We start from the raw sequence: 72,089 nt of genomic DNA on the forward strand, positions 1-72,089 counted from the left end.
AGCTGAGTGCTTGGCAGATTCATCTTGGATGTAATGTAACATAGTATAGAATATTATAGTATAATAAAGTAATTAATTAGCCTTCTGATAAGATGGAGTCCTCCTCGTCATTCCTCCTTCATCAAGGGTGAAAATATCTATATTTTCATATGGATAGGAAAATATCCTGTAGACCCTCACCAGGCTGAGGGCATTTCTGCTCCTGCCGCCTCCAGCCTTGTGCATATCCCTCCCCCAGGTGTGCCAGCAAACACCTGCATGGCAGCACACCCAGGTGAAGGGGTTGCTTTAATGTGCACTGAGAATAAAACCAGGAACGAAGAGATCCAATCTGGATCTGACAAGCAACGGGCAATTAAAATTTGATATATATATAGATGTATTTCTACACACAGAAATTTAAAAAGTCTGTCTTTTGTAATGTAACCTTAGACAATTCTGTTCAGTCATCTCCATCTGCACAGTCTGGTTTTCAGACCAAACCAGATACTGGTCAAGATTAGGGTTTTCAGGAATAATTGTTTCTGAGGGAGAAGGAACACTGCCTGAAGTTTACTCAAACTGTTCTGCCTGATCCCATGACTTCATTACAGCCCCTGGCAAAAGGCATAATTGGGGAAGGTGAAGGACAAGATTCAGGTACTATTCACTATGTCTGCTTGCTGTAGAAACAGGGAAAGAAAAATGAAAATTCTTAAATTTGTCTTTTATCACACAGGTCTCAAGATTAAGAGACGTCCCCTCAGTGTAGGAAGTTACTTGAGGTTTTTTGAGTAGCTAGAGAAGGATGTCTGACTTACCACACAGGCCAAGCCATATTCTAAAGCCCACTTTGAAGGTAAACATGTCCTTTAGGGGAAAAATATTTTCTTTAATTTTAAATGCCCAGCAATAGGGAAATTTTTTTTCAAAGCATCAGTTTGCTATTTCAGTTGTTTGCTGGGTTCATGGTTAAACCCTACTTCTTTTCCATCTGAAATTTTCTCTCTCCCGTTTTTGTTTATTGGATGCTCTTAGACATCTGGACAATGAAAAATATCTTTGTCATGTAGATGTATACAAACTGAAATCACTGCTTCTCTTAGATAAAAATACAGACTGAGTTCGTGGCGTCTTTCATGCCACTGCAAGTCCACACTTCAATATTTCATCATTCTGATGACTGACCAAGATGTGAACGTGACCAAGATGTGAACAAAGGGCTCATACCTGAAGGGAAAAATCATATCCATAAAGGATACACACCCACAGATTAAAAACCTCGCAGCCCATGATCCACCCTGTACATTCAAAAGCTACCCAAGAGTTATGGCTCCTTTCTCCCCAGCTGTGATCCCCTTTAGCACTCCTATTACCATGGGTGCTCCATATTTTGCTGTGGAAGTTGTTAATTTTATTTTCATCACAGCAACTCCCACCCTTTAGATTGATGCAGATTAAATACGGGTCAATTTATACTTTTTCATAGTGGCTAACTGCTCCAAGTGATACCTGAAGGTTGGGACAAGGTGTGGGCAGCCTTGGCCACTCATGGTTGTACCATCTGTGGGTAACAACCTCAGAACTCAGAAAAACAAAGCCAAAAAGACATCTGGGAGAGTGATAATTTCAGTGCTCCCAGTTACAAATACTCCATTACTTTTCTTTATGTTCTAGTGTTGTTGGTTCTTCATTTTTTTTGTTGCTGCTTTAATATCATGTCTGCATTTGGTCTTTTTTTGTTTTCTTCAGGACTGAAATAGAGCAGTTCAAGCAGAAATTTTCCAAACCTTTGATTCCTGGCCCAAGCCTCTGTGGCGTTTTGCTTCCTAGAATCTGGAATCAAAAACTTTTTAAAAATCTAAATTTCAACAGTTCTTCTCTGAAACTAAAGAGGAGTAAGAGAGCACACTAGCAGCCCTCTTGTATTACCTGAATAATCCTACCAGGTTTCCCTATGGACCTTCCCATGCCATCAGTCTTGTTGCATCCACTCAGAATTAAACTGGATACACAAAAACATCCATGAAATGAAGACTGCCTGTGCTGGTGGGAGAGACCCACCCAAAACTAATGAGCTGCAGAGCTTCAAGTGAGCTATAAACTACATGTGCAGCAAAATCAAACACACCCACGGTGCTCCCACTGGGTGTTCTCTGTTCATGCTCTATCCTCCAGATATGGCAGACAGAGTCTTTCTTCTCCACTGTCATTTCATTCAGCAAATTGAAAACATAGGGCATCTCCACCTCATCCCTGACCCGTGAAACCACAGGGGAGTAAAGGAGAACATGCCAGAATAAAAGCAGTGGTGTGTGTAAAATGAAGGCTCCAGTCTGCTGGCAGCTGTACACTTATCAAGTGAGATAACCCACGTCCCAAAACATTTTCTTCCTATTACTACTTTTTACAGAGGAAGCAGAAGTTGCTGAGGAACTAAAGCATGCCTGACAGTGGAATTCTGAGCCTTGGGGAACTATTTGCAAAAAGTGCACAAGATCACAGCTTGGTGCTTCACCAAACCTTTTGAAAAACACATGGGCCTCATGTATTTTCTATCCAATAGAAATGGGTACAGCCAGTGCTTCTAAGCAAAGAAAGAACCAGAGAAACCCCAATTCTGTGCATTTTGTACATCCAAATTGACCAAACTATGTTTTTAATGGATTTTACCAGAAAGTTTATTTTTAAAGGACGCACTCTACTCACCACTGTCTTTGCTTAGGTATCCATTCTTTCCTGGAATCTACAAGAGATTGCACAGCAATATAATTTATCTGCCCTGTGTAGAGCTCTGACATATTTCTCAACATGGAGGGCTGGAGCACCTCTGCTATGAAGACAGGCTGAGACAGTTGGATCTCTCAGCTTGGAGGAGAAAAGTCTCCAGGACAACCTCAGACCCTCTTCCAGTACTTAAAGGGGGCTACAAGAAGCCTGGGGAGGAACTTTTGACAAGGGCATGGAGGGATAGGACACAGGGAAATGGCTTTAAACTGAAGGAGGGCAGGCTTAGATTGGATATTAGGAAGAAATTCTTTATTGTGAGGGTGATGAAGCCCTGGGACAAGTTACCCAACGAAGCTTTGGAAATATTCATTGGCGGACGTGTTCAAGGTCAGTTTGGATGGGACTTGGAGCAGCCTGGTGTAGTGGAAGATGTCTCTAGCAGGGGGGTATGGAACAAGATGACCTTAAAGGTCTTTTCCAACCCAAACTACTCTATGGTTCTACAGCTTTCTGTTCTGACTTACAGACTTTTGTAACAATCTCCTTTCGTAACTATTAGCATGCATGTGACTTTCCTCCAAGTCCATAATTTACAGCTTAAAATATGGGTTTTATAAAGCTGAAAGGTTCTTATATGGTTTTATGGACAATTTGCTTACTTATTTACCTAATACCTGTTATGCTGAGTGTCTAATCCTCTGTGGGATATTTTTTTTCCCTATTGCTGCTGTCATATAGAGTATAGGTGGATCTCATAATGAAACCTGTTATTAATACTGTCCAGCACTTCCTGTTATAAGACTCCTTTTGTGCTATTTGTAATTATCTGCAATTTTCAAATTTCAGCTTTGTAGGCCAGGAGGACTTACTAAGGCATTATTAAGCTGTTACATGCTTTAGGTTGGTGGAGACTGTTTATTTTAATCCTGTACACTCAAATGAGCAGGAGTCATTACTGTGGCTCAGCCTGAGCTGAACTGGCATGTCAGGGGGTTTGGTGGCTTTAGGAGGAGCTCATAGGCTCCCCTGTTATCCTGCAATGTCCCCAGTTAGACCAGAAAGAGAAAGGAGAAGTTACCTACGTGATCTATCAGGCTGGTTGTGCATTGTGGGTCCCCAGTGCTCAGATACTCAGTTTTCCTGGAGACATGTGCATGCCAAAACCAAAAAATAGATGTCTCAATCTGTGAATTGAATCCCGCCCTCTCAAAAGAAGATTAGAAGAATCCTACCTAAACTCTCTAAATGCTGAAAAGTCAAAAGAGTCATAGGAAAAAAGATACTATTTTGCCAGGGTATTTCCAGTAACATTTAGCAAGGAGAACCATGGAAATGCCCTGGAGGAAACTAATCATTCTGTCATCAATGGACATTAAATAATGCTGGAGAGGATCACCCTCTGAACAAAGATTAAACACAGTTTTGAGTAGATGTTCAGGGAGTGAGACTCAGCCAATCTGTAGTCTGAACTAGAACAAGACGTTTTGAGTAGGGTACATGTACAAACTAGGGTGTGGAAACTGAGAGGAGTTTAATGTATTCACATTGTAGGTGAGCAAATTTCCACTGGTACCACTCCAGGGCAACCAGAACTGGTACACAGAGTGCTATGAGGATGACTAAGCTGTGGTCAAGAGCTGGTGTATGTTATACAAATCCAGAGCCAGGTTTAAATTGTTCTTTAGTTGTACTTTTAGGTGGACTCATAAGTAATATCAGAATTTTTAAGTCATGAAGTCTGAACTACATCTACCTGCAGTGCAATTATCGACATATTTAAAAGATTCACCAGTCATAAAAGAATTAACCTCATGTGACAGGCTGAGACAGGGTTGTGTTTTTATGGTAGGTACAGTACATTTGACCTATCTGCTGTTGAGATACACTAACTTTTCTGAGAACAGTGTAAATGCCAAGCTGAAGTCTTCAGTAATAAGATTTTGGTTATTATAGTCACTCTGCTCAAGTTTCTACTTTTAGTTTTCCCCAAAGAATAAATAATGTTCCCTCATGCAAATTATGCAAGTTTAGCTTGAATGAGTAGCGGATACAAAGTGAGATTGCTATTGATGTGTTATTATGAGGACAATCAATCTGATTTTTTAATCTCCCTTGAATAGCTCCTTCAGACATCTCCCACTACAAAAACTAAGGAAAAGCAGTTTAGATGTCAGTCCAGTAAAATCATTCCTTCTTGTCTATTTGTGGTTTTATTGGACCAGATTTTGTTGTTTTGGACAAATCTGAACATAAAACTGAGTGATCATGGCCATTTCTTATAGTTGCATATACACTGGCAGTGAAGTGTGTCACAACAGTAAGATTAATTTGTGCAGGAACTAAATTCCATGTGGGATTAAACTACACTGTTCTTAGAGCAACTGAAAAACCTTTGACCAAAGTATGGGGGTCCTTTGCCTCAAAAGAAGCATGTAACAGAATACTTCTTTCTCTGAAGACTTCCAAACTAATGAGAAAAGTTCACAAAAAGTGGAAGAAAACAGTCTGATATCCAGTGGGGAAAGTGAGATGCAGAGAAAACAAAAAGTTAAAACTGGACCTAGCTCCTAGCTGCCATTGCCCAGGTTTGGCTGTCCAGAAGCTGCAGTTTGCTGGAAGAGTGCTCATTACCATGGCTGCTTTGGGATATTGTCTGCATGTTCCTGAGGAGTGAAAACCAATCCATTTCTATGTCCATATATTTTGGCTTCAGTACCTATTTCCAAATCCGTATTAGGTTTCTTCTGCATTCTTTAGTTTCTGTTAATTCCTTTTTGGTTTTCCAATTTTGTGATACTTTTGGCTAAGCATTGTTATTCACTGCTATTATTTCAGGTTGTTTTCTTCCCCCTACTAGGGTTTTAATTATCAAGGTGACATTGGTATAGAAAAGCTTTTACTGTTCTTGAATTTTTGCAAACATTTTTCATCACTAAAGTGTGGGCTTCAAGATATTGCGTTACATTTTTGAAATCCCTCTAAACATGTGGATGGAAAACCTTATGGGTAAATTCACTACATTTCCAAAAAACATCAATAAAAGAACAAAAACTGGGGTGAGGTTTATGTGAGTGCTCAGTTTCACAGGCCAGTTTGTATATCTAAGATCTACCTGATTAAACCAGTGTCAGGGTTTAACCCCAGCTGGCAGCTTATGACTAAAAAGTGGGAAAATCCAGGCCTAAAAAGTGAGAAAACTCATGGGCTAAAATAAAGACAGGTAAAGCAAGAGCCATGTGCACAAGCAAAGCAAAACAGGGAATTCCCCCCTCCCTATGGGTGGGCAGGTGTTCAGCAATCCCCATTGGAAAAAAAAAGCCCCATCAAATGTAAGAGAGGTTTGGGATAACAAATGCCGTCAAAATTTTCCACTCTTACTTCTTTTTCCCCCAAATTTATATATCAACCATGACTTCATATAGTCTGGAATATCCCAGCTGTGACCCTTCCCAAGTCCTTGTGCACCCCTAGAATTCCTGCTGGTGGGGTGGGGTGAGGAGCAGAAAAGACCTTGACTCTCTGTAAGCTCTGCCCATCAGTAATGAAAATATCCTTGTGTTATCAACACTATTTCCAGCACAAATCCAAATCACAGCCCAATATCAACTACTGTGAAGAAAATTGACTCTATCACAGCCAAATCAGTAGAGTGCTGCAAATATATTTTTGATGTTCAGAAGACTTCATTTGATTAATTTGTTATACCAGAGAGATTAAGTCAAATGTGTTACCTCAAAATATGATTGAACTCCAAATAAGGTTTATACACCAAAAGCAAATAATGCTTTAGGGGGAAAAAAAAAGAGCATCTGAGTAGAATTGCATCAAGAACCTGCAAAGAATGAAAACAAAATATGGAAGACACTAGGTCCCCAAAAGTATTTCCTTTTTCAACTCCTATACGTGTTTAAAAGGGAAAAAAGACTGCATTCATTGTGCTTAATGTACAGAAGGGATGCTGATGTCTGACTAGTGCATGAGGCTTTATACTAGTGGACAAGTGCTTGGTTTGTGAACTGAGCTCAGCATGGGCCTCAACATGCACATGAGATCCTGATGTACTCTGCTAACACAGGCTATTTGTACAGGAGACACACACCTGCTTTTTAAAACTTCTGATTCACAATAGGAAAAATGGCGTCAGCAATAGTCATAAATCCATCATTCTGCTAGCCAGCATTGTCCATAACTCCCTTGGCATTGTGGCATAAGGATGAGAAACAGAAGAATACTGCAAGGTGACATTTATTTTTTATTATTGCTATCATCACACACTCCCTTTGGCAGAGGGGTGGTGGCTACAGGGTCTGTGGTGCCATGACATGCTCCCAGAGCAAGCCTGCCCAGTTCCCCCAGTTGATGTCTAGCACATTGTGTCCCTGTTAGGACGTAACCAGTCACAGGACATTGTCATCACTGCCATTAAACTCACTCCATGTGGTTGTTCAACTCATGATTTTAATTGGGTGCTCACTCTCTGTTATTGAAATTTGCCATCCTGCTGGAAATGTGTGTGTGAGAAGGGGCGTCAGACCTCAGCATCTTGGGGGTTGTGAACCTCCATGGGGAACATAGTGGCAAAAGGTATGAAATAGGAAATAGATTGGGATCTCATTCCCTGTTCCTTCTAGCAAGCTCTCATCTGCTCTAGCAAAGACACTTAGCTTTAGGTTCATTCATAACTGAGTACTAAAGAAATCAATCTTGGTTTTGACCATGCCACAGACTCCAAGTTTGAGCACATACAAGTCAGAGACAGGATTGTGCCAGCTTATCTTACTCCTCCAACACTCAGCATCTACAACTGAGCTGCTCACCCCAGATTCCTTTTGCAGGATGGGGAATAGGAGTTTCCTCCAGGAGGAATTAAACTCAATTAATTTTATTCTTAGCCAGCTCCCTGAAGGCTGAATCACTTGCCTGCTGCTGTCACCTACTTCTCTCTAGTGACTAAAGAGAACAGATGGGGTGAGCACCTCCACCTTCTTTTGGCAACTCCAGTCACAACCTACTGGTGTCTCTGTTCTCATTTCTCACAGGTACAAGGACTGTTCAATTCACGAAAAAATAAATGTAAGGAGATTCTGGGCTTGTTACCTTGTATAGAGATGCCATATTTCAAATGTTTAACTAAGGTCAGTGTAGATAATTAGTTATATCTTTGTAAAAAGGTGACAGAAATTAGTCTCCAGCCTCAACTACAAAGAGTAATAACAGTTACTATTATTTTTATCATTATTAAAAGTAATCTTAATCTTAGTTATGATTAGGGACATGTATGTTTTATGCTAGCCCAGAAGTCAAAGTGATGATAAGCAATGAAAGGGCATTTATCAACAATGCCCTTTCCAAACATATAGGTTCTGCCAGTAATAAACATGGATTTTCAAGCATTGGAGCTGCCATTTCTAACTCCAGCTTCAATATTTATCAGTACTATTATTTCTATTATCCTGAATTTCCACACAGATAGAAAAGGGAGGAGGGATGAATTGTTTCTGAAAGACTCTGTCTTATGTCTAGGCAAGATATTGATGAGTAGTCCCAGACAGGAAATTTTGTGGAATTCAAAGGAAGGATGAAAGTCAATCTCTTCCCTGCTGCTATTTGAACTTGCATTTTCTGCAAGTTTGGATATTTCTAAAGAAACATTCAGAGCACTAACACATTACTTGCAGCTGCCACTTAATTGATTAAAGACTGTTTAATTAAAAACCCTCACAAGAACAGCACGATGGAAAGATGGGTTAAAATTACATTTCACCCCACCTGAAATAGTGAAGCTGAAAATATACATGCTGAATCACACCACTAATTGTGAATGTATTTTCAAGGGCACATCCAGAACCTTCCTGGAAAGATCCAAGAGAACATAACAGCATATCTGTCAACATTGCCTATAGATCCATACCTGTGGGCTGCACATGCATTTGGGAATTTTGGCAGGGAGTGGGTTGAGAGGGGAGACTTAAAAAAGCTCATGGAAAGGCCCATTTTATTCAATTCACAGAGACGGCAACATGCTTGTATCTAGCTGAGTGAAATATCCAACTTTAACGGCCACATGGCTGGGTGCCCTTTAAAATTTGTCTAAATTCACATCTTCAGAAACATACGAGTCCTTTGTGGAGTTTTTTTGTTTTTTTTTTTTAAATCTTTGGATAGGCATTTTGGCATCTTTTCACAGCAGCTGGGCATTTCCCTCATCTCAGGACAGACGCTGCTGTCACTAGATCAATTACCAGCATTCATTTCGTCTCGTGCTCTGACCCAATGGACTCCTTGTTCTCCCTCTGTTGACAGCCTGAGAAGGCTCCAGCCAAAGTGGCCGCTAGCGACTGACCCCTCCACAGACAACCTCATTAGGGTAATTGCAAGGCTGGAAGCAGCCTAGACTGGGGCCCAATTACACCTGTCCCCGTCCAATTCCACCAGGGCTTGAATTACCTGGATGGGTCAAGGATGGTAGTGTGTGCTCAGGTGAACAAAAGATTTGCCTCTATTCTTGTGCCTTTCACGGACAGACATTCTTAATTATGCTTGTCATTGGGACATAATAAGGCTTATTTCTTTAAATGGCATCTTTCCTCAGCAGGAGAGCTGATGCAGGGTCTGGCTGAGCACCAGCACCCAGCAGCCCAGGGACTCGGGGCAATGTGGAGGCAGAGGCGGCTTTTGGGGTTTTCCTCCTCAGGTGATCATGGAACACACAGAAGTCAGCGCCTAGTGTGCTTTATGTGCTCTTACACAAGCCAGTAGTTAATGACAGTGGTGATAAAAGCATGGAAAATTGGGGTTTTTAATAGTTTTCCCATGTCAATAGTCAGGTTCTGAGCCCATAAATTTAATTTTGTTTGAAGGAGATGGTCATTCAAAGTGTTGACATGAGCTGTAACGCCAATTTATGGACAAAAAGCAACTAAAACTTGGCCTTACATACTTTAATTGTCTTAATGAGGGACTTGATTTTCCAAAGTTAGGAGTGAGCACAATCATACCTGGGAAATGTAATATTCTCACCCCTTTTTAAAAAATCTTGTGTTTAAATATTTAAATACACATTTATTAACTTACATCTTCAGTTCTCACACTTAGAAATCTTGGGAAATTACTGAACTGAGTATGGACATGTATCTGTATTATTATATTTATCCTTATAAAAAAAAGCAAATTTTCAAGATTTAATGTGAAAATAAATGGCAGGTTTGTGCACATACTGTAAGCACACGTTTTTCTACTTTTTATGCTAGGTTGAGAGACTGTTTGTTTCATTCCACCATATTTTATAGGCCAGGTTAAATGATTTCCAAAAATAAAATCAGGAAAATGTGAAGCAAAGTAAAATTTTTAGAGAAGATAGCATGTATACCAATCTGCAGAATTAAGTTCAGTTCTTAAATTTAATTTGGATATTTTAATCAATATGATCTAGGACCTGTAATAAAAACTGAAAAATAGAGATTGATAATTTACTCACAGAAAATAAGTTTTTGTGTCATAAAAGGTCAAACATCAAGAAAACAAGTACAAAATAATAATTAAAACAAAAGCTGTTTAGGACTCCTAATAAAATCATGCAAAAATATGAAAATAAAAACTATGAGTACTAGCAATTTTTAACAATATCTTTCCTGATTTTATAAATTCATTTATCAAGGAAAAAAAATTGTCCTAATTTTTTCCTGCTTTTTTTCTCCCCCCGAAAATTTGCCCTTGCCCAGTCACAAGGCTTCCGATACCACATTTGACATCATTTGAAAATTATTAGTGAGGAAAGTTATTGCAAAGGGTTAATTTTGATAACTCTTAATTTTCACCATGTCATTTCTTTACAAAATCAGACTAAGAAGTTTCAGTTATCTGCTAGACATGGAGAGCAGACTAGTTACAAAATTTAAGGAGTTCCCTATTGCATAGGATAGGATAGGATAGGATAGGATAGGATAGGATAGGATAGGATAGGATAGGATAGGATAGGATAGGTTGGAACAGAACCCAACAATCCGAGTGTGGATTTGGGATAATTAATGTAACTAAAATGACCATCTGTGGACAGCAAGATTTATAAGTGAATCTGCAAGTCTCAGCATGCGATGCTGTGCTGATAATAATGTTATTAGGAATAAATAATGCAGATATAAATCTCTGGAATATTGCTTCATCTTGCAACGACCTCTGGAGAAAATGAGGGATTACTGAGGAGGAAGAGTTCCACATTTGGTGTCCTGGAGCAGACCTGTGTTAGTAACCCTTTCTCCATATTGAAATCGCTTTGTCTGTAAAGAGTCTGACAAAAGCAGTCACGAATTTCAGTGCATTTTAGCACATATAAAGAAGGTAAAACATAATTTCCCAAGGAAAAGCCCTAGCAGTCTCAAGGAGGCAGAGTGAACCAGTGAGTTTCATCCCATTTCTAGCAATCTGATTCTGTGCTGGGTTTCATCACCAAGTGTTGGGATCTCTTCCAGTTTAGTCACAGCATTCCCCTGCCCTCTGATCAGATCTGGCCCTTAGTGCTAATAAATACTATTTTCCCTGACATTGTCTGTTTTGCCTTATGGAAACCAGTTATGAAACCACTTTGCATCACTAATCCAAATAATAAACTCTTCTTAAAACTGTTAGGTTTGAATCTATCTGCTTTAAAATGATGCTTTGAGAGGAAAGGATTCCTCCTCATCTAAGACATGGCTTCAAATTAGGTGAAAACAATTTCTAGTTGCTATCAGGAGATGAGTATTTCGTCAATTTTGATGGACAGGATAAGGTGAGATTAATCCAACACAATGGAATTGAAGGAGTAAATTTAATAAACAAAGGATATATTGCTGGAAGTAAGGTGTTAGCTCTTATTCTCTTATTTCCTTTCTGAGATGAAGAATTCACTTTCTTGGAGCCCTGCTCTGTCCCTGGCAGTGTCAGCACCAAGTCACAACCACGACAGCTGGAGGCTGTTTAGAAAAAGTGTCAGTCCCACGGGTGGAAGAAAAAAGAGAGGAAAAAGGAATATTTCTGGAAAAACTATTATAAGCCACTTCTATTCAAGATTAAAAAAACATAGCCTCATAAGAAGCCACAGGATATTAATATATTAATGATAATGTCTTTTCACTTCACCCGAGGACTTAAATACACTTTATAAACACTATTTAAATGTCATTGCTGGTTTGGTGAAGCCATTATGAACCACAGCAGACATTTCCTGACTCTCCCTGGGGACTCTCTCATTTTCTCTGCCTTCCCATGATACCCAACACACACAACGAGCAGCACAAGCCCCTTAAACAAGATGGAAAAAGCACAGGGAGAAGGAGGGAAATTCACTCCATGAATGACACATATTCCAAGGAGGTGAGATGAAGCACAAAGGTTTTATTTATTCCTGATACAAAGAGAGTGGAATTTTTGATTATCCTTTTTTTGCCTTTAATTTTCAAATATTATATCAGCTTTTTTCCTTTACCCTGGCATGTGATCCAGGCTCCTTTTTCATGGACAAATTATGTTCTTGATTGCATAACTGCTCATTCAATACGCAGGGTAAACTGTTTGGAGACACCACTTTGCACAACTTGTAAAAGAATCATTGGTTTTTGATCTCTACATCACTGTTCTGGAGCAAAATGGAACTTATCATAATATTGATATTATGATAATAATAATCAGAATATTGATTAGGAAAAAAAAAATTTAGAAAATATCCATCTGAGAATGGTTTACAAATTAAGCCATGTGATAAAAATCTAAGAATTTGTTCCAAAGCAAGCAGATATGATCAAAGAATCATAGAATGGCTTGGTTAGAGGGGACCTTAATGATCATCCCATTCCAATCCCCTACTGTGGGCAGGAACATCTTCCACTATCCCAGATTGTTCCAAGCCCCATCCAGACTGGCCTTGGACATTTCCAGGGATGGGGCAGCCACAGCTTCTCTGGGCAAACTGTGCCAGGGCCCCACCAACCTCACAAAAAAAAAAAAAAATATTTCTAATACCCAATCTCTACCTGCTCTCTTTCAGCTTTAGCTATGATCTTGTACATGAGTCTGTAATACCTCAGATACATGGCTTCACCTGTCTCTGGTTTTGGGGGAAAAGAAAAAAAAAGAAAAAAATATTTTAAAAAGAAAAAAAAAAAAAAAGAAAAAAAAGGTTTTTTTGGAAATGATAACTCCCAATGAAGTTTATGCTTTTGCCAATAATGGGATACAGATTGTCTCTCGTGCCTTTGATGCATCGATCAGGGCAGCATGGAGACATCTTATGCACAGATGGGAATTGCAGTATCTGGGCCAGATCGAGAGCAAATTTTGCCATGTTAGAGTGTGTGTTTCAATTTGTGCTGGCAGGACTGAGATCAGAATCTGTCATGTGAGCATGGAAGTGAACACAACTCTGCTTCCCATTTAAAACAGCTTTCTCAAGTGGGATTAAGGGATTAGGTTTTGTGGTTGTCTTCCAGAAGCAATGTCACAGGGTGGTTTTACTACGGAGAGTCCTGGTGTTTCGCCAGTGCAAAATAAAGTCTGCTGGCAACATGAATGCAAAATCAATGAGACAGAGGCTCAGCTCAGCTGCAGCAGCCTGGCCTCAGAGTTACACGAGCTCTGACTCTCCTGCAGCGTAGATTTAAATTAGCTGGTGAATTTCTGAAATTCCCCTCTCTCCGCGCTGTCCCTCTTCCAAGATTGCTGCTCCTCAGCAGGAGAGTCTGAAGCAGAGTATGAGCAACTGAAGCATGCATGCCAACACTGAAATGCACAATTTAAGTGTATTTTAATAGACCAGGCTGATTAACAAATGTTTATTATGGCCTCCATCGGGCCTAATGGTGTACTAATTCAGGAGGTGCTTCACAAACTATTTAGACATCTTACTTTAAATCCATAAAATGGGGGAGGATGGAGGGTATGAAAACAATACTGACCTCAGCTATACAGTTTCAGGCAGCTGCCATGTGTGGGTGAGAGCCATATCTCTGATACTTCCATGGAGCCTGACCTCAGTGCAAGTGAGAATACCAAACAGGGCAGAGGTGTTTGAGCATCTTCCCATTTACCAGACTGACCTCTCCAAAAGCTGGAAGCAGCAGAAGTTTATTTAGCATTAGATGGAGTTTCTGAGGATATTTTTAATGTAAAAATTCCGTCCATCTTTACCAGGAAATTTCCTATTGCGTGGACAGAGATATGATTAAATTTGGTCTAACATGAGATTCTTTGGCCTGGAAAAGTCCTTCTGTCTCTTTTCATATCACCATTTGTTGATGAAGAAAATTACACTTTCTTATTTTGATTTGGAGGGTTGCAGGCTAATAATCATCAAAATTATAGTAGCAAGCTAATAAAGTCACTCTTTATCTGAGAAAAATAAAGCACTCCAAGGAGCACTTCTGCCTTGCAAGCTACTTCAAAAACCTTAAAATAATATCAGGGATTTGGTCATCAGTGCTACCTCCACCAAAATTAACATGAATCACAAATGATAGCAACCTTACTCAGCTTCATTCTTAGGTCCATACATAACAATTTTCTCACTTTGCCAAAAAATTGTCAGCATTCTCTTGGAAAGAGAGAAGTAATCTGTGAACCATTCCCTGGAAGTCAAAAACTTCACATTTCTATCTGGAACTCTGGTTCTCACCAAAAAGAGCCCAGGAATCCAGAAGCCAGATGTGAAGCCAAATGTCTGATAGCAAACAGAGCTGGCTGCAGTTTGGAGATCTCTCTGTTCCCCTCTTGTGTCTAAACCCCCTTCAAAACTCTTTAACACTCATGAATGTCAAATCTGGTGACTACAGCTCTTTGAGTCCTGGAAATCAGCCAGTTCTGTTTCTTAGAAGTCCTGGAGACATCCTAGCACAGCATTCAGGACTCTGTGTTCCTGCAAGGTGAGTTAGTCAATGGCATTTATGTGCTGCTGCTGCTTCACACCCCACAGGAAGGTGCCCTCTCACAGTGCCTCCCTCCCTCCACAGCCCTCATCTCACCCCTGTGAGTGGCATTTGCAAGCCTGTGCCACTTGGGAATCACTGAGGTGTTCCCACCTCATTCCCAGGGTTTGCCAGTCACTCATTTGCATCCCCAGATTGCATCTCCTCTGCTGCCCTGGAGCTCTGCGTGCTGAGACAGTCAATGGCCAGCCCAGCTGCACATGCCCAGGGGCTTGCAAGAGCACCAGAATGCTGACCCACACTTGGAGGATGATTGGGATCCCAAACTGAGCCCTGTTGGAAGGCAGAGTGCTGAGTTGCACATCCCTCCCATCTCTCATGGCCTGGCAGTGCCAGTGCTCAGCATGACCTGCTATTCAAAGCTCGAGAGATCTGGGCTAACTGCACTGGGTGATTTTTCACAGATATCCTCCTGAGTGCTGTTAAATTGATTACTCTTCATAGGTCTCACTGCAACAAAGAAGTGCTTAAATATCTTGTATTTAAATATCTCTGAGAACATCAAATCCAGCTGTTGTTCCAGCACTGCCAAGCCCACCAGTAAGCCATGTCCTCAAGTGCCGCATCTTCATGCCTTTAAATACCTCCAGGGATGGTGACTCAACCACTTCCCTTATCAGCCTGTTCTAGTGCACATTGGATAGGGAAACTGGAGAGCTGTAGCTTGAAGATGATTTGCAACATGCTTTGAAAATAAAAGTTAAAAAAAAATACGTAGCAAACCCAAAACCTTGGGGTTTTGTGAAAGCTGAAAATGTGATGTGACACCACAGCTACCTGGCTCCATTTTCAAGAAAGAAAGAATGACAGTACAACAAAAAGCTTCCCAGACTCTTTTGAGGAAAAAAAATTAATATAGCATAAGTGATATTAAGCACATATAAATCAGAGGTATAATTACTGCCTGGAAATCTGTCAGATAAATTTTATAGTGAAGCTTTATGAGACTACCCCTTCAGGCAATGTTGAGATTGTGATACTCTTTTTATAACCATTCCCTGGGCTGCTCCATGGGTTTGCTTGTGACAGTCATATGGTGTTGTTAGAATTCTCATTGTCTCCTAATTAGCACCATTTCATTATCCAACACACTGCACAGATCAGCTTCGTTTGTAGTAGTATGTAGTATGTGACAGTTACTAGCAATTTAAAATTATGCTAAGTCACCAACAATATATTCTTCTTTGCAGTGTTATAACCTCCACACTGGTGGAATAGAGGGAAAAGGGGAAAAAAAAAGCCCTTGATGTAAAACCACCATGCAAGGAGAGGTTTTATAGCTACAGCAACCCCCCAAAATTTAGGCTCTTTAACGACCACCCAATTCATCCACTGGGTGCTGCTCAGTAAATCTTTTTTAATAACACAACATGATTAAGTTATTCCCTGATTTTTCATCTCCAAAGATTTACAAAAAGTTACTCAGAGACACCTGTGTGGAAAAAACCATAACCTAATCCATCATGGTTTGATGTTTGCCCACAGGCAATTCTCTCCAGCTGAACTAATGGCACTGTGTCAGGTAAGAGTCGTATCTTCACACCACAGAACTATTTTGCCTTTGGGAACTTGAGGATTTAAAAAAAAAAATATATTCCTAGCTGCTACCTTTGTAGCAATGTATTTATGCAACAGGTGATACTCTGAAGATGAGAAGCGATTCCACTGGGAAACCACAGTATGTTTAAGGAATGTCTCTCTGTTCTTGCAGTGGAGTTCTCTTCCAAATAGACAATTTTTGCAGACAGGACCTTTCTCCCAATGACCTACAAAGTCAGCTCTCACAAATTAAACTTCAGAATGCTTCATAATATATCAAAGAACCATGCGGAAATTGTGATCACATATTTTTCTCAAACATGAAATGGATCCTCCTCAGGATGCTGAGGATAAAGAGAAAGCCACTGCAGAAATATCGTGGGGTCTTTCCTAGATATTTCTCTTCATCCTCCTCCACAGCACTTTGTCACTGGACTTTAATGGTATAGTCACTTTTTCCCATCTGTCTTGGGTTTGTTTTAAACCGTGATAAACCAAGCTACACCACTTGCAAGAGTCGAGCCCTGTGTCCTCCTGTAATTCCCAAAGGTTGTGAAACATTTTCCCAGAATGATAGAGTGGATCAAGCAGTTCTCCATTTGCATTTTATTCTCTTGCATCAGTAGTTTTGGCCATTACTAAAGACTTAAAACTCTGGAGTTGGACTTTACTACAGCTGCAAGTCTTTAGCAGGTCTTTCATACAGGTAACAGCTGACTCCTCCTTAACCCACCAAACCATTTAATGGTTAAAATTGTTTGTTGGGTTTTTTTCCAGTTTATTCTTTAATTTCAGCTGTATTACCCCACCCTTGTCAAGCACAGGATTAAAGAAAAACGATGGGAAGGGACAAGGGGAAGCATATATGTAGAAGAAAAGCCTCAGCATCAAATGTGGTCTAAATATTTTCAGAAACAAAACCAAATCATGCCAGATTCCAGGGGGTGGATGGATGGATGGATGGATGGATGGATGGATGGATGGATGGATGGATGGATGGATGGATGGTGTCAGGCTGCCATGGCCTCTGCAAGGAGCAGAGACCAAAGCAAAGGTCCAGCTGTATATAGGTGAGAAACAGTTGTGTTTCTTTGCTTACTGGAGCAAACATCCAGCAAAACAGCGCCTAAATAAATGCTGGAAATTCAGCAGCGCTCAAATGCAGGATTGAAACACAATGGCAAAGCTACAGCTGGAAGGAAAAAAGAAAAAAAAAACAACAAAAAAATTAATCTGTCTGCAACTGTAGTTACAGTTTAATTGCAAGCATCTACATGCATGCATTTTCACACCTGGATTGCTTCCCCACCCATTCTGGAGACCAGCCCTAAACTTCTTGCTGACGCACATGCAAGAAGAAAACAAGCTGCTTTGCAGTCTGTCCTAACGGAGAAAGTCTTTAGGCAAAGCACTGGGATCTGGCAAATCTACAAGAGGCAAACACACAAGCAAGGATTAGCCACATTGGTTTTGGCTTCCACATCTTGCTCTCTTTTATTGAAAAAAAAAAATGAAGCCTAAATCATTAAAGCTGGTGAAGTAGGAGTGGAAAAAACAATATGGGTCTCTGTGAATCTAACACTAATCTAACACTAAGTCAGAACAGTAAAGTTAAACAAAGAATGAAGAAATGGTTTGATGGGTTTAGTGGTTTTACCAAACGTAAATTGCTGGTTTTTCCTTTTTTTTTTTTTTTTTTGATTTTTCTGTTGCTATATAAGCCTTGGAAATTTACACTGGGTTTATTAGAAGATGTTTGCCCCAGTCCTGTCCTGTAGTTCAACACATCCTGACAAAAGAGCAACTGTGACATCCTTTTCCCCAGAGAAAAGGATGTTGCAGTGAGACCTAGGTCCAAATTCTGCAGATAAGAAAGAAAATTTTCTATTTTATACCCAGCAGACACCTCTGTGAATATGTAGCCTGTCTTTCAGGAGACTGTAGAACACCAGCCCTTGCTTCCTACTTGCATCCAAAGGACTGAGTGCTCTAACAGAGAAATATCTTTATTTCACCTCTCACACATCTATCACTTGTTCCATATATCCTGTCACCAGCTACACAAATGCCACTACTAGTTCCCATTGCATGTCTACATTGGATCTAATCTATGATGTCAGTAAGTTGTCCTTGAGACTGCAAATCTCCAGGAGAGAGATGGAAATTTTGGGGAATGACCTATAAAGGCAAGTTCTGATGATGAGGGCAGCACTGCACCACACCAGTCCTGAGGCCACTGGTGGTTTTGGGGCCAGACCAGTGATCCCCTGAGAGCAGCTGTGGTTCAGAGGGAAGTCTCTAAACTCACTTTTCTGCACAACAGATGCAGATGGGGATGATACTATTGCTTTCCTATGTCACCCCTGCAACTGCCTAAAAAAGAGTAATAGAGAAAATTAACCAAATTGGAAGAGGAGTGGTTTTGTTATGTTGCATTTTCCTAGAATACAGCTCTGCCTGCTCAGTGTGGCAGCTCCCTGTGCAAGCTCCTTTCTGATCTTGAACATCTGCTCCTCTGCCTGAAAAAAACCACAGAGAGGGAGGGGGGGAAGGAGCGTGAAGGGAAAGGAACAAAAAAAATACAGCAAACTCAAAATGTTTTGAGAGCAACTACCCTATTCTCCTAGGAACCAAATGTCAGTGGGCTGAATAGGTCTCCTAATGGGTATGAGCACATGCCAGTGATCACAGACAATCACACTAAATTTCCCTTAGCAATATCCAACAGACCAAACTGTGATCAGTGAAAACTGAGCCCTTAGGGACTCACTCGTAGCCCATTCAAAAATGTATATGCCCTCAAGGGAAGATTTGCCTTGTTTTCCTGAGGAAATTAAATAGACTCTTTATAGAATTAGCAAAAAATCATCAGGGGTTCAGATTTCCCATAGTCTTTCACGACTTGTGGTTAAATAGCAGACTTTAAGTTAATGTATATCAGGTACATGAAGTTTGATTTTCCTTTCACTTACACTAAAAAATTACATAGATTTGAATGAGCTATTCATCATTTCCACTTTAAGGGAGAGAACAAGAAGGGTCACAGTGGCCAAAAATCTTTCTGAAGAAGAACTTTAAAAATTTTATATGCGTTACCAATGACAGACATATAGATCACAGCACAGGGAATACACTGCTTGACATTTTCAAAGCATTTGCAAGAAGCATTAGATCAGAATCAGAGGTAATTATTCAAAAATTTTGAGTTGTTAGCCAAAAAGATATTTTGACTGCTTTCTAGGAAATTTTTAAAATTCTAAGCTAGGGGAAGGCTTCTTTTTCCTTAAAAATTAAAAATTAAGTCAAAGTACATAGAGAAGCATTATTTTTAAATTGTGGGGAAAAAAAAAATAAAAAAAAAAAATAAAAAAAAAAAAAAAAAAAAAAAAAAAAAAAAAAACAAAGTCTTCTGAAACTGATAATTCAATTTGCTACTGCTAAACATCTTTTGGCAGAAATATCTCCACTGGCTCAGGATTTCTGTTTCCAGTGTCCAGATGTACCCTGGGAAAACTGAACCTCCCATTGTTTTGTTCCACAGAGTATATTGTGACAGACTGGAAGGACCAGGGAGATCACGACTCTTATCTCTTCTTTTTCTTTCTACCCATCAAATCACACTAAAATACATGTGTGTGGTTCTGGTACAGCCTGTTCTCTGCTGTAAAACTCTCCAGGAGGATTTGTTGTGCCTCTTGCACTTTGGACAACCTTGGATTTACGCCTCCTGCTCTCAGTACAACGAGTTTGCAGTTTGCAGCCCTGGTGGTGTGAACCAAAACTCTTCTGTTCAGATGTCCCATGACTTAATGTCATCTTGAGAAGATGAAGCCAAGAACACCAACATTTGACAGCTCCTTCTTCAGCGGAGGTGAAATCAGCAATCAGCACCAGTCACAGGAAGGAGTCTCCAACAGTCTCAGTTTCTCTAAACTGACAGAAGTCAGGTTTAGACCAGATATCAGGAAGAAATTCTTCACTGTGAGGGTGGTGAGGTCCTGGCATGGGTGCCCGAGGAAGCTGTGGATGTTTCATCCCTGGGAGTGTTCAAGGCCAGGTTGGACAGGTCTTTGAGCAGCCTGGGACAGTGGAAGGTGTCGCTGCAGGCGGGCTGGACTCAGATGATCTTTAGGGTCTCTTCTGGCCCAAACCATTCTGTAATTCCAACAATCCTTCCATTTTGTAAGGTATAAATACTACCTAGATTGAAACAAAAGAGCAAGACATTAGATGCACTTTCTTGCCTCAGTTTCCCCAAATACTCTCATGCAGAACCCATTGTCCAATAAAAACATCCAATTCCACCCAGCTCTCTCAAGTCTCTTCCCATGGAGCCCTTGGAGGTTTTGGGTGCGCTTTGCAATGGACAGAAAAAAAATGTTCCTCTATTTTCCAGCACTTTACTAACCAATTCATATCCCTGGATAGATGGTTTTAGGGGCTTTCTGAAAATAAGAGGGTTTTTTTCCCTATAAACTTCTGCAATCAGCACCCAAGAAATCTTGTCACTTAAGAGACTTTTGGCCTCATTTCTCCAACAAGAGTTCACCTGTGCCTCAAGCTCACCCCACTCAGGATTGTGCTGGCTCTCAAACATATGCAGACAACATCCCAGATTTTTACTGGTGATAATTTTCCTGCCAGCTCTTTTCCTGCTTTCCACATTGCTGTGAGGATAATTTGCCCTTTTCCTCTCAGCCCCTCTCTCAGGAATACACCGCACTGTGGAGCAAATCACGTTCACCTGTAATATAAAGGAGATGGGATGTATCTAATAAAGAACAAGGCAATTCAAACTTTTTCCCTGAGCCCTCAGGAGGAATACCCAGGTGTGCTGAGGAAGATATGCTTGAAAAAAAAGAAAAGAGCCATTCTGCAGTCAATCTAAAAGCACTAGGCCTCCTTTCATGAATTGATTTACCCACTGGGTGACATATTGGCAATTTTCTGTTACCTACCCAGTGATATGACTAAGTAGATGAAGCTTAAAGGCAGGTCAGATAAAAAGACTTTAATCTAACAAAGGCAGCCTGAATTTCACATGTCAAGGAAGATGATTTAACAGGGAATAGCAGCCTAAACGCGATCCTGAATCAAGGTGGAGAATCCATAATTAATGTTACACTGCAGAAATGTTTACTCAAAAACAGAATGCCAAAAAAGGGCTCGATTCATCTGTCCTATAAAAGGTCCCAATTCAGCAAAATACATCTCTATGGTCTTTTTGTTAAACATGTGCTTCAATCTGGACCTGCATGAGGAGGAATGCCTTTGAATCCATCTCTTTACAACCAGTGCAAAAAAAGTAAAAATCAGTCATGACAAGTTTTATAGGACACAGGCTGAGTGCTGCAGGAATTTGATGAACACATTCAAACAGTTAGACCTGGCAGAAATGTTTTTTGGAGAATAAATTAAAATTGTTTTCTCTGAGGAAAGAAAAGTGTTTTGGGAAAAGCAGTAATATCATATGCAAGTGACATGAGACTTGTTCAAGTGTTTTCAGCCCCAAGGGGTAAAATGCCTAAAGGAGTGGTTGGTCCTTGAATAATTTATTTATCTTGCAGCTACGCTTCACCATTTTTCCTACCAGGGTTAGTTGAATTTCCTGAACAGCAGCCCAAAATGGAACCTCAAGTTACTAAACAACACTGGGGGAAGAGGAAGGCTGTATTCTGCTCCTCAGAATGTTTTATTTGTCCGTGCCATTTTGATGATTTCTCTCTTTTCTAGAGGAAGATGTCCCTGCCGCAGCAGGGAAGTTGGAGCTGGATGATTATTACAGTCCCTTCCAAATCAAATAATTCTGTGATTCTGTGATTCTCCTTTAAAATTAAAAGTGAGCAGCTGCTGGGTGCCTAGTCCTTGCATGCCAAGGAAGCAGTCACTGTCTGCAGCCCCTCAAACGTACAAGAGGGTTCAGAATCTTGCAACAGGTACAGGATGAAGTCACTGGTGAGCACTGGCTCAGGATGGGCTGGATGGCTTTAGGACAGCTTCTTGCTGGACAGCCACAAAAATAATTTTTGCCCTTTTTCCTAGGAAGCTTTGAGTTTGCTCCAGGTAGAGACTCAGGGGTGTTGAGGACTAAAAGTCTGTGTAACCTTTACTTCTCACCTCCTGCTACTCATCCTCTTACTCTGCACATCTGTTCAGCCAGGGACCATCTCCCACCCCTTACTGGCAACAACCTTAGCACAAGGCAGCCCTCAGATTGCCTCCCAATTAACAACCTTCTCAAACTGAAGCAGTCCAACCTGAAGAGACAGCTGTCCTGAGGTCAAGTACTCTGACCTGAAAACCTGTGAGCGCCCACGTTGCTGCCGGGGGCCTGCTGGAGGCTGCTCAATGCCACGAGACCAAAAAAAGCCCAACACCAAATAGAAATTCTGTAGAAGACCCTTGATTCATTATCCTCATTATTCAATATTTTAACCCACCTTGACAGCCCTTCCCACTCTGCCTTGCAGGAGGAATACAATTTCCAAAATGCCTGGAGCTAATGGCAACGGCGAAACCACACACAGACCAAAGTGCTGACAAGAGCAGAAACTGTTCCTCCATTCAGCATCTATGACTGCAGAAATGCTCACATGCTCTAGCCAACATGCACAATGTGGATTAAAATCAGATCCTTTGCATTTAGCTCCTGATTAAGGATTTCCTCTGCCCTTTACACTGATGGACAGGTAAGGTTCATGGCTGGCACCTGAACAGAGAGGATTTGTACTTAGCTTTTCCCCCCTTGCTATTCCAGAGCTCTCTTCCAGTGCCATCCACACATTTACATCAATTTTGCTGTGAGACTGTGAGTCACAGCTGGGATTTAGCATGAAACACACCTCTGGAGTCTGAGGCATCTTGGATGAAGCTTATGTTTGGAATCTTAGAATCAAAGAATAATTAAGGTTAGAAAAGTCCTCTCAGGCCTTTGAGTCCAACCACTGCCCTAAGACTGGATTGTGAATAAGACAGATATTGTGATATTTGGGAGTGGTGGGGGTTTTTAAAGGAGACATGTTCTTTTTTTTTTTTAGGTCTAGATACCCAAATTCCAAATGTCACTTTGGCACCGAGACTCAGGGACATGTGGTATTGAAGCTGACGTCCCCACTTGCCTGCTCCAGGATATCTTGACCTTGAGCTGAAATCCTGGGTGGTTTTGTTAAATCTCATAGTTAATTAGCAATTCCCAGCTGTTCCCAGCCTCTTTTTCCCTTCTTCAGAACTTTGCCACTGTGAAAATCAGCCTGAGTTTGCCTTCCAATGTGGTGCAATGCTGGGGCAGTGGCATCCTGAAGAGGTGAATGATCCTTGCAGCAGGACTGGGAACATCCAAAAACCCATGGGAGGTAAGAATTAATATATTTGCTCCATGGAGACTCATCCTCAAGAGTGTCATGGATAAAATGAATCTTTATTCATTGTCTTTATACTTCATATATATATATACAATATATATTTTATATATTTTAATTATTAATAAATTCTTATACCATAGAGCAAGCATTAAAAGATGTGGAGTGATAGGCTGAAGAGAGTCTTCCTGCCTTGTCCTTGACTACAGACAGGTGTTAGCCTCTGGTTTTGGATGACAGCTCTACCCTTAAGAATAAAAATGGAAAAGGGGGAAAAAAAAACATTTTACAGTTCAAGTTTGCCCTAAACCAGAGGAAATTGAGGCTTTTGGAGCTATTCTAATGACATTAAACTTAAACTCCAGCTCACCCAAGAATTTGATACAGCTGGTTGGTTGCTGACTGTTCTTGCTAAGCTTATTAGCCAATAAAACAATTAAAATCTTATACTGAAACAAGCATGAGCAAACTTATCTCTTCCCCATATCCTGGGATAGGATAGATTCACATCCTCACATGTAAATGTACCTTAATAAATAAGGTAAATCTTTGGAAATCAAATTTTTGTGGAAAATCTTAATTTTCTGTTGCGCTTCAAAATTTGTGACTATCTCCATGTAAAAATAAAAACTCACAAAACCCTCAAGACCTAGAAAGTTTTAGCGTTGTCCAAAACAAAATAAATATAAAGATAAATTAAATAAAAGATGAAATAAATTAGTGTAAAATTATAAAGTAAAATACTGTGAAAAATAAGTGGAAATAAAAGAAAATTAAATTTAACTGAAAATAAAATAAAATAAATAAAATAAAATAAAATAAAATAAAATAAAATAAAATAAAATAAAATAAAATAAAATAAAATGTTCCTGGGTAAGTAGAAAGTGGGAGGGAAGGAAGAGATTTGGCTTTGCAGCAAAGCTGCTTGCCTGAAGATGTAAGAACATTTCCCAGTGAGCTCAGCATTCAAAGCCAGGCAGCCAGAACACGCTTCACAAGAGAGAACCTCCTGTGAACTCCTCACCTTTGTAAGGTAAGTCAGTGTTCACAAGGAAATACCCCACCACACCATTCCCTTTGATGTTTTCACTCTGCAGAAGGGAAGGGTGGTCTCTTTAAAGAATTCACAATAGAGAGAGAAGGGGAAGAGGAAGCCCTTTGAAGAGAGCAGAGAGCCTCCTCTCGTTTTGCTGCAGACTACAAGGCACCCCTTTTCCTTTGTGCCTTGCACAAAAGAGGGTTTGCAAGCCCACTTCCCCCTCAAGCACACAATTTCTGTGAGCACCATAGCGAGGGGAGGTGGCTTTCCAACACACAGAACACACAGAGGGGAAGGAACTCTACGGCTTCACACGTCAACCATAAAACAAACCTCTTGAAAAGCTTCTGTGTCAAGTTGTAAGGCTTGGTGGGTCTTGCTGTGTCTTCAGGATGAGCTGCAAGAGTTCACCATCCACAGGCAAAGGTCTCAAGAAATCCTGTCTCCCTGTGCTCTTCCTTGTATCAGGATAGAGTTCATACTTAGTCTTGACAATGTCAGGAAGGGCAAAGCTCTGCTGGACTTAAAACCACTTAAAGGCATAAAAGCCATTCCATGAGAATGCAAACAAAGCGAAGACCTTTATTTGGGACCTGTAAACTGGTCAGTCTCACCTCAGGCCCTGGAAGGGTCTGGGAGCACATCTTGGTGTCCACTTCATCTCTTGGTGTCCATTCCCATTCTACTGAAAGACCAGAAGCAATCATAAACAGTCTGCAAGAATTTGTCTAGGGCAAATCATTAAGCAACCTGATTGCCTCTATAATTAATTAACTGGCTGTAGGAGCCAGGGAGGAGCAGCAGATACTACATATCTTTAATATAAAAGGATTTTGTCAACCACAGCATTATCATTAGCAAGCTGGAGAAGGAATAAACTATCAAACAAGTAGAAAATTGGCCTGATACTGAGTACAAATGGTTGTCAAATGCAGCCCAATGTCCATTTAACACCTGGTAATGAGGATATTACAAGTAGCTAATAACCTGAAGAGTAGATCTTCAAGCCAAGCAGGTTTTTAAAGACTTGAAGACCAGGGCAGCAGAGACTTCATAAAATACAGAAAATGTAGTATAATTTCTACACCTGGGTTGGAATAACCCCATGAACCAGTCGAGGCAGAGGACAGGCTAAATAACAGCCCAGCTTCAAAGAGGACACCAAACTGAATGTAAGACAACAGTGAATATAAGAAACTTTTTGCTGGTTACATTAGGAGGAGTGTGACCAACAGGTTACAGCCCAGCAAGGCTGTGAAATCTCCATCCTTGGAGGTTTCCAAGACTCATCTGGATAAATCCATGGTTGGCCTACTTTGGTGTTGGAAATGTGTCATCTCCAGGACAGAAGCTGGACTGCTGACCTCCAGAAATCCCCTCCAAACAGCTCCTCCATGGCCCATAAATGGACACCACAAAGATCCACTAGCAATGAGGAATTTGGATCACTTTTTGTTTCAATGCAAGAAAACTCAGCAAACTCTACATGGACCAACTTGCTAAAACCCATTGCACATTCTCCCTTAGACACTTCTGGGTTTTGCCACAGTCAAGATCTTTTCTTGTACTTGCTAATCAGCCCAAATGTTGGCATTTGAAAGCACTTTGAACTGACTCGACACGGCTTTTGTGGCTGGAGCCTTGGCCAAGGGAGCGGGAGATGAGCCTGCCAACAGCCTCGTGTGCCAACGCCCGTTGTGCACGGCGAGTCTCACGCTCACAGAGATGCTCTGGGTGTCTAGACAGCACCTCCACTGTACTTGCAGCACCCATGGCACCTTGTCTCAGCACGAGGAAGGGAAAGGGGGCGGGGGAAAGAAAGTTCGTGCAGATGAAAGTGCTTCCAAAGTCAAGACTGATTAATTCTGAAAGCAGGCAGGTACTCGTGGGCGATTTGCCGCAGAAAGCTGGATGAGCAGTGTGTGCCTCTGCATGCATGGGGAGCAAGAAACATCCCAGACATCCTCTCAGACCATTCCCCAGTTCTCTGTGACAATGGCAACGCATCCAGGCTCTGCCTGGCCCACGTTTGTCATGCTGAAAATCCACCTCTGGTTCCCATGAGTTGCATTTTACACCTGTGGCCGGAAGCATGAGCAGCTTAGCATCCTACAGCCAGAAAATACCTGCTCCAGAGAAATGGGAGAATTAACAAAAGATGTCCTCAGCTCCCACCTGCCATCCAAAGCAGACTGGGTTTATAGACCTACAGAAGTGTTGGAAGGGAGAAGCTTTGACCAAACATTAGGGCCCAAGCGGAGGAAAGATAAGTAATTGCCGCTCTGTTGATTAATGGACATCAGGAAAATTAGGAGCTGTATGCTTTATAACAGCATTCCAAAAACTTGTATAGAGAAAGACAGGAGGTTTTTCTCCTTTTGTCTTTCACCTGTTATTTTTGTAATACTGCAACACATATCAGGCATATCGCTGTTCTATGCAGATAGAAAACACCTCAGCTGCAACACTGCTTACTATAAAACGAAGATTGCAGGCAGATGACAAATCTGGTTCTCTCTTCCTTCCCAGATACCCACAGAATTTTACTTTCCATCAGAAAATTAGTAGACAACAGTATTTAGTCTTAGAAAATATTCTCTCTTTCTTGTTTTTTCTTGGGTTTTTTCATCATTAGCTGGGATATTTTTTCTAATTTTTCATTGACAATTAAAAAGAAAAATGAAATAAGAAAGCAGCTTTTGGTTCCAAACACTTGACCTTCAGAAATGTAGCTATGTCCCCTTTCATCAACACCAAAAAAAAAAAAATTAAGGGAAAAAAATCCTCTCCTACTGGTATTACAGTATTTCACTCATAAAGTCATTGAAAATGTTGTCTTCAGAGAACATAATACCAAGTTATGAGATATTTTTGGCGCAAGGACAAGGTAAGATATTGCCAGACAAAGAAAACACTTATAATTCAGTTAATGGCTGGCAAAGTTATACCCTTCTGCTACTAATTAATTTTCCATATTTCCAGCCAAACAAGCCCAGAGAATGTATAATCACCTGGGACAGCAGCCTGCAAAGTGTTAAATCATCATTAACTGAAGCACTGGTCTCACCCTGGCTGCTGCATTTGTCATCACCGACGGAGGCTGGGTGTGGAAGGAAAAAGGATTGCCAGGCATGGAAGCTACAAGAACCAGCTCTGGTTTTTGGGGCACACTTCTGCTTGTTGGAGCACAGCTGGGGCCCAGCCAGCTCCAGAGGGGCTGGGAGGTGTCAGAGAGTGGGTGATGTGAATTACAGGAGCGCGCAGCCACTTGCACGTGCTGTCACACCAGACACACACAGGCTCAGGAGAAGGGATGTGACCGTGCTGGAAGGAAACCACCTGCAGCAGGGAATGGTTTGGTGCTCTTTGCTTGGCCTCCCCAGAGCAGCAGGGAGAACAAAGCAAGAATTTAAAGTTCTTTGGACCACAATGTGTTTCCTGGTGTTTTCCTCACTCAGGCAGGAGTTCAGCACTAAGTGGAGGATGAATGAACCAATAAAATTAAATTTTCTGGTACTTTAGTCCAGATTCTGAGGTTACTTCTAAATCCTTTACACAAGAGTCATTCCATTGTGGAAAATTACTGGTGATCCAGCTCATCGACGTTTTGCATCAATCCCGATATTCCAGGTTTGGCATAGACTGCATGCACTACCAAAAAACAAGGGGAATTATGGCTGACGATAGTTTACTTGCATAATGTCAAGCCAAAAACATTTCCTGTGAGGTTTTAAATGAAATTAGAACTAAGAATTATCTCACTCTAAAGCAAAGAACGTATTTCACGTTCATTTCAAGTTTTTTTGGAAAAATCACAGTGGTACAAATTTCAAAACAGGTGTTTTGCAACCAATTTTTTTTTTTCATTTACCTTTTTTTTTAAAGTTTGGATTTGTGGGAGGCTAATTTTTTGCTGCTTGTTTTTTTGATGTCTGCTGATGTGCATCTCTGCTTTCTGCAAGATAAATGCTTGCTTTCAATACACAAAAGCTTTTGCCTTCAGAAATAAAAAAGTGTGGGTTGCAGAACTCAGTCAGAAAGACCTTCATCTATGTGCTTAGTAATATACAGAGCAAATTTTTCCCCCTCATACCTAAGATGTAATTTTACATTTCCCGGAGAGGGATTAACCCTTTTTTCTGATTAATCAATTAATGCACCTTGATGGCCACAGATTGTCAAGAGCCCTAGAATTTGTATAGCAAAATCATTCTCTGTGGATCAGGTTTCAATATTTTAATATTAAATTGCTTTCTCATTCAGAATAAACCCCCTGTTTTTCTATTATTCTGACAAAGCAATTGATCCTGATTTTTAGACAGCTAGATGGACAGACATGGTAGCTCAGGGAAGAATTGAGTAATGCTGTTCTGGCCTCCATCTGTCTCCTTTTTCATCAAGCAGAAAACATCACAACTTTTAAACATGAATCATTTAAACATTTTCAGGTTCCTCATTCCCTGGTGGCCACTATCCTGATGTGCCGACAGGCTCCAGAGGAGGTGATTCCCAACTGGCCACAGAACCTTGCAAGTCTAATTCCCATCAGGAATCCGCTCATTAGAAGCGCCCTGCTTGAAGTTTGTCACACCTGAATCAAAACCGAACCATCTCAGCAAAAATGTTTGAATTACTATGAATCAGCTTTTTCATCTGGGAAAATCAACAAACATTCCACTGTGGAGTTTTCAGCCAGCTTTGGTGAAAACCAGTCTTAAAATAGATTGTTGTGTCTTTCTACCTGGAAAATTTGGCAGATTTCAGTGGAATATGTGACAGATATTAGTTTTTATTTCCAAGAGTGGTTGGTAATCTCAGTCTAGATAAAAACTTGGACTTGATGAAAACATTACAAAAACTGGCTGAAAACAGGAAAAGGAAAAGGAATTAAAAAGCAGAACAAAAATTTCTGAAAGCCGAGAGTTACTTGTGAGTAAAGATATTTCTTCTGCATGCAACCTGGACTCTACTCTCTCCAAAGGAAAAGCCAGTCAAACAATAACAGAAATTTAGTTCTGATTTTTTATCTGAAGATTGGTACACATGATCCTTAGACCCACAAAAAGTTTCAAGTAGTTATTTTTGTATATTCAACTGTACATACCCTGAAGGGACTTGATTTCCTGAGAAGTTGCTCGTCATTTAAGTAAATTCAACTCCTTTGAGATGTTGAAGGTTTGACCTTACCCTTTTCACCCTAAACTGCACCTTTCAAGGCTCAAAGAATTGAAATCAGGTAAAGTAAGGTGGTAGGTAGCTAGACATGGCTGAAATGGTGGAAAGGATACCTAAAGCTGAATCTAACTTGTTCAATCCCTTTCTTTCCAAGTTCAGACTCTGACTGGCTGAATCACATGCAAGGAGTGTTAACCCTCACTGAGTCAAGTGTCCAATTTGTGGGTTTGCACAGCCAAGGCATGAGACCTCAATCCTGCTTGGCACAGTTGTGCTTTTCTTTCTGAAGGGTGGACCAGAAGTTCAGCCTGATGAAGGGTGCAAGATTTCATCCTGTAAAACATCTGTTTGGCTGTGACTGCCAGTATCTCTGGGTCTATTAAACAAAATCCTTCAACAAGTCAGTGTATTACAGTCCTGGACACTCACCATTCTTGCAGAGGAATGTCAGAAATGCTTTTGGGAGCAAATTGGCACTCTCAACAATACAGGTATTCACTGAGGTATCACACAGCAGCAGAGCTTTGGCACAGGGGTGATCATTCCTGCCCATGCAAACCAACCCAGGCCATGCTGCTTTAAAAGCTCTGCCTCATTCCACACCTCTTACCAAAGATTTATGACAATTAGCTGCCGAATCCATAATTAGCAAGTGGTAACAGATCAGCAGATACATCCAGTGCTGGTGACACCTCTGACAGATTGGTGTCTACTCCCCAAATCCCTGCAAGGCTTCATGTTTTCCCTGTGACCACTCTTAAGCCGGGTTTTGGCAAGGCTGCCTCAGCAGGGAGGAGAACGGGGGGAGCTGGGGAAGAGCAAGTTCTCACAAGCATGACAGGACCCATGCATAACCATTTGACTTTGCAATTAAAAACATGTTCCTGTCTTCCTCTGCGTCACCGAGGGGAGCGTGTAAGAAACAGTTGTTCTGCAAAGTGCCTTGAATTCTAACCTGGAGGTTTGGGTTTCTGCACGGGGGGTTCTGTCTGCTCAGATAAAGGAGGGGATTTTTTCCCTTCTATGAGAAACATTTCAGGAACCTTTTTAGGGGGTGGAGAGGAGGAGGAGCTGTAGTTGTATTTAAGACACCTTGTTAACCAAGACACTCTGTAGTGAACACAGGGGTCAAGCTGAGAACAGGCAGCCCTATCTCACCTATCCAAAATCAGATAATTTGTATAAATCAGATAATTTATAAATCAGGTAATTTATATAAATCAGATAATTTATAATTCCTTTACTGCTGTCTAAAGAGGATCCAAGTCTCTTCTGCATCATCTTCACCTGTCCACCTTTGAGACATGTCACTTCTGCAAGTGTGTTCTAGAAGCCTAATATTTTGCAAACACTTGGTGATATCTTCACCCTTTCTAGCCAAAGTCTTCCAGATTCCTGATCCATTTTTTTTTCCCAACCTCTTATTAAAAGCCTTTACTTAAAGGTTTCTATATGCCTTGCACCTCAATGCACCCCTTATTAGTAGATGTTAACTGAGTGCATGTTTCTCATTTGCATCCATAGCTTCAAGTCAGCACTTTCATTTTCAAGCCCTGCTGGGTATAACATTTAAGACCATCAAAGCCCTGTATTTATGAAGTGCAGTGCTGGAGAAAAAAATAAGATGTGAAGGTCGGGGTTAGACTGGGTCTTGTGCACAAGGTGACTCAGAGAGTGTGTGGCTGAGCCCGTGTCACCTGGATTTCAGCCTAGCTGGCTGTCATGCCTGACTGACAGGAACCACATTCAGATCTTCTGTGAATTTGTAACCCAAACAGCACAGCTGCTTATTGCATTGATTGTATTGGGAGCCTGATTTGCCTGTAATTGCTCCAACTCAATATGCCATTCTGTTCTGGATGACAGCATGAATGACGTACAACCTGAATTCAGCCCTGTGTCACTGCAGGTTTTTTGTTTTGTTTTGTTTCATTTTTCATTTAAAAACACACCTATTTCAGGATGACAGCTCTATCTAGGCTGTTCCATGAAAAGCAGCTATATTTCTGAAATCCTTTGCAGTGGTGAAGTGGTGCTTTGAGACAGTACCTGGAAAAATGCATCCATAGCTGCAAGGGAGCCTGAGAATGCAATAAAAAAGTTTGTTGATTTTTTTAGTTGGTGGAGGTTTGATTTATATTAACCTAGCTGATGGAGGAAGAGATGTTGTGAAATTGTTGAAAATTTCCTTTTTTTTTTTTAAATTAATAGAGACAAAATTATCTGTGCAACAGTAGTCACAGTTTTGCTGCTTGTCTGGCTGCCTCGGGAGAGTGCAGTGAAGAATCCTAACTGATTTTCATCTTAGCTCTTACCTGAACTGTTCCTGCACATTTTGCCTATGTAAACAAATAAGTAGGACAGATAGAAAAATAGTAGAAAAAAAAAAAGGAGTCAGAAGAAGAAGAAGAAGAAGAAGAAGAAGAAGAAGAAGAAGAAGAAGGAACTATAAGGAAGAGTCTACCCTTTCATCAAGTGGAAAACAGAATCTTTTTTTTTCCTATTTGATTTTGTTTCATTTTCTTCTCTCTGGTGCTGGTGGTGTTGCAAGCCACATAAAGTCTGGATAAGTTTTCATTATGTCTGTACCTCCCATCTCAGGTGTAAGAGAGCCAGGGCTGATTCTTATTCCCAATACAAATGTCACAGGACAACTCTCTTACCCTCTCTGTAGAAGATTTTTCTTGAAAATTGCAGTCTAAAACCAAGTCAGCAGTTGGGTGACCAAGCGATGATTGATCCGTGTGACCCTCATTTATTTAGAAGCACAAAGGTAATCCAAAAATCCCTTCACATATTTCTTGATCTCTACCTTGCACTTCCAGAATGCTGCCTCTGAAAATAGAGACTGTCTTTTCTTAGTGCCAGTGTGAGTCTAGATGAAGATCTGTAGAGCTATTCAAGGTGCATTTGCTTTAAAGTAAGCTAGCCTCTTCCTCTCAATGGTTTTGGACTCCTTGCCCATTGCCCTTATGTAAAATTTGAAATTTCTGTGTCACCATCACCACAGTTTCTGTAAGGACAAAAAAGTTGCCTAAGTATCTTTGCAGATGTGGGGCTAAAGAGCTCAGCTTGAGCTGTTCCATTTGGCAACCTTGGTCTTGCTTCTGGTTAGAGAATAATCTCAAAAAAGGAAATTTGTAGAAACGTTTCACAACTCTTTATAAAAAACAGCGAAAAAATTCACATTTTTGGAAGCCTCTATATTAAAACTCAGAGAGTGCAGAATTCAGGAATAAGTTGACCAGGTGACATCCTCATGGTGATGTGTTACAAGCTCTATCTTACCTAGTGATGGAGCTTTTCTCATTCATCCTCTTCCTGCTTTGCTTTTATACATATTTATTACCTTATCATAGCCAAACCTGAACAAAATAACCCCCCCCAAAGTAAAATTCTTCTTTTTGCAAAGAATTTTATTTTACAGAAACAACCACTGGTTTGTTAAAAGAGTTGTTTGCAAGATGACTAGATTAGATTAATTAGTTAATGTTTGTAAAGTACTTTGAAGATTAAGAACACTATATAAGTGTTAAGTATTATTGTTATTATAATAGATAGAGAAGGTAGATAGCTAGATAGGTAAAGAGATACAGCAGTCAGATAACAATAATTATAATACTTAGCATTTCTATAGGGCTTTACATCTTTTGAGTGTTTTACAAACATTAACTAATTAATAGAGTTAAGCAGACAGATAGTAGATAAAATAGTAGGTAGATTGATAGATAGGAACAAATTTTGCCTTTGGATACATGAATAGTATATTCAATGAAAGCTGCATCCGACTGATGAGGGCAAAATTTGGTCCATGGACAAATTTAAAGGAAAATTAGCAAATGTGTTTCAAGGGCTGGGCTGGGATTTTTTCTTCCTCAGATAAATTGTCTTCCCAGTGAGTAGATTCACTGTGGGAACAGAAAGTTCCCCTGGAATGCTGAGATGAATGTATCAAACATGTCAAACTTTACAGCGACATATTGTGGAATCAAAGCACATGGTTAAGATTAGTCACATCAGTGTCAGTGACTCAGCTTTGCAACATCTCTGAAGTGATGCATCATGCCTTTGGGAAGCCGGATGAAAACAGCATTATCTGTGTGCTTGGGTTCATCCTGATCCTTCAGGTTTTTTATGAAAATGCAGAAGAATGGTCTAGTGACTGGGGAAAATATAGGGATTAAAGCCAGATGTGAACCTATTTTAGTTTCATTAAATGAATCTGATATTAATTAAAACAAATAATAACTATATAAAGATGCAAAGAATGGACATGACACTTGTTTCCTTTTAGTTTTTATCTTCCTGAACACTGATATTTTTCTGCAACCACTTATCCCAAAGGCCATACAGAGATGAGAGAAAATATTGTTGCTTTCTGAAATAGATTCCTGTCATAGGTGGCTTTGAGATCCAGCTGTCAGTGAGGTCCAGGTGTCTTAAAGCTTCCAGTACCTCAGCAGTAAAGGAGGAAAGGAAGACGGACCTCAGCTGGGTGTGAACAGGCTCACTCTGGAGTATGGTTTTATCAGTGTCATTCTGCACTTGAGTTTTTCTGAGGGCTTCTGAGATGACTCCAGCACCTGCTGAAGCATCAGCGCTGCCTCTGCACCTGGGGCAGCACCACCAGTGCTCTTTGCTGCCAGGCTGCAATCCTCACTGCTCGGAATTGCATCCTATGAACTGAGCTGGTATTTCCCCTTTACAGAGCTCTTCTGCCACTGGGTGTATGCAGCACCATCTCAAGTCTTCAGGGCAATCAGAACCACAGACCACAAATAAATCTTGATGAAACAGTAAAATGCAGGAGAAGGAGCCACCTTCTGAACTCTTGGCAGCTGTGAGGTAGATACCTACAACTGGGTTAACACACTAGGCTTCCTTGACTGTCTCCAGAGCAACAAGGCCTTGGAAGGTAAATTTCATCTTCTTTGGATTTATGTCTCCATTAGGATGAAATGAAACTGCCTCTTGGAAATCTTGTTTCTCTCCACTGACTGACGGCAAAGCTCAGATTTGCTCAGATGCAGCCAAGTCTGTTGTAAATAATTAAAGTGAGGTGTGACAAAACCCTTGTGGTGGGCTGACCTTGGCTGTCTGCCAGGTGCCCACCAAGCTGCTCTATCAGCCTCCCTTCTCAACAGGACTGGAAGAGAAAATATGAATAAAAGCTCGTGGGTCAAGATAAGGACAAGGACATCATTTACAGTCATGGTCAAAACAGGCTCGACTAAGGGAAATAATTTTAACTTATCGCCAAATAATCAGAGAGGGAAAATGAGAAATACAAACAAAACTAAGAGACACCTTTCCCCTCTTTCCCTCAAAGTGGCCCAGGTGGATGTCAGCTAGGGGTTGGATCAGTTCACAGCTCTTCATCCTTGCTGCTCCTTCCTCCTCACACTCTTGCCCTGCTAGAATGTGAAGTCTCTCCTATCAGCTTCTGTCCTTTATGAACTTCTCCAGTGTGGGTCCTTCTCATGAACTGCAGTTCTCCACAACCTAATGGTTCCCTAAGGTTTCACATGTCCTGCCAGGAAACCTGCTCCGCATGGGCTCCTCTCTCTGGCCTGCAGCTCCTGCCAGGAGTCTGCTCCAGCCTGGCCTCTCCACAGGCTGCAGCTTCCTCCAAGGCACAGCCACCCACACTGGGTCCTCCTCAAGCTGCCCCTGGATCTCTGCTCCACTGAGCACCTCCATGGGTTGCGAGGGGACAGCTGCCTCTTCTCCATGGACCGCAGGAGACTGGAGCCCATCCTCCCTCTCCTTCTCCACTGAGCTTGGTGTCTGCAGGCTTGTGTCTCATTTTTTTTTCCTTTTTGTTTTCTCCCATCTCTGGGTAGCATATTTTTTTTTTTTTTTACCCTTTCTTAAATATGTTGTTGCTACCAATGTCACCTGTGTCCAGTGGCAGGTCTGTCTTGGAGCCAGGCCAAAATAGCTCTGTCCAACACGAATGCAGCTTCTGATGCCTTCATGGGACCCCTTCCATCAAAACCTTGATCTGGAAATCCAATAAACTCAATATAAATGCCCCTCTTCCCTCTTCATCTGCACGATCTACTTAGTGGAGTTTCCCAAGGTGACCTCAGTCTCACTAGGACCGCTGAAAAGGAGGTTTAGTTGGGAATTGGAGGGAATGTCATTGACCGAAGAGACAAGTGGTGAGTCCCCATACAATAAAATTAGCAACAACAAGTTTCTCTTCAGCAGCACAATCTGTCAGTGGTGGGGAAGCCACTACAGTGAGACATGTGCAGAAGGCAAGCAGCCATCCTGACTCACCCAAAAAAGGCAACATCCAAATATGGTGCATAACAAACATTGTACAAAATAAATACACCCTTCATCAACCCAACCACCCTTTGATCACCTAAAAAAGGCATAAAAAATTAAGCAGGCAAGCAAGAGCAAGAAATAGTGGCAATGCTCTTTTTTTAAACCAGGGATGGACCGTACACACCTTGGTAATTAAAGCTCATAGTTTCTTCTCAAGGAACTTGAACCCAAGTCTCAAGTTATGGGTGAATATTCACAGTGCAAGGTTTCAAGACAGACCTGTCTAAGGTTCTCTTGTTGGAGCAGTTTTATTTGTATAATATATTTCTCTATTTCCTGTGTCACAGGGAGAATGATTTCTAGTTCAGTGGTTAGTATTCACCTGGAAGGGGAAGTCCTCAGTTCCTGTGCCTGCTTCTATGAATGTTTCTTGTATTTCTCATTTAAGTATTCATTGATGTGGATAATGGAAGCCAGGCCCTCTGCTCCCAAATGAAAGACTATACCACGAAGATACATAGTCATTTGCATAGGTTTGCCATCTTCCTGTTCCCATGAATATTTAATTAACCTATGCAAAGTGAAATGGTTTCAATATGAGGAACTGAGAATGCCCTGCCCTAGAATATTCTTTACCCTAGTGGTTAGGGCAGTCAGGGAAGTGGAGAGACAAGTTCAAATCCCCTTAAGCAGAAGAGGGATTAAACCTGGGTCTTCCAGAGCTTGGTGGGTATTCTCAGCACAATGTTATTGGTGAGAAAAAAAAGTGGCATCTCTGCTTCCTTTTCTTGCCTGAGCTAATGGGATTCCCTGCCAAAATGCTTATCGTATGCAAAGATCATCACATAGTGTGACTGATACAATCTTTATTAGAAAACAAATTATTTCACCATGAACTTTGAAAGAAATGGAGTAAATGGTGTGACAACAAAATGGCTTACCACAAGGGAGCATACTCACACCTGTGTTATTTGTGATCTACAGACAACATCTACCAATCTGTAATGACAGAAAAAATTAAAGCTGCCAGAATTCAACCCCCAAGTCAAGGACCTGTCCCGAACAAAGGCCATGACACCATCAGCACCCAACCAGATCTCAGAATACCATATGACAAATTAATGAAATTACACTATGGGTATGATGCTATCAGGCCTCTTTCTTCTTTAAAGTTCCAGGCCCAAGAAACACAACAAATTTTCCAAAGAGATGTGACTCAAAATCCAGATTGCTTGGAACTGACATTGGACTGCTTACCTTTCCCCAGGGCACAGATAGAAAAGACAAAGTGTAAGGTTAACCTGTAATATAAATTACTGAAGAAACACATGAATTCCAGACTGAAGGTCAGCTCTGCAATGCTGCAAACCATGGCACTTGCATCCTGTTATCCAGTAGATAAATATTTATGTCACACATAAAAAAGCACTGATATATCAGTACACATGAAGAGGTTAGATATCCTGTTGAATGAAAGTGATTTTTTTATGCATGCCTTAGGCCAGCTGAGGGAAGCAATCTGTAACTCCTAGCTGGGATCACCTGACTGGGAAATGGATGGGAAAAAGAAAAGCAAAAAAGCAAATACCAACAGGAAGAAAAGAGAGGAGGAAATAAGTAAAAAGCTTTGAGGCATGTTATTAAATGTCCAGAATTCCCTGTATTGGTAAAATTCAATCAGTAATATGCCTGTTCCCAAAGCCAGTAAATTTTAGATAGATCTGGCTGATAAATTTCTATATCCTGCTAGTTTCAATTACTATGAAAAATTTATCTTCATAATTTCCCACTCCTTTTCCATTTAAGCTCACTCTGAAAGTGAAAAAGAAATGAAAACCAAAACAAAATTTTGATATTTTTTAATGAGTCCGTCATTTATTGACAAAATAAATATCTCTATATATTAAATTCTCCACATTGACATCATATCTGCTTGGTGTAAACCCCTGTCAGTGGGCTCTCAGGTGGCTGCACCACCCTCTCATAGCTCTGGAAATCTTTAGGTGAGGACACCTTCATGCCCAGCCAGCCCATAAGACAGATTAAATACAGAGCTGCAGAAAAAAACCCAGCAGACAGGCCATGCTTTGTCAATCCCAGCACAAACTTTGCTGAGGTATTTTACAGCCAACATTCTTGGAGAGCGAGCACAGACTTGCACAAATATGGATCTTGCCTGTTTAGGTTATGAGCTCTCTGGGGCAATGACTTTCTCTTCGGATGCAGGTATCCACTTCATAGCACCAGTCCTGCTGTAATGAAGCTAATAATAATAATAATAGTAACAACAGCAATAATAATAATAGAAATAATATTAATTTCATCCAGGATGCTGCGTAGAAGGGCTGAAGGGCAGCAGGTGTGTTGGGGAAATAATATAATACATCAAATCCAGCGCAGCGAGCACATGAGCGTGTCATATCAAAGACACTACCTATGAAATTAATTTGCCAGTGACACTGCCTTGCCTACCATCCCTGGGCGTTGTGAGAATTAATTAATGCTTGCAAATCGCCTTGAGAACTTCAGAGGGAAGGCTGGTTATGTATGCAAAGCCCTGCTGCCTTTCCCTGGTGCCGGCTGCACACCTGTGCCCGTTGCATCATGTGCCGCCTCTGTCTGGTCGCCGAGTGCTGGCGGTGCTCATGTGGCCCCAGCATGATTGATGGCTGGATTCAGGTACTGGGAGCTCTCCCTGCCAGTGGGGAGCTTGCCTCCACACGCCTCTGCGCCATCAGCCTCTTTCCTCCCGGCACAGTTGTCAGGTTTCCCAAAACAATGATTACCTTTCCCCAGAAACAAACCTCTGTCCTGACACCTCTCCCAGCTGGAGTCTTGCCCCTCTGTAAGGGTCTGTGCCCTGCCTCCCAGGGCTCATGTGAAACTTCATTCCTTCATGCTTGTGAGGCACGGCAGCATGGAAGTGCAAGAATGGAGTGGCGCATGCTCTTTATTTATCTTGCAATTTCAATGGGGATCAGTTGGGCATGCTTTGGTTCATGTCCCTGCACTCCATGGCATCCCATGCCTTTTGATAGCTTTCACTTTGGCCAAAATTTTTTTGGTTTTATTTCAGTATCCACGCCATGTCACTCATTCTTCCCCTCAAAGTTCTGTCTTCCTCCTTGATTACCTTTCCCCAAAAACAAACTTCTGTCTTGACACCTCTCCCACCTGAAGTCTTGCTCCTCTGTAAGCGTCTGTTCCCTTCCTCCTCGGGCTTGTGTGAAACTTCGTTCCTTTATGTTTGTGAAACATGCTAGCGTGAAAGTGCAAGAACAGAGTGATGCATGCTCTTTATACCTGATCACTATTAGCAACTGCAGCCATGCAAGATGCCCAGGTTGTACCTCAGAGGTCACTACACCCCCTGAGGGAAGGACAGCAGCACTAGAGGCGTTAGCAGGAACAGCAAGGTGAGGCTTCTCCACCTTCAAAGTGTCCATCCCTAATCTCCAAGGACTTGAACGTGCCTGCAGGCCATGGCAGCTGCTCTGAAGGGTGATGCAGGAACTTTATGTCTGCAAGCCCAGTGCTGAAAGGACTTTGAATTACCAATTCCTTCTTACACTGAAAATAAGCCCCATTTGCAGCCAATAATTACTTACAGTGAAGTAAAATCTTATTGAAATGCCCTTTTCTTCTCTTTCTAAATCCAAGTAATTGTTTTAAAGCATTAACATCACTTGGTTTTGTGGAATATTTTTTTAAATGTTCATATTTAGGCTGAGTTTCCAGGTTATCCTTGACACCCCTATCACGGTACACCAGCCATGCTTTTATTTTCCTCAGAAGAAATGGGGAGAGGACTCTTGTTTCCAACCACTGCTCCCTCCTCCTGGCTGTGCAGCCATGCCATAGCTCCACAGGTGCTGGAAAGCAGAACCCTTCTGTTGCTGAGTGATTTTAGGCAGCAAACACTGGCAGCCACCTGCCTTGCCCTGTTCCAGCTGCACTCAGCAATGTGCAGAGGGGAGGGCAGAAAAAGCAGGAGAGAATGTTGGAAGGAGTCAAGGCTCCCTTCATCTTCCCTTCCGTGCTTCAGGAAGTGGTGGACTCAATGAATAACCCTCCAGCCTTTCTCAGGGCTGCAGAGAGGTGAAACCCAGAATCCTGCTGAATCTGAAGCTCTCAGCCACAAAGTCAGCATCAATTATGAGATGTAACCCTGCCCTTAATCTCAGGTTCTGTTCATAGTCCACTCTCTACGAGATCGATATTAATAAAAGGATCATATGAAGAATTTCCCTAGACTACAGGTAAAAATTCTCTCAGTGCTTCACACAAACTTTTCTTAATCCACAGCAGAAGAGATTTATTTGGGAATCCTTTATTTGACCAAAACCCCCATACATACGTTGGCTTCTCATAAAAATCAGCTTATTTTTGATATTCAAAAATTTTGCATGTTCACAATGCTGAGGGAACTTATCAGTGCTGGTGGTGATCACAGAAGCACAGAATTCATAGGGTTAGGGGGATCTCTGGAGATTATCTTGTCCATCTTCCCTGCCAGGCAACATCTTGCAATGTTTTGCAAAATCTTCTCAGAGGACACAAACTTATTCTTTCTTTCTTTCTTTTCCTTCATGGTTGGCTTCAGTCAAATGCTTTCAGCTTTTTGTTTATTCTATCTCCGCTGCAGATTTGTCTGTTATGAGTAGTCTGTTTAAAAATTATTTTGTGTGCAATGAGAAATAACATTATTTCCTTTTTCCAAGAATAAGAATTGTTCCTTCAGATTGTCTCATTTTCCCCCTCACCTCCAGAAAAGCTGGTGCCTGAAAAACCCTCAATTTCCATTAAGCAGTGTTTCTGGTGGATAATTAGAATTTAATTTCTCTGACCAGCATCCTCAAGGGCATTCAGATGCCTTCTGCTTCACCATTCCTGCTTCACATGAACAGGAGCACTAATCTCTTCCTGTTCTACCCAGATGCTGGAAAGCTGAGTGCTCAAAAGCGTGCTCAGCTCCTACAGTGGTTAGTCAGGGCCCTCCAGGGAGAACATCAGCACTCAGTGCAATCTCCCTTTGGCTTTCCCCTTCACCCTGCCTCCTCCTCCTCCATGCTTTGCATGGGTGCTTGGGTTCTACCTCCTCTGAAGAGCTTCAGCTCAGCCCATTCCATGCCCAGAGGCAACTAATAAAGGTCAATCTCAGACATAATGAAAGGGGACAATGAGGCTGTTCTGGCCACTCCTAGTTTTCCCCACTGCTTCTCACGGGCTCTGCAGGTTCTTCTGGTTCCTCCACCAGGCCTGAATGTCAGGGGGAGGCTGTTCCCACCACCATCCCCAGCTGTTCTTCAACAGTCATGTCCTTTGAAGACGTGCATAGTTATCATGTTATTTCAAAATACCAAAGGTCACATTACCTTTCCTTTTCCCTTCCTCCCCGCTGGAAAATAAGGGCAGGAGCAATTACTGAGTAAACAAGAAGGAGCTGGTTTGCAGAGCTGCTGTGAGGGGCTGGGGGGCTCCACCAGGCTGGCCTGATGTAGCCACAATTCCCTTTTTCCCACCTCACCCCGTAAATTAAAGTTTCACAGGTCTGAAAGATGTTCTGGAGCAAAGCATTTTCCCCACATTTGTGTTGGCCCTTTTGTCACAGGAAATCTGATTAGGTGTCCAGACACTCATGAGGCAAAAAAAGCTCATTTTTTTCCTGCATCTTTTGCTCAAAATCCCATGCTGGAGCAATAGAACTGATTTTCAGCAGTCATATTCAACCACAGGAGGCATTGCAAAGCACCTGTGTGAGGGTTTGGGAAATAAAGATAAATGTAAGTCACAGCCCACCCCAAATTCTTGATGACCCTCTGCCAAAACAGGAATCAGAGCTGTCTTGGGTTCCTCCTTTTGCAGCCTGCTGTGCACCAAGGCTCCTACTCGCTTTTCCTGTGATTCCCATGAGGTATGCTGGCCCTGAAGGATAAGAACTGCAGATCTGCTTGGAAATTGCATCATGCAAGCAGAAGGTCTACTGGGTAGAGCTGGGCCCTTAAGAAATACTTTTATGGGACTTCTGAAAAGCAGGTGGTCTGACACACAGAAAGCACATTAACACTAATGAAGATAAAAAATTTCACAGAAAGATAATTGTTTGCCTAGCAGCTGAATTTATTTCGTTCTCAAGTTGTAATTAAGGGAAAAGTTGCAGTTTAGAATGCAATCTCGTTTTCCCTCTTTTTTTTTTTTTCTTGCCTAATAAGCAGAGCAAGAAGTTGATTCATTTTTATCTACAAGGGAGAAATGTATCATTTTACCCACACCTGATTTAACTGAAATGAGTAGAAGACAGATAAACAGCTGGAGAAACCTGAGAAAAAAAACCCACTGAATTCAATTTACCAGAATCTTGCATGCCTGGGAAAGAAAAATAGAAAGAAAGAAAGAAAGAAAAATAACTGAAAAACAAAAAGTGAGGAGTCAGCCATGGACAAGCAAGTTTATACCTTAAGATGTTGAGTAGTTAAATCACTTTTTTCCAACAGCAAGTAAGGATGAGATATTTCTAAAATCCCAGGTGTGCTAATTGTTACTATGATTTACTGTCTGTATGTGTGCAATATTTAGGAGTTGTACACTTAGCAGGCCAGCAGTCACAGAAAACTTATGTCAAAAAACAAAACTGGTCTCATATCACTGTGTGCTGCTCAAAAGAGACAAGAAACATGGAAGAAAAAGAAAGGGTCTGCTCCAGAAAGGCTGCAATCAAAGCAGAAGGCAGGCAATGAAAAGCAGTCCTTCCTTCAGGATAAAGACAAGGAAAGAAGAGGGCAATACTGAATAAAGGAGAATTTTCTCATGAGAGACACATCAGGTTCTTGTATGTGTCTCTACTCCATGAATAAATTTTGTTAAATGAGGAGCAAGGACAGTCTGTTGTATCAAAATTGGAAGGGAGGTTCATTGGATAGGGACAGAATTGCAGGAAGGTAAACATGTTTCCAGGCATAGAAAATAACATTTAACTCTGCAACAACTTGCCATAAAGTAAAAAGTTTGGAATATCAATTTGGATTTCGGATCATTTGAACTCAGTTTAAAAAAAAAATCGAGTATTGTTTTTCCTTTAAAATAATCCATAATATTTGTGCACAGATTTCAGGATGTATTGAAGTGTACAGATCAAACAGGGAGAGATGTCTGAATACCTTTGAGAATCTGGGTCTCATGTTCACTCCATTCTGATGAGTGTTAAGGTAATGGTCAGACTGCTGCAGGGTTATAAACATTGATGTCCTGGATACACCTGCAGGTTTATATGTAATATGACATTTCCTCTAACAGTGACTGGGTTCAAATGCATCTGAAAAGACAATAGTCATTTACATGAAAAGGAAGAACTACCTACCCATCTCTGCTTTTATTGAATACCTACTCTTGATTTCACCAAGTTTAGAGCTTTAAGTAGGAAATGTATCTTCCCCTTCCTTTCTCCAGCCACTTGAAAAAGCCTCCAACTGTTTCTTGGAATCTTGCTTGATCTTTAGGACAGCTATTAGTGAGATTGTGGTAACCTGGGAGCAAATCACAGGAGCCAGGCAGGAACAAGAAATCATTTGATGTCGCAAACGCACTGCGCAAACGGACTGGTGTGACTTAAACTGCCCCGACCGCTAGTCTCAACACTGAATATTTCAGTGTTCCCTCTTCTACACAGCTTCTCCAAAGACCCCAAAGCTTGAAATTGTCTAGACAGAGGCTCAGCTTTTGCTGTCAGAAGTTCTTTCTAGATAGTGAGCCTCAGAACGAATGAATAGGCTGGTTTTCTGAATGTGAACAAGGTCAAATTTTAGCAATTAATTAATGCTTAATATAAGTTGACTTTTAAAAATTAAAATAATATTTATTAAAGCAATAGTGATTTATTATTTTCCAGATTTATTTTTTCTGAGAAACAACCCCTGCTATGAAGGCTGTTTTTTCCGTCTTCCTCCCAAATCCTTCAGGTATTTTCTGTTTCTTTTTCTGCGCTTTCTGTTCACCCATGTAGAGTAGCAATTTTTGGCACATCAAGCACATTAGATAATTGTATGTCAGTTGAGAAACTCTCAGCTTCTTGTCACTAGTCTATAAAGCTCTCTGTAATGTTGTAATACAATATCACTGATATCTCAAGGAGATAACATGTTAAGTGTCTACTGGCTATATAATTTGAACCAAAAATTAACAAAGAGAACTGATCTTTCGGTAAACATACAGTATATTTTTGTCATCTCTTCCTGATAGTGGTTTTGATAAGCAGATTTAGATGTGGTGTTATCCTCTGATTGCTTTTGCAGTGTACTTGCAAGACAGGGAACTCCTTCATAATCCCTCAGACAGATAGTTGAGAGGAATTTCCCAAGTACCCACAGATCAAAGATTGTTCCCTGTAAATGGTGATGGTTGCTGATATTACAAATCCACCCAGACATTTTATTCTTCCTGATCCTAAACACCCTTTCACTTCTCTCTGCCCACTGTGGATTCCCATTAGGTGGGAAGAGCAATTTTAAGCAATCAAGAGTCAGTGTGATAACCTTAGATTGCTCATTAAGGACCAGGTTGTGAATGAGGGGTAGATGACAGAGACCTTTGAAATCAAAGAGGCATGTAAATGATGAGCAATTGTTCTCTGTCTTTTCCAAAACAAGAGCAAGGGGACATCAAATGGAACATGGAGGAGACGGGTTCAAAACAAACAAAGGGAAATGATTCTTCATACAATGTATAATTAAGCCGTGGAACTCCTTGCCACAGGATGTTGTGGATGCTGTAAATTTACATGGGTTCAAAAAGGACTGGACAAGTTCATGAAAGAAAAATTCTTCAAGAGCTATTAAATACAAAGACATTACCTCTGGCTCCGGAAGATGCTGCAATGCAAATCTCAAGATGTTGTGAGAGTGCTCTGAGGAAGTCTCACTTTGCTGCTCTACTTTTCCCCAAGCATGTATTAATTCTTGGCCCCTGTCAGAAAGAGGTACATGTGTTAGATGGATCCCTGTATTGCTGATACAGCTCTTTTTGTGTCCTTGTTTCACACAGCTGTCTTATTCAGGGAGCAGATCAAGTGATGCCCACACCATACTGTTCACTTTAAATGCTGTTTCTCCACTTGGACTAGTAAGCAGTCTGAAAATTGAGTGTATTGCTAAATACTTTTATTTTTAGGAACTTTATCTTCCCAATTTTCTGCCTGGAAGGTACAGAAAATAGCAGCTTTCTTTTGGCTCAAGAGAGGAGGGCACAGTGGGCTCTAGGGACATCTCTCCTCCTCACTCTCCAGTTGGTGACATGGGTGGCTTGTGTAAAAAATTGGGATGTCTCTCTCAGCTCTTCATCTTTCCGGGCTGTCTAAATAACCAGCCCAATAATAAATAGTTAGTGATTCAGAAGCAGAAACACACATTTGGGATGCTTGACTCTGTGAAAATTGGCTGGGAAATCCCCCAAGTCTTTTATTCCTGTTACTTCTGGCACTTGGCAAGCCTACCAGTGCCTCCTCGACTAGATCATTGCCTGGTAATGAGGAAAAGTGGAGAAAAGTTGGGGAAAAGTGCTTCCATCCTGAAAGCACTGCCTGATGCTCTACCTGATAGACTGTCCATTTGAAAGAAGGGGAAAATATCCCCTCCTCACTACCATTCATTGGCAGCAGGGTTTGAGGAGAGTTAGCGCAGGGAACAAGTCCTGTCCTGCTCTGGAATATTCTTGTATTTGCACAGGCCAAAACCCTCGTTAGCCAGCCCCTGGGTCCTGCAGGCTTAGCCATTTCTGTGGGCTAAATCAACACTTTGGTGGTGAGGAGCCAGAGAGCCACTGCAAAATGAGCTCCGGCTGCCTGATGAACACCCCCATCCCGTGGGATCTGACAGCTGAAGAGGAAGCTCAGCTTCAGGGCCATTGCAGGTGCCCCAAACTGAGCACCCCAAAAGCATGGAGGCACTCAAAAATTAAAATCTCCACTGAGGGATTTAACCTGGGTTTCAAAAGCCATTCCTTTCCCTTCCCAGAACCCCTAAAAAAGCCTTTTGGGCAAGGAAGGCAACTCTTCAGGCTCCACGGGTATTATTATTATTTGGAAGCCTGTTTTGTATTTGGAGCTGGCTGCTCCCTGGGTTCACCCAGGCAGTTTGGTGCATGCATGCCGAGGTGTATATTGGATGTGCCTAATAGCTGCAGTAGGTGGAGAGGGAGGAAGCTGTGATCCAAATGATGGGAACTCCTGGAGGGAGTTGTCTTGCCACTGGCATGCTGTCAGCGTGCCAATAAATGAGAAAGCTGAGATGATCAGAGGCAGCTATCTAAACAAACTAGGGTGAAAACTCCCAGCCTGCGTGGCAATCAGGCACAGGAAGCTCATTCAGCGGCCATCCAGCTTCTTCCCATGGTTCAGGTTTGGTATTCTATGAAAGATGAAATAGTCAGAAAATATCTCTGTGCCCAAAAAAAGGCCCTGTGGCTGTTGTCTTTTCTGTCATGCCATTGCTTCTGACATACACCTCTCAAAGGATCAGTAGTGGGAAACATGAAATGAGAGGGGATTCACAAGCTCTTTGTGTTTGCAAGCACCAGAATTAGCCACTGAGTAGCACTATCCCAGTTCTGGAAGGGAAAGAGTTGCTCCTTAAGGTGTTGCAAATCAGGGACAAATTCACTGATGTGCTCCAGATTTCTTCCCTGCACAGGCACAAACCTGATCTCAATGGCTGTGAGGAAATCAGCAAGAGATAGGAAGGTATAGAAATTATATATTAATGTTGTATGGGCAGGTAACATCCATAGCAGGCTGGTCAAATGCATAGCTGGCACTTTAAAATGTATAAATATACAAAAATACATAAATATGTATAAATACGGTTTAAAAGTACAAATGCACAGCTGGCTTTGATCCCTGTTCAAAGTCCCAATATTCTTAATAGTCAGTGAAGGAGCTGAATTTTCACCTCTTACTTTTTATCTAGCAAAGCTAGAAATGCAGGGATTACTCTGGTCATCAGTGTCTTCTGTGTTCCACTTTTGGATGAAATGTCCAAAGAAGATGGAATGACCCTGTATTTTAACTTTTAATCCATTGAAGTGGGCGACACAGATCTCTCCCAGTAAGAATGGGAAGATCTGAAAGAGAGTTTCCAAGATACCAAGTGAGTGTTTCAGCTGACTGCTGGAGATGTAGTTCATGGACTGACAAGAAGCCTGTGAAACCTGAATGAAAGACAATATCTGCCTCCAAATCTGGAGTTGGGCACCTGGCTTCTGAGAGGAAAAGAGCACAAAGCCTAACACCTACCTACCCTTGGCCTTGCTGCCCCAGACTGGGTTTTGCCTTGTGCTGTCACATGTTAAACCCTTTCAGAAGTGCTTGATGCCCAATGCATTGCATAAGAAGCTTACTTGCCTAAATTGGGCAACTCCATATCAACAAAGATCCTAAGAACTAGAAGCTACTGAATTCCAAGTTGTGATAGGCAAGTCCTTTGGTAGATGTAGATCTTTGATATTGGGCCAATAGCAGAAGGGCTGGGATAGTTTAGAATAGAAAAAGAATAGGAGCTTTAATCCTTATTCATGGGTAGCCGGGATCTTTAAAATCTGCAGCGTCTCTGAATCAATTTAGTTTACTTAGCACAACTAAGATACATTTGATCTGCTAAAGCTGCCAACCTTCTCGTTCCTCAGTCAGGCTGTTTATCACCTTTTACACAAGAGAGCTTTGCTGTCTATCTCTGTACCTCCCTCCCTCCAGCTGAAAATCAGCCCTCTCCAGGAAATAATGGAATCAAACACATTCAATGTTCCCTCCTCTTAAGCATATTAAATATGCCCAATTGAGTACCATAAACACAATGACAAGACTTCTGAGTTCAACTACTAACCCTCAAAGCTATGTACTAATGACAGATAGTCAGTAAATAAATAAACCAGGCTTCCCCAGCCAAGTGGTGGCATTTGCAGACGCGTCAATAAGATCCCGAGATTTATATTCAGTAATGATTTTGCAAAAACCACCAAGTGAACAAAAAACCCCACCTAAAGTATCTTCAGCTTCATCAGATTTCAATGAAAAACCGACAAAGCTCCTTAGTGATTTATGGAGCTGGGAGAAACAACTTGCATTGAATGTTTAATGGCAGTTTCACTTGGATATTCTGGATGTGCATAAACACAGAAAACTTATATATATTATGGCTGCATATGAAGTGACATATGGATAAGAGCTGCTTGAGTGATCAGAGAGAGAATCTGCTTCAAAAGAGGAGACAAAAGGGTGGTCTAAGGGTCAAAGCACAGAGTGCCCACATCCAGCTCTGCTGAGAACCAGAATAGAGCTGACAGTGATTTGTGGGGCCCCAGATCAGACCAACACATTATCCCACAAAGGCATATCAGTTATTCACTGGTGTCTTTAGTGCTACACCAATGCAACATGCCTGAACACAGCTTGTTGACTTTAAAATGCTCAGCAACAAAGGATTACAGGGGTTAGAAATGCCCTGTATAAATACTTTGAGACATAAACAAGGGAGAGTAACAAAAGCTCTCTGAGCTATGGCCAACGCTCTTACCAGAACCAATGGTATTAATGTCCAAGATTACAATTAAAACAAGGTCTATATGATTTCATTCATGTAGAGAGAGCAAAAAAGACAGCAGGAGTTTGGAAATTATCAGCTGGTGAAAGGTATTGGTGTTATGACTGCCTAGAAAGTGCTGCAACACAGAGATGTATTGCGTGTCCTATTTACTGTGGAGCAGTAAACAATCTCCAGAACGGCATGTGTACTTCACTGCATCACTTCAGAGCAGAGGTTCTGTGGGGAAACTTCTTTTCCATGCTGAGGGATGGCAGGGGTGTCAGAAATCATAACACTTGCCATAAGAGTGTTCCTCTCTCAGGCCCACATCCAGCATCTCACAGCAAACACAACAAAGATCTCCAGGGATTTATCTTACTCATCAAATCCTATTTTTTGGCTGCTAGGTTGACCCAATCTGAAGATCTGTATTCCCACAGAGAACCTGAAGACATATGAGCATGACCAGCTTCCATCTGCCCTCACCTACATCTTTCTGAGGACACAGCTCAAGGGCTCTCATCTTAAATTCATTGTCTTGGGCTCTGTGTCTCTTTGCTTCGTTAGTGGTGGAAAGGTTTGCCTGGATCTCAGGAAAAAACTGTGGAAAGGACTCTGTGCAGGGATTATCTGTGCTGGAGGAACTTTTTGCTCGAGCCTGTCCTCAGGTTTCATCTCCAAGCAAAGAGAAATCAGGCTCTAACCCAACTTCTGCCCAGTTGAATAAATGAGCTCAGGCTTAAATGATATCCCAGATTAGGTGGGTTTTTTTTTTTTTTCCCTGCATGGATGGTCAAGCATTTTGGATTACAGTTTGGGTAGCTTGTTTATGTACAGGAGACAAATCCTAAACTAATATGAAAAGTATTCTACCCAAGAAACTTGAACACATAACTTAACTCAGAAGCTGTCACCAGCTTTTATTTTTTAAAGGTTATTTTTACTGCTAAATCTTAGATGTTCAGGTTTGCTGAGAAGAGCAAGAGTTTACTTCCTGTAACAGAGAAAGGGCAGAAATAAGCTTGAGACATGGGGAAGTTTTTCATTAAAATATGTTTAGTATTTCAGATATTTAAATACTGCTAAAAATTCAACAGAATGCTTTTTTTGCTGACTTTTAAAATTATTATTTACAGTACTACAAGAGATTATTTTGTCATGAAAGACTGTGCTGATCTGGTTTTTGCCCGGTTGTTGAATCTGGGGTACATTCTAGTGTGAATGCCTGAGAGCCAGAAAGCAATAATGATTAGAAATGCATTACTTTATATTCCTTATTGTCCATAAGGGGAAAAAAAAAAAAAAAAGCCAAAATCCACACATAAAGTAAGAAGCAAAAATAATGACAACAAATACCTTTACAGTTTGATCATAAATAAAAATCTAAATAAAATCTAAATAAATAAATCTAAATAAATAAATAAATAATATATAAAAATAAGAGACCCACTTTACCAGCCATCCCCTTTTAAAAATTCTCAGTATTCCCAAATTTGGATTTTTTTAACTGTCTGTATTTTAACCTGCCTCCTTAAGTGTTTACACAGTGTGCACATTTTTTTTTCCCCCTAATGTTCAAAATTAAGCCCCTCTGTGTGCCTTCCATGCCGAAGTTTATAACCTCAGCCTGCACAAGTCCAGTGCAGAAAGATCTACAGCCTCCAGGCAGAGCGAGGAAGCTCTTTAAAGATGAATCATTTTCATAAATGAGTGCAGAGGGAGGTCAAGCCAGGGGACACAGAAGGTTACATGTGTGGCTGAGATAAGGCCTCATTCATCCACTTCTTACTGTCAGGTCTTGATGGGTGAACATTGCCTTGAGCTCCCATAAAACATGTTGTTTGCAGAAAACTTGCAGGTGGTTCATAAAAAAGTCCAAACTGTTACCAAGAAATTTATCTCCCAACTGCTGGATCTGTTTATAATAGAAGTGAAGGATCTCATAGAGAAATTAAGTATCAGAGACTGACTTATATTGGCTTGCCAGACTGAAAAACCCAACCTGCCTTCCAAATGCCGCACTAAAAATGTCAAAGCAATTGTATTGATGACATCTTGACAAGATACTGTACAAGACAAAAAAATACAACAACAACAACAAAAGAATGTTGCCTGTTTATGGAAAACTTGTCCCTGGGGAAGGGATGTGGGTATTTAAGAGAGTTTTATGGAGGAAATTCAATCAGTTCTCCCTGAAACATTTGATTTTAGAGGCTGTCAATCTTTTATTACTCTGGTACCCTTTCAAAAGGCAGTTTTTAAAAGGGTGTCATTGTTTCTCCCTGTGTTTCAAAGCTGATATTCAGATAAAGCTGGGTTGTGCTGGCAGGGAGAAAAGGTGAGGGTTAAAATGAATGTAGGAGGCATCAGAGAATGGACAGTTTGATGTTGTTGGGGATATTTATCCACCGAGGCCCAGATTTGAGACCTTTTGCAGTCAATGAAGCCTCTCTTTTGACTTCACTAGAGTTTTAGCTCCAAGGAACTGCACAGAGACCTCCACCTGGTTTCACATAAACTACCCTGCAGCCATCAAAGAGTAGCAGCTTTCAACATGCACCAACCTGAAAAGTGCTCACATTCAAGTTCGAAAGTCCCTCACACTCCCTTCTCTCCTCCGCACAAAAATACAAAGTTAAGTTTTCTACATTCTCCTGAACTTGTTCTCCCATGCTTTCGTATTCATAGATTTTTGTGGCCCGAAGGAGCCATTATGATAATCTGGTGTGACCTCCTGAAATCAATGTATCAATGGGATTGCACCAACATTATGGGACCAGTGTTTGGCCTCTAGACATCCTACCATATAGAGACAACACTGAATGAATTAAAATGGGATAGGGGCATTCATTATGAATTATTTGCTTTGGGGGTAATACATCCAACATTCAGCCACACTCAGGGGTTTTTTTACTAGAGTCAAAAGAAGAAAAATAATTTTCCCAGAAGGATCTTTGCATAACTTGTGTGTGTCCATCTCAGGGCTGTTGCTGCAGTTCTTGGGCAGAACATGAGAGAAGTTGTAGTTAATATCTTCTTAAAGGTTTTGATCAAAAAAATTTTTTCACTACAAATTCTTGTCCAGCTCTTTCTCACCAACTTCTCTTGCAACTGAACTCTCCACTATCTGTGTGCAATGCCCATGGGGTGTCATCCTACCCAGCCACCTGCACTGATGTCCCTGGTACAGCACAGCTCTGGTGCTCCATCCTCAATGAGTTGCTCAAACACCTCGTGCACCATTCAGGGCTTCCCACAGATTTATCCAAAATATATCTACGCACAGAAGGGTCAGCGCAGAAGGCTGTAGTAGCCCCACACTGCCCATTTCCAAGGATGAATGTGGTGCCATCTAACTCAGATCCCTTTAAAACTCAGACCCCCTTAAAAACCCCCTCAAAGTAAGCTGCCATGCAACAGAGAATCTCAAATTGTACTGGGTCAAGGTCATTTCCAGGAAATTGCTTTAACATCAGTAAAACAAAGCTTCATGTTAACAAAAACCTGAGAATCCCAAGCCATATGGGAACCTTGGTCCATCAGATCCATCTTTCACTTCCAACATCCCCAGGCCAACAATTATGATTTTAATAGGAGCACATCCACTTCTACAACCTAAAGGAGCTCTCACTCTCACCAAGTGTCAGTGACAATCACAGGGCCCCAGATACAATGTAACTGCTTCTTAATTAAAGGACATTTAATAAGAATTGCTGGTAAACAAACATCAGGTGATTATAGGATGACATCTCTCCACAGATTACTGAGTAACTGCACTTCTCTGACCCAAAAGGAATTTCCATGCAACTTGCAGCAAGGCTTAGAAGACAGAGATAATTAGGTCTTTATTCTCTGCAGCTTTTAGTCTTGTTTTTTCTTCTTCACTTCCAAGCATACAGAAATTATCAGAAGCTTCATCACCCCTAACACATTAAGTCCTACTTACAGAGATGGTAACTTTCCTGGCTCCCCACAGCTGCTCATCCTCCTTCAGCTGCTGCCACGCTTTCATTAGCTTCAGCTTTGAAACTCCAACAGCAGTGAGGTAAAATTCACCTCATCTGTCCACTCCTCTGCAAGATCTGCCCTTTGAAAGGTCTGAAAAAAGCACTGTATTATAAATATAATTTCCCATTCCAAATCCACCATGCTGTGGTGAAGATTTTGCTGAAAATATTCTCTGTTTGTAGCTGGAGTAAAATCCACTAGGGTTTTAAAGGGCCAGAAGCCCTCCTGATGCAGCAACATTTGCTAATATTATTTGGATTATAAACTTTTCTGTGAGATCAACCTGATTTCTCAAAATCAAGATGTTTCTTGGGAACTAGTTGACTGTGCTGATATTCTTGTTGGCAATGTTTCAAGAGGACCCCAAGATTAAAGAAGTTTGAAATTCTTTATTTTATTTGTTTAGAATTTTTTTTCCTTTATTTTATTTAGTTTTCCTTGTTTTGACTTTTAATACTATCATTTTGCAACTAGTCTTCATCAGTTAGAATGATGGTGCACAGCAGTACAAGAAGTTTTATGCTCTCTGTGATTTCTATGACTCTGTGTGGGCATTACCAAGCCAAAGCACGTCACAGTGGGATGAGAGAGGAAAGAGGCAAGGATTTCATGAGGGCTTCCACCCTGACCCTTTGCCCTGACATAACAACAAATATTGTTAGATCATCCCTGGCAAATAGGTGTCCAACTTGCTTTGGAAAACCTCCAGTGGCAATGATGGTCTTTATCCCATCAAGGTTGTGTTGTTCCTCTCCTTGGAGTTAGAAGGATTTTTTTATAACTAACCCAAAACTCTTCCCATTGCAAATTAAGCCCATTCCCTCTTGTCTTACCAGCAATGGACACAGAGAACAATTGATCACTGTCTTCTTTTAAAAACCCTATTTTATGTTTGAAGACTCGTAACATGCCTCCCTTCTTTCACTGCTTTCCTAGACTAAACAAACTCAATTCCTTCAACTTTTCATTATAGGTCATGTTTTCTTAAACCTCTTTTCCTTCATGTTACTCGCCTCTGGATGCTTTCCAAATGGTTTATTACTTTTTCTTCTTTTTTTTTTTTTTTTTAAGTGTGGTGGTCAGGACTGCATACCTCAGGCCAGCTGAGTCCCCACCTGTGCCAAACGGTTCAGACTAATGACCTCCCTTTTGATAAGTGTGTTTCTATGTTTCCTTTGAAACAGCTTGTCTTTCCATTCCATGAACTATCACAACTTCTAATTACCAAAACAAAATTTGAAATGCTGGAATTTCCCACACAATGGGAGTAATTTCTTCTGCTTGGTTCTGCTACATTTGAAAAGGTTCTTGAAGTTGGAATACACAATACCTTGGGGTATTGGAATCCACACAGTTTAAATATTTGTATGGAAATCTTTTTGTCTGCAGGCATCATATTGCTTTATGAGCAGAGTTTCTGCATTATGTTTTGTGAGGCGAAAAAAGGACCCATCCCCATTCATCAGGTCACATCACAGGTCATCCTCTTCCCATCATGAAGATGACATTCACCACACGAGGAGAGAAGCAAACAGCTGCACAATCCAAGTTTAGGAATCCCTAGTGACCCACCCAGCTTAAAAAAGCACATGTAAATATGTATTAGATGCTCTTATATTGGTTTGGCAGGGGGACTCCAAAGTCCAACAGTTCCCTCTGCTCTCAGAGGGAACCAATAACCAAAAGCATCTTCTGTCCAAAACACTTTGAGTCAAAATCTATTCAAATCTATTCAATTCCCTTGTCTTTGAGCTCAGGTGAGACATAGGTTCTTGCTCATTGCTCTGAGATTTTGGAGGTTTGAATCCTGCACCCAACTCTGCTTCAGGGATTGATTGTTGGGTGATTCTGAATAAATCACTTCCCTCTGCCTCAGTGCTTTTTCTCCAGGTATTCCTCCACACTCATGAGATTCCCTAAAGAAGAGGTAGATACTTTTATTGCTATTTAGAAAGAAAAAAAGCACTCTATAATGTGACAGTAGATTAACTTTTATGGAGAATAGTGTCTCCCTTGATGAAATGAAATCAAATGTGTCTGAGACAGAATGGAAAAATATGGAACATGACATTCAGGAATGTCCCTTGCTCTCCTAAAAGTCTGCAGTAAATGAGACCCTGACGTGAGTATTTAAACATAATAAAAATATCCGTCTGACTGGAAAGAATCCAGAATTTTCTGAAATATTTTTATTAATATCATTTCCTCTGCAATAGCCGCAGATCTTGCTTTCCATTAACACTTTGGACTCAGAAAGCTCCAGTCTCTGCTGGGCTATATTGTTGGAAACTCCATAGAAGATGTTGTAACTTTCCCAGTTCATGTTATTCAGGAAACTTGGTCTTTGCTGGAAATGGTTTTTTGTGATGCCTTGAGGAAGACAGTCACTGTCCAGAATGGAAAGATGCAAAGAAAACACTTGGATTTGCTGGGCCTGAGTTTTATCTCTACTGAGCCTTGCATTTTAGGGTGTTATTGACTCCACCACTTACTCAGCAGTGATAAAAGTGTATCTGTCCCTCCACAGTAGATTATTAACAACTGAAGGGTCTTCTGTAAGAGGCTAAGGACTATTTCACCCCATATACTACAGATATTTTAACTTGGTGTATTTAAAATCCAGGGAAGCACAATCTTATATTCCTGAGGAAACAGATTTTTTTCCTTGACAAAGACCTACCATATATCCTTCATCTGTCATCATGACCATGCCACCAGAGGTCCTTAATGTCCCTTCACTGAAGTTTATTTGCACCTTATAACTCCCACCTCAAAGCCCAGTCCTTTTTCCTTCCCCTGTTCTGCATTTGATCTTATCTTCTGAAAGAGTCAATCCCCTTTGTCTCCTTTTGTGCCTTTGTTTTGGTATTTGCAGAGTTTGGTGATAAATATCACCCCTATCACCCCTAAATATCACATGTAAGGGTGCTGGTCTCTGTGGTGTCTTCCACCACCCACACACACTGGCATGACCTTTTCATGCTGTTATGTGCCAAAAGTCCCTTCCTACTGCACATGTTTTCAACTAGATTTCCACTGCTGCTTTCTGCCTCCTTTTATTGCTGTGCAGGCTCAAGAATTACCTAAAAACGAGCGCACAGAACCACTTCAACCATGTCATCCTGAGAGATTTGCTTTAATCCTTTGAATATCCTCTTCCCTCCACCAGAGAACTTTGCTTACAACTTTTTTTTGGCGAGGGCGGGGGGGGATTAATTTAATTTGTAAAGAATTAAATAAGGTGGTGCAAGTAATAACTGCTCATTTCAGGGTGTTTTTTTCATGGTCACAGATGACTACAACAAAATCAACCATTAACTTTAGCTCACCAATCCATATTCAACAGCTTCCAAGAGTAGTGTCAAAGGTGGTAGAAAACTTCATATCAATTGGAATGAAATTTTGCCACCCTTCATCTTCATGATACCTGACATCATGAATTTATCATTGAGTTCACTTAGACCAATTTTAGAAAATAAGTATTACTTTGGTATTAAGTGGCATTAAGTAGTGGTGGGGAAATCTGAACAAAGGTGCATGAAAATAATGAAGTTAAAAGCAGGAAGCCAACACGTGGCTGACCAGCTAATTTTAAACAGAAAGTCTGGGGATTTTTCAGAGTACAAGAACTCTGGATTTTAGAGAAAAGCAGACTTTACAAGAGGCACATCTCTCCTGACTGCATGCAAGCAGAGAGGTTGCTGATATGGAAAATTACTTGGCCATTGGCCAACCTATATTTAGGTTCATGTAAAGGGAACGAGAAAATTTTTGAAGAAAAATCTCTAGGTAATACATTGACTTGTTATTATCACAGGGGATAAAAAGAGCCAGTAAATCAAGAGAGTTTTGAAAAAGAATATTAAATATACATCAGTTAAAGATGTATTCGGTGGCAAGGCATCATCTGTGATGTATCTTTCTAAAGCATAACAAAACAAAATAAAAATACTTGGGTTAACAGGGAAAAAGGAAATGAAGGAAGATAAAAGACACCCAGACATCAAGTCACCCAGGTAGATCTTATAGTATAAAAATGCAATAATTAAATCATACGTATAAAATAATAAGTATTTAGGTAAGTTATAAAGATACAATTATTTTCAGAATCTACCAGCTCTGGCTTAAGTCCCCTCCTTCTGAAGTCACCTTACTGCTGTCCTTGAAGAAAGAAGATGACAAATGGACATTCCCTGAAAAAGCTGTCCCATAGAAAAGCTATGTGTCACAGGACTGAGTGAGCACCTCGAGGTAAACTCCATCCTAGACCAGAATAATACTCTGGATTTGCTATCATGCTGTTTCCTTCTGCTCTCTGCCACCTCCTTGTCATCCCTTTGGGACTAGCTCACGTTGTTTAAAACAAATTTCTCAGCCATTAGCCAGAGGGGCAGCTTCAATCAATGCAACACAGCTTTTTCTTGGCCAGTTTCCCCACACCCTCACTGCCACGCTGCTCCAAGTGACTGTGGTAGAAAGCATCCCGCAGCCACACTGCTCCCAAAGCGCTCAGTGTCTGAACACAAGAGGCAGAACCTCACTCAATCTGTCTCTTTGCTGCTGCTAGAATTTCCTGCCCCTAGGAAAAGAGGCCATCAGTCCACAGTGGGTAGTGGACAAAAAGGATGAATTGAGATGCTCAAGATAATGGTGATGAGTGCCATCATTTTGGGCACTGAAATGCCCCTCCACTTCTCAGCCCATCCCTTTCATCACACAGACAATATTTTTGAATGCAGATTAAACCGAGCCAACTGGATTTACCAAATGTGATGTGACTGTGTTTTGCCTGCCAAATTCAGCACCCCTTCATGAGTATGCACAAGTGTCGTGATAGGGAAGGGATCAGACTGGACTGAACAGGTTTGATGTGACCTTTCTGTTGTAGGCAAACTGCAACCCCCCTCCTGTTTCCTCTCCATCCTTCTTTTTTTTGGCTGATTTTAATGTGAGATGAAACAACAAATTAGATGGATTTTCCTTCTATCTAGCAGTCATTCAGTTCCACATAATCCCTCATATTTTTTCCTAATAACTGAAGATCTTTACTCATTTATGTTGCACTGACCAATGCCATTTCCATGTCTTCTCATTCTTAGGGGTGCAGCTCTTTCCCCCTGGAATTTCAGAGGTCCCATGTTTGCAGCAGGCCTGATTATGCACTGGCACAGCTTTCAGCACAACATTTGACATGGCACAGCCTTGAATAGACAGAACATTGAGCAACATGACATAATCTGTAAAGGCTTTTGCAATGTCACTGGGTACAGGCAGCCACACTGATGGACAGACCCCATCAGCTGTAAATCAGAGCCCTTCTATGGAGCTGTGCCAATTTACTCCAGGTGAGAAGTGTTCTTGCTGTTAATAACATATTCTTGTTATTCCCCCTTGTATTTCTTGACAGGAGCAGGAGAAACCATGGAAAAGAAACTGTCTCAGTAATGTCTCATTGATCTCAACTGAATAATTCACAGTATCAGAAAGGTAAGTAGAGATGGAAGAGACAGTGATTTTTAAAAATCATAAAAACATCTGGTCCTCATTTGTGAGAATTACTGAGTCTTCTTCAGTCATTTAACCCTTTCACCCACGTTGTATCTGTGCTTCCACAGTTTATCTGTTTTATCTCTCAATCCTTTCAATGAATGAAACTTGATATAGAAAACTAATCTATCCTACAGCCCCTTCCCAAGGATTAGTAGAAGAAGTGATTCAAATAACTCCTACCTCACACTGTTCCCTGACACCAACATTACTCCAGTTTAGGGTTTTGTCAACAATTCTGGCATAAACCTTTCCATTTCAAAGCCAGTATTCCCAACTGGGTGGGAATGAGATAAGTAAGGTATCAACCTTGAGCAGTTTTGTCACTGACCCCAAATACAAAGGGTGTTCATGGTCATACAAACCTTCAGGAGGCATCTGGGAGTAGGGACAATATGTGAGCTTTTCCAAAACTACCCAGCAAGAGCTGATTTTTTACAGAAGGATTCCTGAATCTGGGAGCTTTCCTCTGGTATTTCTAAGGGCTGGTTTTCAGAAATTTCTCAGTATTGACTGACTGGATACCAGACATTTTAGGTGCCCCCATTTGGACACCCAAAGGCAAAAATATCTGTATTCCACTGAAGACTTTTGAAACCATCATGCCTCTCGCATACAGAGCCTGCTTTTTCTTTTTCAATTAAGCTGAGGCGAGGCAGGGTGTTAGTTTAGATGCGAGGTCTGATTACATGAGTGATTTTTGAGTGGGAAAAGACTAAAATATTCTCTTCCAATTTGTTGGATCAACTACTGCACTTCTTCAGCAGGGCAGCTTGAACCAAGGTTAATCTCTGCTCCCATTGAGAGAATATCCTGTTTATTTGAACTTGCTGAAAAAGGTTTGGTAAAACCAGTGGTGCCAAAGTCTCATCCAGCCTTGCCTTGGCCACAAGTGTACAACCCTGGGAGATCCCACCTCTTGTGACCCCACTGTTACAGGTGCATATCTTTCCCCGAAAGGGAAGGATAAGCAGAGAACCTGGAAATCTGCTGCTAGAGAAATGGAGATTAAGCACAGAAATGCCTTTAAAAATAGTATTTTCAGGTGCCTTGTGTTGTATCCTAACTTAAGCATTCCCTCTGGGCTCCCTAAGAGAAAAGTAATGAAGTTGGAGCTGCTGCCAGCATTTTTATCAGCACAGTGCTGAGCAACTGTGAAAATTTCGAGGGTAGATATCCCATGTATGTGTCTCCTGGCAGTGGGGAACATCAGGGGTGTCTGCTGTCCACTCAGTTCTCCATCATCCACTGTCTTCAAGGCTATGCTTAATGCTGCAGTATCAGAATGTTAGCTTTATAAAAAATTCTCAGATTTTTCACTACATTTGAGATTCTTTCCACCACTCCCCCCCCCCAAAAAAAAAAAACCCACCCTTGTAATTTCTCCCAAAATCACAATTTTTATTGTTTTTAACAAGCTGTATGTTATTTTTTAAGTGAAAAAGAGGTTTAGTCTTGGAAGTATGACCTGCATCCATTAGAGACAGTGGGATTGGGATTGCCCTTCAAAGGCCTGATTTACAGATGGTCAAAGTATCCAAATTACCACTGATTAGAATATGAATAAGAGGAGCTGCACATCTATGAAATTCAGGCCTCAGATGACTATCAAATAATTAAGAACAGTTAGCAGCAGCCGCTAACATAAAAATTCATCAGAATTTCACATGCTGGCACGGACTGGGGAGTCTTAAGCAATAACAGAAACTGAGTTATACAATTAAGGCATATAGGGAGGAATTCTATTCCTGATAAAATCTGTGGGAAAGTTGCCATTGAATTCAATGTGACCACCAAGATGTGCCCATAATTATTAGCAGTGCATGAAGCACTTTGGACACTTGGTAAAGCTGCATAAATGAATTGCTGTGCTTCCACAGGGAGGAACTGGACATTGCATAACAAGTTTGTTGGCTTTGTCACAGGAATAGTCCTCAGGACAGCAATTCCATTTCACCACACTTTTTGAGGTTTGAAATTTGTTTCCCTTCCACATTGGAGGGAAGAAAAAGAGAGGGAAACAAAAAGCTTTTCAAATATTCTGTCAAATTAAATTACACTGGAATTTTAATGACACTTTCATACTATCCATGGAACAGAAACCTGAGACTCTGCTTCTCCTGGAATAGTGTCTTTGACTAGTCCTGAATCTCAAAAATCTCTCCAAGAGAAGTGTCAACAAAGCTTCTCTACAAAATGCTTCACCTTTGATGCAACATGTTTTAACAAAATGTATTTAATTAACAGCCTTAATTAGTATGTAGCATGCAATTCCAGAGGTGAAAAGAAACTCTGCTGCATACCAAGAACCTTCCATCACAAGATAAATTTTCCTGGGTTTTTTGGGTTCCCTGACTTCCCCAGTTGCTGTTGACAGCAGGTATGGACACTATCAATGGCCCTGCAGAAACATACATTCTAGGCCAATGCACTCCACTGTAGCTGAAGAAATTTTGAAATGAAAACTCAGAATCTCCCAAGAGACCCATCAGACATCCAGTTTTGTCCAGCGATATTTGTTGAGCACTTGACATTTATTATAATTTTGCAGAACTAAATAGAAAATGGGAAACCTACAGTGTGATGTTTTGAGACTTGAGTCTTGCAGACTTGGTTGCCTACTCAGCCAGAAAATTTCACTGTGTCCTGCTTCTGAATTTGTTCCATCCCTGGGAAATTCAAGAAAAACATGGTGTTAAAGACTTTAATGCATTAAACTGGAAGGTGTTGAATTTTAGGAATGAGGTAAAAAGAATAGATATTTTGATCAGAGACAAGGAGTGATTCAGATTGGAAGGAGCTATTGTTAATTGCTGGTCAACTTCAGTGCTTTGTGCTGTCAATACGAGCAAATAACCATTTTTTACTATTATTATGATATTTACTGTTTTTTCCTAAGGACCCCTTTCTCAAACTCAGTACAGTTTTTTGGGTATTTTGCAGGAAGATTTATTTTAAGCAAAATGTCATGTCTAGTTGAGCAAAATCAGCAGCAAATATGTCAGTATAAGAATTTAGGGGTAAAAAAAGTCAATTTACTCTAAAATTTAGGAAAAAACCTTCCAGGTTCCCATTTTCAAACCATGTTTCATTTTTAAATTCTGTTGAATTAAGTATGTCAATAAAATAAAAATCAAATTTCATTTATGGCCAAAGAAAATATTTTGTTCTTCATAAGATTCTTTTCCTTTTGATAAGGAAAGTCCCACCAAGAATAGTAACATTATTTCCCAGTGTTTTCAGAACAGTGGTTTAGCCACTGAAGCTGAACAAACCAAAGCCACCTAGCCACTGGTATCTACGGGGCTTTTTTGGTTGAACAGTTTCTTTTTCTTTTTATAGTATTTGAGAAAGGTGAGAAAGTGGAAGTTGGGATGGCAAATTTAAAAGTAAAAAAGGCAAAAAAAGAGGGCAATATTTGAATTTTTTTTCAGTGTGTCTCCCTGGTAAGCTTGACCCGTGAAGTTTCTTTTCCTTAATGTTGTTGTTCTTTGACGGCTTAAAAAAAAAAAAAAAGCACAGGATTTATTTCCATTCTCTGGATTTATGGAGCAGTAAGATCATCCTTTTGCATTTAGAGAAATCTCATAATTCTTCTTTAGTCAATGTCCAAGGTTGACAGGGCACCTTGCAGGCCTCTCCATCCTGACGCACTCGCGGAGAAAAGCGCGTTATTCCCTCTCCAAGGAGCATTGATGCTGACTGAGGAGCTGAACACCTGCGCACCACCCACAGGAGCTCATCACTGCCTCCCAGCTGAAGGTTACTATCTCAAATCCAGCTCAAAGCTGGAGATATGCACCTTCCCTCCCTCCTTTCAGCCCAAACAAGCCAAGAAGATCTACCGATACAAGGAGTGAGAGATACCACCTTGCCCGGAATGGTTGGAGCATGCACCCAAGGTTTCATATCTGAAACTGGGGAAGAAACTGGAGAGCCCCAAGACTCACCTTGCTTCTTTTGAGGAACAAGCTCTTCTGCCAAAACTAGCCTGGAGCAATCGCTTTCCTTGAGGAGAACAAGGAATATGACTCTGATGAGTAAAGTCTTGCAGTTCTGCAGACTTTCAAAAGGCTCTTGGAGATATAAGAAGACAAATCTGATGGAAAGCTAATGAAACTTTCACTCCTAAATCTCTTAGGTCCTTTTGAAACTTTGCTCACTTATCTTCAAAGCCCTGTTGGAGCATAAGCCTTGGAAATTTGCGTGGGTGATACTATATAGGGATTAACAGCCATTTTATAGATGAGGAAACTGAGGTGAAGTGACGTGCCAAAGGCCACACAAGAAGTCGTGTCAAAGGATTCAGATGGAGGAGGATTAGCAAAGTGAGAGAGGGGTGTTTCATCACTTAGAAAATTTTGGAGAGAAGAACAAGTGTTCTTCATGTTTTTAATTAAAATTCTGGGCTCTTTGGAAGTTAAATACTATCATCCACTCAAAATTTTAATTTTGAAAATCAAGTTTTCCGGTTCTTGAGTGAGTTTTTTCCTTCTCTTTCTGCATTCTCTTTACTGTTTCTTCTGTTTCTTATTTTCTAACTTTAGTTTGTTTGTAAAGGGAGTGAAGGCAGATATAACGCACAAACTAATGATATAGGTCCCACAAACAAAAAGACAGGAAAATATTCTGTGTGAGTGGACAGTACAATTTACTGTGAATTAGGAAAGAGCAAGGGTAGCAGAAAAATATGCTGAAGGGGCTAATAATAATGGGAATATTGTGACCCAACCACCTGAGAGTGTAAAAGACACATTATTTAGAGAAAGCGAAAATATCAACTGATAGAGTTGGGAAAAAACCCCAGATTTTGGCATGCTTAAATCTTTCAGATCTGAACCTGGCAGTACACTTCAGTCTAACTAGAAGCCTTAAATATTTGCTGTGTGCATAACTTAATTATGTTAATCATCTAAACAACTGGAGAGAAAAAAGTGGCTCGCGAGCGTAGAGCAAAAGCAGGTTCCATTGGGGCAGAGGTGATAAGGTTTTACTCCCTCTTGGACACAAGAAGCGTGGGTAATTGCCTATGGAACTCTGAGGGATTATCTGGCAGTGTGAGTGAAATTATAATGTGCAAAAAAGCCGTTATGTCTTTAAACAGCCAGCTCAGGTTCCAGTGACCAGTGCAGCGCAGAGCAACTCATCCTCATTATGAGCATTTACTTTGCTTCATCCCCTGGTTTTTCAGCCCACACACTGTGTTCCCTGAAACTACAGCAATCCTAACGATGGCACTCCAGAGGATTAATTTAAAGGCAGCTTGGGGACACCTGCATGAGCTTCATGGTATAAACATCCCCAACTGTGGGGCAAAGAATAGGAGCGAAGTATGGGTGATTCACAGGCTAAGGCAGGAGTGTGCCAGACAAAGTCTTTCCAGGAAAGCAAGGAAGGAACCAACCTGTCTCCCAGACCCAGGAACTAGTTGGGCAGGGGTTGCTTGGTAGGATGTTGTGGAGAAAGTAGTTGTTCAAAGCTAAAAGTCCTGAACTTTCCATGCCGGGTAAAAAAATTACAGGTTGGCCAAAAGAAGAACATGGGGCTGTGCTTGCTTGGTAAAAAAGGCATAAGCAGTAAGAGAACTGTCCAGGTTGACATGATGTCTTCAAACTCTTCCACAGAGCGGGGAAAAAAACCTTCTGGGAAGCAATTGAATGCACTAATCCATGTCTAATGGAAGGGAACTGCTGGACAAGCTTCATAATTTGGTCAAGAATTTGGGAGTCATGAAGCACCTTTGTGAATTTAAGACCCCCTCTCACTGACTGCAGAACTCAGTGAGACCTCAGGGTAGAATGCATTTAGTCATGTTTTAAAAATCCTTCAACACTTTAAACCTGTTTAAATTTCTTAGAATACCTCTCCTGCCCAGATCCTTGGAAGGACTGATGCATTTAACTCCCACGGACATCATCCTCATCTTTAACCTGCCTTTCAAAATCTGACCCTGATTTGGTACTTCAAGGCCTTTGGCCTTGTTCCCTGAAGGTGTTGAGGAATATCTGCTGAGCATCAGGACTTTCATCACCTACCCCTTGAATCTCCATCCTGAGCACTTGAGGCTAGTGGCCTAGTCCCAAGCCTATCACTGCCAATAGAAAGATTTCCATTGGCTTCCATGGGCCTTGGAACAGTTTTTAAATCCTTAAATAACCTGCTCTGAAAGAGTCTATCCCCAAAATTAATCAAGGGAAGGAAGGTCTGTGAAAACACAGCCATCTACGTTCCCAGCTCCCTCCCAACCCCTCCCTTCCCCTCCCCCACGTTTCAAGCACTTCTGCAGGTGATTTCTGTAATTTTAATTAATTTTAATTGCCTGATTAATTTAATTGAAACACCACGGAAATTAAATGCACACATTATGGTGTGTAATTAACATTAAGGCAATGACACAAACTGGCCGGAGTGGAGCGAAGGTCTGTACGCTCTGTTAGTGATTCATGCTCTTCTATTGTTGCTGCTCAGGAACACGAGTTAGGAAGGAGTGTGAGACAGGGGCTGGTTTTGCAAGAGGTGCTGCTTGTTGGGAGAAAGCCACAGCAGGCTGGGATGAATTATGGGTGGCATGGCATGAAGCCTTGTTGATGAAACCTGCCTTGATCTGGAGGGTTTCGTCATGCCACCTGGTGAAATGAATGTGGGGTATGGGGTGGGGTGAGGGAAGAAGGAGAGCTTTCCTCAACAGAGAAGAAAACCTTCTCAAGGCAATGCAACAGCAACAACAATTGGGATAAAACTTCCCTTTTGCAAGAAGTCTCAAAACTGTCTCTTTGGAGGAGGGCTATGCTCTGTCTTTCCGTCTCTGCCAGGAACCATGGATGTATTTGCATGTTAATTTTGAGTGTTCATTAGAGTCATTTTTTTATTTTCCTAACCTGAGGCTTTTTTTTTTTTTATCAGGAGGGTGGATGGATATTTTGCACGATAAGATCTTGTTTGTTGGGTTTTTTCTTGTGTTGTGCTTTTTTTTTTTTTTGCTTTTTTCCCCCTTGCTTTCTTTCTCTAACCCGGTGTGTCAAATTCCAGTCTGTGTGAAAGGTGAGGGCGTGTTAGAGAAGACAATGAAATGTTCTGCATATGCAGGGAACTCTGGAAAAAGCTCAGGGCTTTGCTCATCCCACCCCACTCCACCCCTGCCACTCCCGAAGAGCAACACAACACAGATGGGTGAGATCATTGCTCCAAGGGGGTAATAAAACCAAACCAGAAAGGGTAATTTAGCAACCCTATATATGGAAAAATTGGCCAGTTTTGTGCAACCACTGACTACTGCAAAGATGCCAAGCTGACAGAGGTAGATCAGATAGAATCTTTCAGATCGCTTCTGGTAAAGGCAGGGAGAGTCCCCTTTGCACATTTTATACAATTGACACAAATAAATAATTTTGACCATTTTTCTTATCTCTTTTGTGGAAGAGCGAATTTGGAATAACATTCTGGGTTTTAATTGAATCATCTTCAGCTTTAACCTCGTGTAAATGAAGATTAACCTACCCCTAAGACTCTAAATCTCTACTGCTTACCACTAACATACCCTTTCAAGACAAAATTTTATAGACTTTCCCAAGGTATAACATTTACTCATTCTCTTCTCATAGCTACAAGTTCTGCCATTAAACTTTTTTTAAAAGATCCATTAAACATTTTTGTGGCCATCCCTGACTCACAGTCCATCAGACCATTTTCAGAGACCATGCCACCTTCTGCACATACAAACATTTTTCTTGGCACTTTCCAGGGCATGGTAGGATATTGCCAGACAGGGGAGTGTGAATAATTATCTATTCTGGAGGTAAAAAAGCCTTATAGTTGTTCAAAAAAAAACCAAACAAACAAAAAAAAAAAAAAAAAAGCCCCCTAGAAAGTAGCAAAGTATTCTGCAGAATCAAAACCCAGCACTTTTACAAAAACTCAAAAAGTCAAATGTCCACCTCAACACCCAACAGCTGAAGAACAGCCATCCCATTCCCATAACTTTCAGGCAGGACCTTTTCTTTAGGTTTTAGGAGACCTGCAATGAACTCTCTGCCCTCTCCAACTGTATTCAAACTCATGCCTCCCACTCACAAAGAGCCTCCTCACCAGGCAGCGTTAAGAATTTCCAATCCCTCCCAGCCGATGCCGCTCCACTCTGCAGCCCTTACCTGGGTCTGGGATCCAGGTGCCTCCCTCCCAGGAGAGCAGCCTAATCAGCAGACTAGTGACTCACCCTGGCTCTTTGTGTGAGCTCTGAATTATTGCCTGCCAGGTGGAAGGGCTCCAGAGCCTTCCAGATCCCGCTGCCCTCAGATACCCTTCAGCCCAGGGGCTAGACCACTCAGCAGCTGGTTGGGAAACATCTGCTCAAATCAACTTTCTTCCTGATTCAGCTGCCTCCTCACCAAATATCCTACTCATCTCCCTGGGGAGTGCAATGGGAGCCTGCTGCCTTTCATTCTTCCCCTTGGATCTGTTCCAATCCAAAATAATTTCGTATTTTTTCAACGCACAAAGCAAGTGGACTAATTCCTGAGGGTGCTGGTTAGCACTTTGTCTGTGGGTATTCTGTGACTGCATATTCACATGAAATAAGATTTTTAGACAGGAGAGGTAAAATATATTCACTCTTCTTCTCACCCAACAGTACAGATACTCTAAGAAAAAAGAAATACTGAAGCTGAGTTTCCCATTTCCCGCACAAAAATGCCAGTAGCTGAGCAACCTCTCATGGAGCAGATGTATCCTATTCTTATTTCTCCTTCGACTTTTGGTTACTCAAAAAAAGACTCTCTGGAATGAAAATACCAGGAGATTTAACCTAAAATGTCCAAGGAATATCAGGAAACTTCACCTATGACCAAAAAGTAACGATAGAAAAAATGGACCATCATTTCCAGGGCCATCTTTTCCAGGTGCAACTTTTGATGAAGCTAATGACATCTTTATTTTTATATAGATTAATTAACCACTGTAATGATATAACTATATCCACTTCAGTGACTTATGTGTGTTCTGACCAAGGCACTGGGTAGGAGGAGGATCTGAAGCCCACTGCAGACATTGACAACTACTGGAGTTACTACTAAGTTTGCAACTGAGTTACCTCTTAACTTATACATTAAAAGGTTATTTTTATTCCAGAATTAAGTTTTGCTCTGAAGGGAATTTTCATTTCTCATTACTCTGAAATATATACTACCCTCCCTGAATTTTTTCTAATTCGGAAAGAAGTAGAAGAAAGTTTATCTAATCCTGTACAGATGCATCTATAGGGATGGGGATTTGAGCAACCTGGTGTAGTGGAAGGTGTTCCTGTCCATGGCAGAGGGTCAGATGATCTCTAAGGTTCCTTCCAAGCCAAACCACTCCATGATTCCATGAAATGTATGACTTCCCAACCTTATTATTGCATTTTCTGCTTTCTGAATGCTTGGCCACCCAACCTGAACTACATTGAAGCTTGTTGCTTGCTCAGAATAAATATCAGCTTCCATAGGGATGCACAACTCAGTTTATTTATTAGGCACTATCTCCTGAATAATATTTGTCAACTTCCAGAGACACCCTAGAATAGAATTGTATAATCAAGCTGGCAGGGGAACAGGGTGAGGCAAAAATCAAGCAGTGGTCATCAAAATAGTATTATTATGTTTTTATACTGATTTCAATACCTGAATTGAGATTTTTTTATTTGACTCTGGGGCAAACAATATAGACATCCTGAGCTGTATAGCATTAGATCCACTGTGTTCAGCAGCAAAACACTGCTCTGGAAAAATTGTGGAGAATTCCTAGAGTTTATCCACAACTCCAAGGAAGGAATCACTATTCCTAAACACTCCTTTACAGATATAAGTTGGATCAGCACTCTCTAGCAATAGAGACTACAAATGCCTGGAGCAGAAATTACATTTGAAGGAGGGGACAGAAGCCAGGATGAAAGCAGCCTAATCACCAGGGGACAAACTGGGAGTAAATCATGGTGGGTAAAATTTAATGGGGAGCTGTGGGCTTAGAGCTCCTCTCTTGTCCTCCCTGCCTCCTTGGAGCAGCAGGTGACTTGACAGATTTTCAGAGCTCTCATGTTGAGACCTGAACAGGAGCTGAGAAGACAAAAAGCTCTGAATCCCCTTCAGCATCAGTCCCAGCACAGCAAGAGCTCAGCAGCACCGATGCCAGGCTGCCTGCTGCTGGGGGAGCCAGAATGTTCCCTCCCCACTGTGTCCATGGCTGAATCATGACAGATCAGATCACATTCCACCTATGTTCTCACCCAGAAAAAACTGTCTGAACTCTGGAGAGCCTCATCCAGGTTTCTAGGTTTATACCAAAGGCACAAATGCCCTCTAACTCACCCAAACTCCTCCCGTAGGTCCCAGGAAGCACAAACCCAGGATGCTGCAGGGCAATTTAAAGGCTTGCACTGCCGAATAAACAGTGACAAATTGTAGATTAAGAAAAAGCCTGTTATTTGTGTGAAAGAGGCAGCCTTTGCCGCCAAATGGATTCATCTGTCACTGCTCCTGATTGCTCCCTTTCCACTCAACGTCCCCTAAGAAAAATGTAAATCCTATGTAAATCCTTTGTTATCGCCCGACAATGTGCGTATCACAAGCTGCATGGGTTAGAACACAGGTCCATTTTTCTCCAGACTGCACCACTCCTCTTTCAAATTTCAAGGTCTTAATGTCTCAAGAGTGAGGCTGCAGAAGGCATTCAACCCCCCTGGGACAGGCTGAGAGAGGAAAGCCCTCACAAGAGGAGGAGAAGGGGAATCTCTTTATGGGTTTTGCTGCTGCAATCAGCCCCACTGCAGTTTATTCTCTTCAGGGAGATGAATGGAGGCTGAAATACAAACCCAGAGCTCAGAAGAAGAACATCTCCCCATGGTGAAGAGGAAAGCGTAAAGAAGAAGAGGGAGGGAAAGCTAAACAACAGGGAAGTGTAGAGATTTCACCTGCCACAGCACTTTCCCCAAAAGTTCGTTCCCGTCTTTGTGCCAGGTTGTCACCTTCATGCCACGTTGCCTGGGTTATGACAGAAAAAATATAAAATATAAATGTAGTAGCCAGCCCCATGTTTACAGAAAAGCCAGCAGCAGATAATCAAATGAATCTGAGGGCTGTGGCACTCAGCATTTGTTTCTGAAGCATTTATCAACCCTTCTCACTGAGTAACCTGTGAAACACTGGGCCAGCCTGCCCACCAAATCCCAGGAAGCTCACAGACATGTACAGGTCACTAAAAGCTACATTAGCTTATCTCCTTCTCATAACAGCAGGACATAATATACAAGTTACTTGGAAAATTTTGCTCTCAATGCACTCTCATGGCACCCACAGGTGGATTTCAACCCTGTGAGTGTACCCTGGTTGGAATAACATCAGCCTAACTATCAATCCAACAGAAGTCCTTCTAGTTTTCCAGAGGCCAGTACTCCCCTTTGAAAATCCAGCCCCAAAGAGCTTATTGTGGAGCTGTGATTACAAAGATAAAGAGTGAGGAGTTCCTGTTTGTCAGGTGGGCTTGAAAACCTCAGATTTCTGGGGTTTGTGATTACCTACTTTAATAGGTGTATGGAAAATCACTGTTATTAGATAATAATTTAATGAATGCACACCATTATTAAGGATGACTCCTGACACGTAAGTCCAGCTGCATCCAGGGAGTTGCAATTATTATTATTATTATTATTATTATTATTATTATTATTATTTATACGTTTTGGAGCTCAGCTTATTTTAAGGTGACAGGTAGCCTGAGGTAACCCTGAGGTACCTCTAGCTTACTTCTCATGGTACAAGTCAAGTTACCTCTAGTTTAAGCTATAGATGCTTGTTGAAGGAGTAGATGTTTGTGTGCACTTGCAGGCAGTGGTGAGTTGGGGTAATTTACTCTAACATCACCCACAATTAAAGACTTTTATTTTCACTCTCTCCAAAGACTACAAGACTTTGCAGTTAAGGATGATCTCTGCGTAGTGAAGTAGACATTTGCTGCTTTAATCCTAACTCTCAGGAACTGAGATCTGCCATGCAAAGAATGGAAAAGGCTCTCCCAACCATGCATTTCTACCCCAGTTCTCATCCCCAAACCCAGCTGCAAAGTCCTGTTCCTTTCTTTGCTGTTTTGCCACATAACCCTACTCTGTGCGTCCTTTCTCTGGTTCAGTCACATCACACATAGGCTACTTATCTCCACCTTGGCAGTCCTTAGTATTTCTAATTTGGTCTCCTCTATGGGGTACACCATTAAAAACTCAGCAGGTGTCCTGCTGGAGAAGGCTCTACAAGAAACACCATGTTTTCTTTTCTACATGTAGATTTAGGGAAGGGCTCCTATCTCTTCACTGACTCTGATGTTGCTAGACAAATGATCTTTTTTAAGGGGTGTACTGAAGTGCCTGCAAACATCTGAAAGAAGAATTCAACCTCATGCCAATTAGCTAATTACACTGAGAGCATCTCTCTTTACTCACAGCTCTCAACCATTTCTGCAAGATTCCTCCTGCCCATCAACCTCAAGTCTCTCTGCCACGGTCACATTCTATCTGTGTGGCTTGAGTCCCCTGTAAACAGCAGTGACATGATGCTGCGCAGGGATTCCAGGGAAGGAGGAAAGCAAAATTCTGATGCCTTTGTGGGCATCTGTGTTTTGGCAGATGCAGAAGCAGCCAAGAACAAGCACTGGTCTAACAACTGTTTGGCCACAGCCCTGGGAACAGAGACAGTGTTTTGCCTGCATAGATATAATACAGGCCAACTACAAACTGAAATTGCTGAAATGTTTGAAGAAATCATGTCTTTTTAAGGGTCTTCTACCAGTAAGAAGCCCATAGTCCAGCCATGGATATTCACACTGCACAGAGACTTCCAAGCAACACAGTATCAGAAACTCCTATCTACTCTTATGGATGGCAGATCCAAAACTGTTCAAAAGAAGCCCAAGATGACAGATGCCATCCCCAGGCCATACAAGATGCCTGCATGGTCATATCAGGCATTGTTCAGGTCACTCATGGTAGGGTTCACACCCAAAAACAGGGTGTGAACAGGGTTAACACAGGCTTGGACATAAAGTACAATTTGGCTGAGCAAGGTGCAAACTTGAGGCTTTATACAAAATGCACTGAGGTGTAAACTTGAGGCTTTATACAAAATGCACTGAGGAGATGTGGCCAGGGACCCTGAGGATCATATTCACAAGGTAATTTTGTGCCTTCAGCTCTACACAGGCCCCCAGTGGAGTTTGCAGAAGTGAGTGCAGAGAGGTAATGAGGAATCTAAAGTCCCGCTGATCTCAGTACTGTTGAAGATCAAGGAATGAGTGCCTACATCCATGAGATTTTGGAAAGCTTTCCAAGCTCTCCTCTCCATTTTAAGAAGTCTAAATATCTTCATTAATCTAGCTCCAGTACTCAGAGGAAACTGTACACAACTCATTCTCACAAATTAAAAACCCAAACACCAGATCCAAGCAAAGGACTTAAGTGCTAATTTTTTTTTTGTGTCTGGCCCTGAAGCAGAAGCCCAAAGCACAGCATTAGGCTCCTGGGCTCTCCCTGCCTGATGCAAAGGGAGTGTTAGGTATCTCACAGAGTGGAGCCTTTCCTTACACCTCCTCCCTGGTCCTGCTACAGCCTCAAGCCTGGAGGCTTAAAACTAGGAAGTCTGCCCCAACAGGGAGCAGCCCTGGGGCGAGACTCCATCGGAAGCCACGGAAAGCAAGCCAACTTGGAAATGCTGAGCACAAAGGGTGTGCCCAAACTCCAACCCGTCCTAAAGCGCATGAATCAGGTCTGCAAAGTAAAATATCTCCCTCCACTTGGGTTCCAGAGGGCCGAGCCCACTCCCGAGGGGAGACATCTGGAAGCACTCAGAGCTGAGCTTTGCTCACTCTTTTTAAACACGGACCAAGACAGGGGTGCACACAC

Source organism: Ammospiza caudacuta, chromosome 5, assembly GCF_027887145.1.
Source record: "Ammospiza caudacuta isolate bAmmCau1 chromosome 5, bAmmCau1.pri, whole genome shotgun sequence".
NCBI lineage: Eukaryota > Metazoa > Chordata > Aves > Passeriformes > Passerellidae > Ammospiza > Ammospiza caudacuta.